The sequence below is a fragment of the Prosopis cineraria genome, unplaced genomic scaffold (genome assembly GCF_029017545.1).
Source record: "Prosopis cineraria cultivar Desert tree isolate PC_DT_omini unplaced genomic scaffold, ASM2901754v1 PC3, whole genome shotgun sequence".
Classification (NCBI taxonomy): domain Eukaryota; kingdom Viridiplantae; phylum Streptophyta; class Magnoliopsida; order Fabales; family Fabaceae; genus Prosopis; species Prosopis cineraria.
Window position 1 is genome coordinate 22,223,119 of NW_026555334.1, and position 72,089 is coordinate 22,295,207.

Here is a 72,089-nt window from a genome sequence, read left to right on the forward strand (position 1 = left end):
AGCTGTACAGAGAGATGGCTGAGATAAGAAAATCGCTCAATAGCTGCATAGATATGCAGATGATGTTACAAAAATCAATGAAACGAGATATTAACTCAGGTTCCCTCAAAATATACATTATATTTAATTAATTATCAGCAGTCTTATATATGTCAGCATTATGAATGAAACTAATACATTATATGAATCATTTGGTACTGAATGAAATGAACATGACAGCACTTAGAGAGAAGAAGAAGAAGAAGACGACCAATGAGCAGAAGCCACAGAAGAAAGGCAATTGTTGTATTTGCTACGACAAGAAAGTTGACTCACTTTTATACAGGTATTTTCCTTTTAATTCTAATTAATTAATGCTCTAATCTATTAATTGTTATGTTGTTCTTTTTCTTCTTTCGACTATTAGCTTCTAGATAAAATCAAAAGCATTATGATATTTTGCAATTTATCTAACAATACAGTTTTGTATTTTTTTTTACAATTTTTTAAAAAAATAAATATTCTCATTTTTTTGGGATTTTTTAACACTGTTTGGTGATTGCAAGATTGTAAGATGTCATAGTATCTTTCATTTTATCTAAAAGTTAATAATAAAAAAAAATAAGATGGATAGGCTAAGATATTACAAAGAGCATTAAAAGCCTCAACCCCAGAAAATTGATACTAGTGAAATTCATTAAAAGCCTCACTCTAATACAATTTATAAGTTTTTCTTTTTTAACAAAATTGCACATACTAATAAAATTCATTAAATACAACTTACAATTTTAAATGTTTCTATAAATTTTCAAACATACCCTTCATTAATAAGAAATAAAGAGGGAAGAAAATTTATTGACAGAGTTAAATAACAAGGATAATATTAGAATAATCATCATTAATGAAATACCATTTTTTTTATAACATCTTCTACTTTGAGACATCAAATTATTTTCAAAAATATCTCATAAAATGAGACTGATGAAGTAGTGAATGATTCGGCTTAGCTTGCTCCTCGAACCAAAAGGGCTTAGATCTCGGGCTGTGCACAGTATTTGAAAGCTCAATCAACCCTACTTGAGGCACCGTAGTGAACCCAAACACATGCCATTTTTTAAACTTTTTGTTAATAATATTTATTTTAAGATATTATTTTTTGTTCAAAGTTATTATAAATTATATTATTTTTATGATCTTTTGGATATTTCGTACCATTACAATTTTTTTAATCTCTTTCAAAATTTAAAACTTGTCTTTAACCTAATATTATGTAAAAAAAAATTTACAATTTTTGATCATATGTAACTTAAAAAAATTAATTTTAATTCTAATGTTAATTTTTATAAATAATATATTTTAAATGATAATATTTGTAAAAAAAAATATTTTCTCCTGGTCAATTGGGCCAAATCCAGCCCGAACGTTCGAATATCCGGCTGGCCCAATGTGTATGATGCCAAACTCGGCCCTGTATCCCTACTTAGATCAAGTAAATGAAATATGCAACGAGCATTGAATGGTGTGAGTGAAATTGAATGTGGTGACAGATGTGGGCACATGTGCACATGCATGAAGTGTGCGAATGAGTTGCAGTGGAATAGTGGAAAGTGTCCAATTTGTCGAGCTCCAATAGCAGATGTTGTCAAGGTTTATGTCGATGTCTAGATTCATAACCATGAAGACCACCATTATTGAAGCCATAAATACTTTTTGTATTAATTCATATATATACTTTAGGACATGTGCACATTCAACTATATTTGTCTTGCTGCATTAGCTTTTTTTTTTCCAATGTAACTTTTTTATTCCTCTCTTCTCTTTATGTTTCTTTTTAGATTAAAGTTTATGATTGCGTGGATTAGTATTAATTAATTAATGGGCACATTTAATCCTATTTTAAGTAATTATATAAGAAAAGAACTTCAAAAATTACAAAAAAATAACTAAAAATTACAAACAAAGACAAAAAATTGTAAAAATTTTATTGATCCTTTTCTATAATTTTAAGATTCTTTTCTGACATTTTTTAGTGAACTAACTATTAAAGTTAACTTTTATTAACAGCAAAGATTAGATTGTATTATTTTTAAAAATTAAAGAGAAATATTATAAAAAAATAAGTTTAGAATTTTAAATGTTCTTATATTTTTTTATATTTTTATTATTATCATGAAATGTAGTGCAAGTTGCAACTAGTGAAGAAATGTAAAATGTTATACATCAAGGGGCCACAGTCCAGTTTCAATGGTTTGACATATGATGGGACTGCATATTTCAACAAAGGATATTAATAGAAAACTGTTGATTTTTAGCCTTAATTATCAAAACGGGTCAATAGGCTGAATCCAATGTGTATTTGGGCTTCCAAATCATTGGATCATTGAGTAAACACGTTACAGAATTAACGGCAAGTGATTAAGGGTTTGGACAGCTTAACCTGGGGTCTTATATTCAAGTTTAAGATATGCAGTAGCGCAGCTGAGCATGCAAAGTATATCTTACCGATGGCACCTACGAAACTCCCTCAAAGAGAGCCCTATCTAAGTAAGGATCCGGATTAGTTTGAAGTGGACTAGGCAGATAATGAAGTTAGCATATCCAAACGTTTCGAGGTACCGAGTGCAATAGGAAAAAAAAACAACAACCAACAACATGTGTTGTATCACATCACATTTTATTTTACCTTTAAAAATCAGACTAAATGATAAACTGAAAATTTAATAGAACACAATTCTCATAATCTAACTAATTAAATTAGTGAGCAAACCAATAACATAATACTAATATATATGTGCATGTATATAAATAAAACATTAAAAATATTGATAATTACATCCCTAACTTAGTTTTTCAGTCATAACATATCAAATTTTAATTTTTTTTATTTTTTTCATATTTATATCTTTTTATTCACTTTATTTGTTCTTTTGAATGAGTTTTCAATTTTTTCTACACTTTTATTCATATAACGCCAATAAACAAAATCATGTACTCAAGATTTTGCTATATGTAACCTTAGAAGTAAGTTGACATTAATATTTAAAAATTGAGTAAAAAATTTTATTATTAAAATAATAAGAGTAAAAAAAAAGGTAGTCAAAACAATCCTACCATTCTAGGTCATAATGAGCTAACCTAGATAACATATTAAAATGAGTTAATTGATTAAATCAAACTACTTTTTTCACCACGTGATGATTCAATCAGACTAACCATCTAGGTGTCCAAACATTGTATTCTATATCATTAAGTAAAACATTTGATTAAAAAAAAAAAAAAAGATCAAACTTACCGCATAACATGTTACACACACAAAATACACATGTCCTCAAGGCAACGCCAGCGAGGGTGAGGTCTAGGGTTCTAACTCGACATTGACATGTTAGTGTGTGAGTTGTAAGTATTAAATTCATTGCTTTCACATATACGTACATACACATATAACATTACTTTATGATGTTGTTACCGCTTTTTCCTCGTTTGGGGGCTTTAGTTCCTTCAAAGTTGACTGTTGAATGTTGAACCACGCCTGGTGCGGCATACTTCAGCTTCACGACATTAACAAGAAATTGCAAATGAAGACACATATTTTCTTCTTATTTTTCTTTTTCAAAAATATAGATACATCAATACAATTGTTTTACGTCAAAAGACACAAAGCTAGGTGTCCAAAGATGAAAAGGTTAGAAACCACTCCCCTTCATATCTCTTTTAATCCAACAACCACTTCTCATGTAAAAAATTCCATAAATTTATCATGATTTACACGCACATGCATAATTATTTAAAATGTGTGAAGACAAAATATAAAAGAGAAAAGCATTATAGAATCTTGCTTTTGATGAAGAAGATAACAAATAGAGAGAATAAAGTTTATGCCATGCCTCATATATATTACTCTTTTGTTGTGTGCCTAGTATTGTCTGGTATAATCTTGCGCTTAAGCTAAAATTATAATAATAACCGATGCCTTTTTTATTATTAATATTGAAAAAAACGAAGGCTATGATAAAGCTCAAGAAAAATAAGATTATCAATAAAGAACATTACGCTCCTTATACCGATTAGCAATGAAAAATTGCTTTCATTTAGCTCATGTCCACTTCATTATTATGCATTGTTTTAAGAGTTTGATTATTGGACAAGTTAGACTGTAGACTAAGGTCATTAATGACTTGATTTGGAAGGAAAAAAAATATTTTCATAGTTGAGTTGCTGTTGAGTTGAAGATCAAATTTTAATAGAAAACTAGAATGAAAATGCTTAAAAATTTAAAAAAAAATAAATAAAAATAGATCTCTACCAAAAGTTAATTTCATTTTTGAACCTTTCATATGCATATACTATTATTTGAAACCATTTTTATTGGAAGAGGTTAATAGTTATGGATACAATGAATATAGATAGTTCTAAATATATTCATACATGATTTAACCAAGATGTACATGTAGTTGATAAGTTATAAAACTATAATTTATAATTTTGCTAATTTATAGTCATGTTTTTAATTAATAATTAGACATACTGAAAATTTATTTCTTATATTAAAAAAAGTCCAATTGCACCAGAAACTCTGAACTTGTTTATTATATAAATTATTCTCTCAATTTTTAAAAATGATATAATCTAGCCCCTACTAGTAACCAAAATAACTTTGACTATTAATTGACTAAAAAAGAATTTTAAAAATTCTAGAAAAAGATAAAAAAAATTGGATATTTTTCTATAATTTTTTGGGTCGTTGTCTATAATTTCGTGGTTTTTTATTGTAATTTTTTTAATCTTTTCTATCATTTTTTATATACAAATATTCTATTATTTATACACTTGAGAAACTTGTATATTATTATTGTTAGAAATTGTGCCCTAGGATCAATTATTGTACTATACATATTGTTCTTTAATAAATTTTTTTTTGGTATCATAATAATTGCATGTTCAATATGATAACTATGTTCCTGGACAAACTATAATGATTGTCTTAAATGTCCCTGGTCAATCATCTTTGAGGGATTATAGATGAGACAAGACTGGTATGACTTTAATTAATTATAGAGATACAAATTAAAGTCATAGGCACTTAAAAGAGTACAAGGTGCTGGACCGACTCGCTATGAGAAATCTATTTGGTATAAGTCATAAGCTTATCTCATATGTAACTATATTACTAAGCGTTTTGACCTGAAATCATCATGAATTCCTAAATAATGATCACTGAACTTTAACCTAGTCAAAAGTTACCTTTGACTGGGTGATTATAAAGGCTATGATTGAGTTTAGTGATATTCATACAGAGGAATATAAGTAGTCAAGATGAAATTTATACCTCACATTAAGTGAGAGATATTATCGAGCCTCTTGATGAGTAAAATTGAGAAAATATATAGCTATACTACAATGAAAAGGGTTTTCCCATTATTACTATCAATCTACTCAAAGATCAAAAAAGTAACAGTTAGGTAAAGGAGAATGACAACTTATTGTCTCATATTTGACCGAAATATTGCGTGACAAAAGGGATGTGATATGGTTGCATGATAGGTTACATTGGATCATCGATTTTTATGTAAATTGGGTAGTTGTAATGTCTTACTAGAAGCCACTTGTGACTTGTGGGTAATAGTATAATTAGCCTATTGTCAATTTCATATGAGCCTATAGGGTCGCACCCAAAACCGGCCCAACTCGAGTTATAATATCCAAATTCGTTGAATCTGGAATATATTTAGATTCAAAGAATGTAATATAAGGTGAATTAATATATATATATATATATATATTTAAATATATATTTGATAAATATTTATATATATATATATATATATTTACATGAAATATAAAATTCAAAATATAATTATATATATATATATATACATATATCAGATATATATATATATATATGATATATGATATATAAAATTAAATATAAATAATATAATATATATATATATTTTTAAAATATATATGTATGTATATATATAATATAATATAATATATATATGTGGTATATATTATATTATATTATATTATATTATATTATATTAGTTTTAAATCTAATTTTATATGATAGATTAAACTTAATAACTAATATGATAAGAGAGAATATCATGACAGTTTTACAATTTAAATTTATAAGATAAATTTGAATTAAATATGATATTATGGATTAAATTTATGAGATAAAGTTAATTAAATTTTTTTGAGCTTTTAAGTATAAAACAAAAACCCTTATCTATATACTATATATAGATAGGGACATCCTTATGAAGGTAGAGAGAGTTAGAAAAGTTTTGATGATAAAAACACTTTCAAAGTTACAAAACACCCTATAGAAAGAAAAATTAACGTTCAAAGAAGAATGGATATTGAGAGCGCTAGCACGCTGTTTGATCTAGAGAGCTGTTCGTGTGGATACCAATAGAAGGAACAGATCTACGTTATTAGCTCTTGAGATCTAAACGTGTGCCAACTTCAAAGAATTAAAAGATAACTCTTCTATCCACATTAACTTAAATGAGTTCATTCGGTCCATATCAGGATAGGGACTTTATAATTTTAATCTTTCACTACACCTCTTAATCCAACAATTGTCCAACTAAACCACACAGAATATGTTTAATGAATAAACATTGTGTGATTAATGTATGGGCATTGTCATGTTATACATGAATATTTTGCAACACATACACTTGAAAAGCTTGTACATTTTAAACAAAGGATAAATGAGTCTTTTCATCAAAAAAATATATTTGCATATAAAACCTTTAGGCTTGTAGAACAAATTCATAATATATTGGACCTTATTTGCAAATTTTTTTGATTTGGGAACCTTAAGTGCCATTCTTCCTAATTAATACTCTGTTTCTATTTATAAAGCATATTTTAAAAAAATTTATTTAATTCTATTTATAAGTTATAGTGTGATTTGTTAAGTGATATTTGAAATGTATTTTTAAAATTACTCTTCATGAAAAAAAATATTGTAACATCACTTTTTAAATTTTTTATAAGAGTTAAATTTAAAATTTTACATGCTTTTATTCATTTTATTTTTTTATATTAATATTGATGAAATAGATAAAAATGACTCATGAAGAAAATAGAAGGGAATAAATTTCTCTACAATCATATGAATATAATTAGATTAAAGTTTATGATACAATAAAAGATAAACATGTGACTTGGTGATCCATTTATATCTCATGTTTCCATCTCTCACAACCGTTCAATTGAATGAGCGATCTTTATAATATTACGAGAGATAGTTATTGGATGAGAAGCCGCTTGTCTCACTCCCACACAAGACAATGGCAATACAAATTCAGACACGGCAGGGGAGTTCCAGAAAATTCATGAATATGACGTGGCGATCATTAAGAAAACATGTGCAGCGTGGGACACGTAACACGGTGAGAAGAGTGGGGGATGTATGATTGGGGTGCATGGTCCCCGCCGCAGGATATTCCACACGGCCTTTGACGATACAAAGGAAGAGTGAAAGAAAGACTATAGTCCACTCTGTTGTGCGAACCGGGAACACCTTAACGGCCTCGATTCGACCTTTCCTTCCTAAAACTGGGGAAATCATTTTTTCAACACTTTACAAAACAAATAATGATATTTAAGTTTAAAACCCTTAATTAATTTATTTAAAAAAATATTATATGCTTTTTATAATTTTTAAATCCTTCAAAAAATTGAAAAATTAGATATCTTTTGGTTAGATAATAATCTGTTATTCCTGAATTGTAAACAATTTGACCGTATAAAGTCCTTATATAAATTATATTTCAGTGGATAAAAGTTGGGAAATTATAAAACAGCTGCTGAGATAAACACTGTTTACTAATCAGTATTAATATAGACATTAATACAATAATAAAATTTGCAATGAATTAGTATATTTATTTGATCACATTCATAAGTCACTTTCAATATGTTTTACTAATATAAAAAAAAATTTAAACATTTAAAAATTTAATAAATTTTTAACTTTGCCTTATTAAATATAAATACTTTAATAACACATTTACTCTCTCTAATATTTAATGGAAGATGAAAAAAATTACTAATAAAAATTTAATGATGTGGCACATAAATGAGTCTAAAATTTTTTTCTCTTTCTATCCTATAAATAGGGTAAAAAAATAATTGAGAAAATATTATTTTTATCCCTACATTTTACTTGAGCTTCGCTAAAGGTTCATACACTTTATTTTTAATGTTTTAAACTCCTATACTTTCCTCCGCATGCAACATTAGCTCCTACATTTTTAAAAGATGTTAATGTGGCTCAAGCCTTGTAAATAATGTTGAAATGTAAATTAGCATAATTAATTTTATGCTTATGTGTCAAACTGATGTTAATATGAAATTTTTAATGAGCAAAAATAAAAAAAATTACATAAGAAGAAATAAAAATATTGACTTAGACTCTTTTTTTTTTAATTTTTGGGCCAAAAGACTTAAACTCTTTAAATGATCAGTAAAATGCATAAATTCCATGCAGGCTTTTTTTATAAAAAATTTTATTAAAATTTTTATGTTAATATTAGTTTGACGTATAAGCATAAAATTAAAATTTTTAATTGATTTATTAGTATTATTAATACTGTTTATGTTATATGAATGTCCATCTAAAAATGTAAGGACTAGTGTTATAGATGAAGAAAATTATAGATATTTAAAATATTAAAAATAAAATGTAAGGACTTATATTAAAATTTAAGCAAAATAGAAAAGATCAAAAATAATGTTTTCCTTGTTATCATGCTATGGGAAGGGTTGTTTTGGAGAATGGGTAAAGGAAAAGATATGTCTGGGAAATGAAAGAAGCGGAAATGACAACGAGATCGGAATAAGAGGCAGAGAAAGGGAAAGCCAAATTTGGCATCAATGTATTCCAACGGTAACAAGTTCTGCCGCACCCACCGACTCATTCTACTGGAAGAAGAAAAAGAAGGAGAAGAAGAAAAAGGTATGTTCCATCATATCTCATATACTTTGGTCTTATCTTTAGTTATATAGCAAAAATTAACTAATCTTAAGATTTTTAAGGAGTGGTGCTCAATTGATATCTAAAACTTATAATATATAAGAAATTTTCAACTAAATTACACCCAATTAATTATTTAATTATTTTAAAATTAATTTCATCTTCATATGTTTAGCTTTATTTATGAAGGTGTCTTAGGTTAATTGTTGATTCGTTTATTTATTAAGAATATTTTTTAATCTTAAGATTTTTAAGGAGTGGTGCTCGATTGATATCTAAAACTTATAATATATAAGAAATTTTCAACTAAATTACACCCAATTAATTATTTAATTATTTTAAAATTAATTTCATCTTCATATGTTTAGCTTTATTTATGAAGGTGTCTTAGGTTAATTGTTGATTCGTTTATTTAATTAATAGATATTTTTTAAAAAATATCTATTAATTAAATATTAAAAAATAAAAACTGTCTTATATTTTTGAATATTCAATCTAAAAAAATATTATACTCTCCCTATTTATAAATAATTTTTAACTTGTTTTATTAGAAGCAACAAAAAATCTTAAATCTTATTAACTTTATTTTAAAATTTAATAAATTTTCATTTCTACCATAACAAGGACAAGTAGAATTACTTTTAATATTTTTTAGCATTTAATATAAAAGTAATAAAATATTCTATAAATACAATTCAAATTAATTCTTTTGTCCTATAAAATAGGAGCAAAGGAGTGTTTGTTAGTGAGGACTAAGGAAAGTATATTGGGAGAATAACAATTAAGTTTTAAAAGAATGAATTAATGATAATTAAGTTATTAATAACAATTTTTGTAAAATAAATTATAAATTAATTCAAATAATTATAAAAATTTGAATTATAAACTAATGGTTATATTCAAAATTTAAATATCATATTTGTAATTTAAACTATTAAATTTATAATTATTTAAATTGATATTTATGACTAATTCTTTGAAAAAATTATCAAAAATTTAGCTGTCACTGATTTTCTTTTTTTAAAAAATTAACTGCGATTCTCATGAATATTTTGTGCATGGTAGATTTAGAATGAAAGGCAAAAAGCAAAGGCGAAAACTGAAGGCTCCCACCTACATGTGTCTCTTTCAAGTTTAGGCTCTAATTTCTAGAAAAATATTTAGGTAAATTCAATTTATTATTTATGGTCTGTTTAATATAAGCATGATATTTAGATAATAATAAATATAAAGTGATTCTAATATTAATAATAGTAGAGAAAGAAAAAGCAATAGATCAAATGTACATTCTGTTATAAAAATAAAATTAATTAAAAATTATCACATAAAATTTTATTTAAATTATTTAAAATATTTTAATTAAATAGATTATAAATAATATGGCACGTTCAATTTATCTAAATATTTATCCTAATTACCATGACTTTTTATCTGCCCCCAAATCCCAATCATCACATATGCTTATGCTATGTTTGTTGGTTAGGGTCCTGTTATTAATTATTCCCTTCCATTTATCTCCGCTTTCAACGCCATTAAGCTCTTTGGTCAATAACTATCACCACATTGCATTAAGTTTTAACCGTTAATTTTGCCTTTTCATTTCAGATTCCCCATTTCATTTCACCTACTTCCTTGCATTTTATGATTTTATCTCATCCCCTGCGGTCTGGAGTTTGGACCTTCCCAAATTCTTTCCGGGGTATTTTTATTTTAATTATTTTTACATTTTATTTAATTCAAGTAAACCTTCAGTGGTAAAACACGTGAATTAGCCCCGTGATTGGCATTAAAAATAATCTTACACTCTTAATAAATTATCCCATAATGTAAATAACTCATTAAAAAATATGATAAATTGAAAAAAAAGTTATACAAAAAATATTATTAATTTCATATAGACGATAATAATATATTTGTAGAAGAATATTTATTTATATAATTTTATTATATATTATTGATTGAATAAAAATATAAATATAAATTATTTTATCCCATCATGGCAAAAAACTTAGCTTGTCCAATTTTAAATTTTATTTCTTAAATTACTACATATATAATAATATAAATTTTAAAGTGAAGGGAAAACTAAGAGCAAAATTTAGCTTTCTACCCAAAATCTCATTAAATTCTAAAGTGGAGGAAAAAGATTGTGGGTAAATTTGGAAATCAAGATTTCTCTCCAAAATCTCAAAAAATTTGTAAAGTAAAGTTGAAAAAAACAACAAAAAAGTGGATCCCACATTTTATTTTTCTCTCAATTGTCTTCTTAATCAGAAAACATCATCCCCTCTCTCGCACTTTTCTCTTCCCCTACTCTCCAGCCAACCAATGCGCAAGTGTATCAGTAAAATCTCAAGTACCTGCTTTCCTTGTCCGTTCGGTTAGATGGGCAGTTGTCTTTTTAAATCCAAAATTTATTTAACAACGGCTGAGAAAAACATATATAAAATATAAAAAACTAACTTTTAATTCTTATATTTTACTAATTTTTTATTATAAATTTTTATATTTTTTTAATATTTTAGATCTTTACACTATTATTTTTCAGTGTACGATAGACTAAAAAATAAAAGTATAAGAATCTAAAACACTAAAAAAAATGTAAAGATCTATAGCAAAATACGAGCAAAGTACAGTGATTAAAAGTTCTGTTTTTTTCAATATAAAAACACAAAAAATTTACAATACCCATACTTTTAAAATCCTTCATCGTTCTACCCATAGTATCTGATTCAACTGATTAAGAAAGTTGAATTAACTTATCATAAAATTTTAAATTTAAATTTTGAGATATACAGTCACATTAAATAAAATATGACAACAAAATCCATGAAATCTCTCTGAAATTATTATTGATAACAATGGTGTTGGAATTACTTTATAGACATGTGGTGATAATACTCTAGCCCCAACATAATGAAGATGGAATAAAAAAAAGAAGAAGTCGCACTAAAGGCTCTGAAAAAACAAATTATTGCATTTTGGACTTAAAAAATTTTGATATTGCATTACAATCTCAAGGACCCTTGTTGCAATTTTTCTTGAGGTCAAAAGTATGATTTTGCCCTTATACTTTGAAAACACAATCGGCGTGACAATGCAGTACAGAATGTCCACTATGTATAATACAATGTTCATATATTTTTAATTGAAAGTCCATGCGTGTCCAATTTATCAGTAGTCTTAATATAATGTACAAGTTAAACAAATAATATACAATACAATATTCACCATATATAATACAAGGTTTATATATTCTCAACTAAAAGTCCATGCGATTTTAATTTATCAATAGGTTATGCTTAACAAAATGCACAAGTTAGGCAAACCAATGTATAACATAATATCTATTATGTACAACATAAGGTTTATATATTCTCAATTGAAAATCCATACAATTTTAGTTTATCAGTGAATTAGGCTTAAAAAAATGCATGTTAGAAAAAATAATGTACAACACAATATCTACTATACACAACACAAAGTTCATTTATTCTCAACTGAAAGTCCATGCAATTTCAGTTTATTAGTGGGTTGGACTTAACAAAATGCACAAGTTAGACAAATCAATGTATAACACAATATTCACTATGTACAAAATAATGTTCATGTATTGTCAACTAAAAGTCCATGTGTCTCCAATAATATATCAGTAGGCTAGGTTTAATACAATATATAAGTTAGGCAAATAATATACAATACAATATTTACTATGCACAATATAATCATCATATATTCTTAATTCAAAGTTCATGCGTGTCCAGTTTATTAGTAGGTTAGGGTTGAAAAAATGCATAAGTTAAGCAGACAATGTACAACAAAATATCCACCATGCACAATAAAATGTTCATATATTTTTAACTGAAAGTTTATGTATGTCTAGTTGATCAATAACATAGGTTTAATAAAATGTATAAGTTAAGTAGACAATGTACAACACAATATCCACTATGCACAATATAATGTTCATATATTATTAACTGAAAGTCCATGTGTGTCCAGTTGATTAGTAGGTTAGGTTTAACAAAATGTACAAATTAGGCAAACAATGTAAAATACAATATCCACTATACATAATACAATGTTCATATATTCTCCATTGAAGGTACATGCTTGTCTAGTTTATTAGTTTGCTAGATTTAACAAAAAGTTTCTTAAGTCTATGAATAACAAAAAGTCTATATATAACATGACAATGTTCATTTATTAACAACACAATATCCATATATTTCACATGGTTTGTGTGATTAGGCTGAAAATTTGGAAAGGTTTCTCAAGTTTATGAATAATAGAAAATTCATATATAACATGAAAGCATTCATTTATTAATAATACATTGTCTATTTATTTCACATTATCCATGTTGTTAAGTTGAACACTTGCAAAAGTTTTTCAGGTTTATGAATAATAAAAAATCTATATATAACGTGAAACTGTCCATTTATTAACAATATAATGTTCATGTATTTCACATGATCTTTCTGGTTAGTTGAAGATTTTTAAATAACATGACAAGTTCTACATATTAATAACACATGGTCCTTTTATATGGTACATATGAATATCTACACAAGGACTTTATATATTAACAATATGTTTTCATTAAATTTTTTGGAACAAATACATCATATTTGGATAATTTACAATTGAATTCACAATTGAATATTCAATATTAACAAGATAATGTTTATGTTTTCACAACACATAATCCAATCTTTTAAATATCAAAAGATCAAAAGTTAAAGCTCTAGGAAATGCTACTGTACATTGAGATGTAGAAGTCATCCTTCCTATAATCTAATTTATTGAGTGTTATAATTAACTAATTCACAACAGAACATCCATAAATAATATCAAAATGTCCATATATTTACAACACAAAGTCTATCTATATGATACACATAAACATCTTCACAAGTTAATTGCAAAGTTTGACAATATAAACTTTGTAAATAACAACATAAATTTCATAAATAATATCTACACTAGAATATGTATATCCGTTGTAGAAAAATCTATATAAAAAATAATAAAAAGTTCATAAATAATAATTTATTTTCATTAAATGAACATGAATGCGTACATTATAACTGGATAAAATTGATATGACTCAAGCTCTCTTTGTGTCCTCTTTTGACAAAATAAAACTGTTTAAAAGCAGTGATAGGTTTGTAATATGCAATACCTATATTAGATTCTATACTAAAATCAACACACCACTTGATTCATTCTTTTCACACTATGACTGATCGTTCCAAGAAGTTAATTAGCATGAGAGGGATATAATCAGTTGAACACCTAATCCTTTTCTTCATGCCATCTGGATAAAAGTGAATCTCCTACTCATGCCTGTTGAACAAAAATGTTTCAAATGCAAGCTTGAGAATGAAGAGAAAGAAGGAAGAGGCAGGAGTAAGAAGAGCAGGAATAGAGAGTATAATGAGAAGAAAGATGAATTTGGTTATTATATCGGTGTCAGAAAGAGAAGAGGGAGGAAGAAGAGAGGAAGAAGAAGAAAGTTGTCATTCAATAGCTGGTTATGGAAAGAACAAATTAGTCATTTCACTAAAAACCATAATTACAAATAAAACCTTTGAACTCTCAAAATAATTTTAAGTTTTATTAAGTATTGTCTCCAAATTTCTTACTTTTAAGGCCCCAAACGCAACTCCCCCCACAAAAATTCTTCACTTTCTATATAACTATTTGGGAGAGTTTCAGATCAGTTGTGATATTATTAGGTTTAAATAAGTGTAACCTAATCATGTATGTGTAAATTTCTTCACTTTCAAATAGGATAAACGTTAGGCCCTTAATTATGGTTTTCCCATTAAACCCTCAATCATTATTTGTGAACCATGATCATCATCATATACATATGGTCCCACTACTTTTGTTTTTTTTAAAAAAGAAATTATTATCAAGAATCACCCAACCAAGCCAGGCACGCTCTAAGACTGTAGCCAAAAGGAAATATATAGTCTCTGTTTTCCTGATTTCGCTTGCCGCACCAGTGCTTGCTCTCTTCTTCTTCTTCCTCCTCTTCTCTCTCTCCCCTCAGCACTTCACCAGCAATGGCGAAAGAGAGAGAGAAGAAGCTTCTTCCTGGCTTACTGGGCAACTATGCAGCAGAGCTCAAGCTTCTCCTCACGACTCTCCTCCTCCTCTGTTCTGTCGCAACTCTGCTTCAGTTCATCCCTTCTCGTTTCACCATCTCTGCTTCAGATCTCCGCGTTTGTATCTCACGCGTCTCCCAAGGTCCTGCTGCTGCTGCTGCTTCTTCTTCTTCTAATTTATCCTCTATCTCGCAGAAATCTGTAAGGTTGTCTTCACCGCCATCTATTCCCCTTCCGCCACCTCCCGAAGAGAAGGAGCGTGTTCTCCGAAATGGAATCATCAAGAGGGTTTTCAAGCCCTACGGTTCTGCAGCTTACAATTTCGTCACCATGAGTGCTTACAGAGGAGGTCTCAACACTTTCGCCATTGTGGGTTTATCTTCCAAGCCTCTCCACGTCTATGCCAAGCCCACCTACGAGTGTGAATGGCTTCCTCTAGTTCGCAACGCCTCTGCTAAACCCATAACCAACACCGCTTACAAGATTCTCCCAGATTGGGGCTACGGTCGTGTCTACACCGTCGTGGTCGTGAACTGTACCTTCTCGCAGCCCGTCAATGTCGACAACTCCGGCGGTAAATTGATCCTCTACGCTTCCACATCCGGCGGAGGTGACACGAAATTCAATATTACCGACAGGATGGAGGTTCTAACGGAGGCTCCTGGAAGCGTGGACGCTTCAATTTTCACATCTGAGCCTATGTACGACTATTTCTACTGTGGTTCCTCGCTGTACGGAGGCTTGAACCCACGGAGAGTGAGAGAATGGATCGCTTACCATGTCAAGTTCTTCGGACCGAGATCGCATTTTGTGATTCACGATGCTGGCGGGATTCACGAGCAAGCATTGGAGGTATTGAAGCCATGGATTGAACTGGGTTACGTGACGTTGCAGGATATAAGAGACCAAGAGAGATTCGATGGGTATTATCACAACCAATTCATGGTGGTGAACGATTGTTTGTTTAGATACAAGTTTATGGCTAAGTGGATGTTCTTCTTTGACGTTGATGAGTACATTTATGTGCCGCCCAAGAGTACCATCAAAAGCGTCCTCGCTTCGCTTTCTGAATACTCACAATTCACCATTGAACAGATGGCTATGAGCGGTAAGCTCTGCCTCTCTGCTGATTCCAGCAGAATGTACAGGTACCATCGATGCCCTTCTCTATTGTTAGTTAAATTTCGCTACCATGGAGATATTCCAATTCAGATCCTTCGATAAATTAACTAAAGTGTTTTAGGTTATTGCTGGCGCTTAGTATCCAATAGTTCTGTTTCTTGAAGCAATTTCCAATATTGCAGTCCATAGTTGAAGGAGCTGAAACAGAAAATTAATGATACAATTATAAGCCTATCAATTTGGAATTCTGATTTATAAAATTTCTCTGTTGATCAAAACCTAGAAGAGTGGCAAGTCATTGAATTAATGGGCATTCATTCCGATTAATTGCAATGCTCTGGGGTTGTTTTGTTTGTTACGAGTGGTTGAAAGCGATTTTTTGATAATTTGGTGGGTATTGTTTGGATTTATTAGCCCATTCCCACCGTATTATGAGAAATGGAGGTGCCTTGAACTGTGTTCTATCTTTATTGGCTTCTTATTTCTGAGTAGGGCCTTAACTTGTCTCGTTTACTATTCAAACCAATAATCAAGATAGGAATTTTTCCCCATTTATGGCAACGCCTTACCAATTACCATAATCAATATTGTTAATTTTTTTCCTTAGACAGTAAGAAATCTTAAAATTTCAAGGTAACTTGGGTGGTTAAAAATAATCATGATTCTTAAAATTTTTAACCTAAAATTTTTACAATTTGCAAGTTCCCCATGATGTGCATAGCTGTTTCTGTCTTTTTTTCCCCTCCTTGGGTGCTTTTTTAGTCCCAAGGTACAGCGAGAGAGACAAAGGAACAGGAAGTGGACCTCACCTATAATGGTGGTGACACTACCCAGCTATTTCTTTCTCCCTTCAATTACCACGCAGGATGCATGTTTGACTTTTTTCGCCATGGAATGGAATAATACTGTTATACTTATTTGAGTTGTAAATAATATTGTTTGAGAATATCACTTTGAGTTGTCTTAGTGCTTGGTTTCTTAGTGAACACACATAGCAGGTAGTAGAATCACAAGCAATCTTTCATTAAAAAATATGATACACACTTAGAGACTAAACCAAAAAATGTACCAGCCTTTGTCACTAATTAAAGTTGGCATGAATCATGAATGTAAGGCTTTCGTTGCTTAAATTAGTAGTAAAGGGTTCAAATCACAACCTTTGTATGTATATAGCAATTTAATGGGGAGATGTCTATTTTTTTGTAAAATGCCAAAAACCATACTTGTCATTAAATTGGTCAAAACACTATGTTCAAAGGTTAATGGTCAAAATCATCGTTGAACATGATCAAATTGGTTATAAACAAATTATATTTTATTAAAATGGTTAGGATACCGTTTTAAGGTTTACAGGTTGAATCAGGTAAGTTGACCTGAATTTTCGTAATATAATCCTTTGTCCTCAATATCTTGTTAGAAAAAGTATCTGTTGTCGGAGTGTACTCTTTTTTTTTTTTTTTTGAATAAAAGGCCACGGTAGAATCGTGCAAGGACCTGGATCAGGTAAGATCAGAAGCCATAAGGCTTATACAATCAATTGGCGGTATATCAAAAATACAAATATCAAAATTATCCGGTGACGCCTTGTGTGCCATAAGGTCAGCGCATCTATTAGCTTCTCTAAAAACGTGCTCAAAAGTTATCTCCCAGTTACGCACGATAATATCTCTTATATTTCTGATGATAACTGAATATAGGTGATTATGAGTATTGCTCTGGTGAATGAGAGATAAGGCCTCCATAGAATCAGAGTAGGAGTGTACTTTTTTTACTAGAACAGTCTTGATGATTTGGTGTTTGAATTAAATGGGTTGTATGAATGGTAATGCAGGAAATGGGGGATTGAGAAGTTTGTGTACAGAGATGCCAGGAAAGGAATTAGGAGAGACAGGAAATACGCAGTGCAACCTCGTAGGGTGTTTGCTACAGGAGTTCATATGTCAGAGAACGTACAAGGGAAGACGACTCACAACACAGAAGGGAAGATCATGTACTACCATTATCATGGAACCATCGCAGAGAAGAGAGAATCTTGCAGGGTGCTTCTGAATTCAACACAAGTCACCTTTGAGAAAACCCCTTATGTGATGGACACCACCATGAGAGATATTGCTGGTTTCATCAGGAAATTTGAGACCAAGATGATTGGTTCCAGGTTACAGAAGCCTCTCCAATGACATATCTTCTCTTTACAAGCTCATTCTGATCTCTTTCTTTCTTTCTTTCTTTCTTTTTTTAATTGGAATTTGTGTATGATATCTTTGGTTTTTTCCCCTCCTAATGCTCCTTTCGTATAGATTCAGAGGGGTACATGTTCTTGTTTTATTTTCAATAATTATTCTTTTGGTTTCTTTTGTTTTATGGCCTGTAAACAGAATTACTCTTATATTATAATTTGATCACGAATGGGTTAATAAAGCTGTCGGTGTGTGGGGACCAAGCAATCCATTTCTCTTCTGCCACCGTGCTAGATGCCAGAGGGTGCCTGGCCAGAGATCTTGTGGATTTGCTTGTGTGCATCCATTTTAATGTATCACTACATTTTGAAAGGTTTTTCTTGACATGCTTGTTTGCCAGACATGCTTAAATAGAATGAAAGTGAAAGGCATGTCATTTAGTTTTTAATAATTTCAAATATTGTCATGAATTTTTGTGCATAGATAGTATGTGTTGATTAAGTTATATATGTTCCCCATTTTTTTTTTTAAATTTATGATCATAGTCTCTCTCTCTCTCTCCCCCCTTTTTTTAAGGGACCAGATGGGACCATAGTCTTAGGATTCTTGTTGAACAGTATAAAATATAATTGATGAAAGCACATTCTAGCCCGGGCTACATGGAAGATTGAGGAACAAGCAAGCAAAGGAATTAATTAGTGAAGGAATGAACAAACATGGAAAAACTTTTGATGGAAAAAAAAAAGAGAAATAAAAAAAAAGTCAAAAAGAATGACATGTGAGGGCCTGAAAGGACGTGACTTGAGTGCCCCACATGGCTGCAATCTGGTTCCATCCCCAACACCAAATCATTTGGGCTATTATTTACTGTTTCCAGTTCATCATGCTTCCTTCACTTATTTTATTATTCCCAATTTCCCATTTTAAATTAAATATATACCACATGATGCCTTTTGCATGATTTTGACTTATATTCCCTTCTTTCTAATTTCATATAAATCCATATTTTTAAGCCTGTATGTTTCCTCCTGTGTTAAATGAATGGGTTAAAAAATTAATTCACACATATTAAAAAAATTAATTCAGTTCTTTGTAAAATATATCTGTTGGTTTTGTTAAAATACACTCACTTTATTATTTATATGGGCAGTTAATGGGAGTAACTTGAAAAAAATAAAATAAAAAGGAGATTGAGATTTTACAATTAAGAGCAAAACAAACTCATAAGTAGCTTCTACATTGTAGAAACTGAGAGTATTAGATAGATACTCACTCCCTCTGATCCTAAATATAGGTTATTTTGTAGAAGGAATTTATTATCTTAGATATAAGTCACTTTTGTACGAGTTTTTGAGGTATTTAACCCTTTCTTTCCAAACACGCCCTCATTAAAGATGTGGGAAGAGTATTCAATTTTTCAAATTGATAGCATTAATTAGGGATAAAGATAAAAATTTAATTAAATTTTAACTTGAATTTAATAAAGCAAGCGGCAACTAATTTTTCTTAATTACAATGAAATAGTTAAAAAATGACTTACATATATGTATATATATTATGTTCCTTCCACTCATTATTATAAAATACTTTTGACCATCTTATAGTTATCAGAATCAATAAAGGGTAATTAAATCATTAACTTTTTTTAAAAAATAAAATAAATTTTTAATTTTAGATATATTTAAATTTAAATAAAATTTTTTTAAATTTATATTATATTATCTCTTATAATTAATAAGTTTAAATAGAAATAACATTAAAAATATAATTAAAAAATTATTCTAAAAAGCGTCCTTTAATAGAAATCAAAGCGCGGGCGTGTCTGGCAGGATGGCTAAAAAATTGGGATCACTATCAGCAGTGTGTGGAGCTTAAGTCAAGAAGATAAAAGGAGCGGCTGGCCCTTTCGGCCCATGGGAACAGCTCTCTCCAAATTATAATATTAGGTATTAATAACTAATCTTGTGATTTTAAATTATGAGATATTTATTTTTTAAAATTTTCATCCCAAAATACTCCCTTCATTTTTATTTGTAAGAAAAATTATAACTTTCTACTTATTTTTTTATATACGTAAAATCACCTATCTCAATAAGCATTTATTATATATTTTCTAAATCATCCCTCATAATTTACATTAATGAGAAATAATTAATGCATGCTTATGTTGATTAATATAGAGTATTTTAATTTAATTTTTTATTTTCAGACGTAATTATTATGATTAACTAATTTTCTTAAACTGTGTGATATAATTTTTCTTTTATATATAAAAACAGCAGGAGTATAAAACATTTCGAGCAGATTAAAATTTCATTAAATGCACCAATTCAAACATTACCCTTTCTCTTTCTATAGTCAATTTTTTGTCTTTTTTCTTTGTAATATATTAAATGATGGGTATTTTTAAAATTTTATATTTTTATTTTGGAAAGATAAGGGTGATAAGTCTATTTAATGAGGTTTATTGGTATGTAAGATTTTGTCTAAAATATCTTATAATTTGAGACGGAGGGAGTAGTTTATAATTCTAAAAAAAAAATTAGGTGAAACTTAAATCTTTTAAAAAATCTTATATTTTTTAATTATAATCTCATTAAATATCCTATATACAAGTGCCATAATCATAACAGTTGAAATTTCAAGGCATCATTTTTTCAAAAAAGAATAATAAATAAAGTAAGTGTATAGTTGAAAAAGTAATTATAAAAACTATATAATGTACTATATTTTGAACTAACTAAAGCTTCTAAAAGATGTATATATTATGATTTGGAGATAATATTTTTTGTTAAACATCTTTATTGTTTCCTCTGTACTACAATATAAAATGTTTTTTAGAAGGTTCTGTTTAATTTAAAATATAAGACATTAGGTAAATTACACCCACACACACATACACACATACAAAATTATATCCTTACTTTATTATATTCCAATCAAGTAATTAATGATAATATTTTAAATAAGTCAAACGTTATATTTATTTCACTTAAGGATACAATTAAAAAAATATAAAAAATTTAGAAAATCAAAATTTTGACTAATTTTTTTAGAAATATAAATTAGTTAATAATTGTGATCTTGAAGTAATATCAAATGCCTTTGCTTAACTTTTTCTTCTTGTTAATCAAGTAATATTTCTTTTTTACTACCATGTCGATCAATCTACCCTAGTAAACATGATTTGTCTCCGCTTCATCTATATCAACTCAATTTTTTTTTTAAAATACGCAAGGGTACATTAATCCAACAAAGGATACAAAAGTAATCAGTTCACATCATATGACCTAATCTTTTCATCATCTACCATTTCTCAACAAAAATGTGGTTGCTAATCAAACGTACAGAAACTCTTCACAAAGTCTAAAGCATGTACAAAAAATTGCCTCTATATACATGAAATTTAAAGACACTATAAAATGATTTAAACAATCTTTGGTCATCTCAATAATGTCTCTAAAAGGATGTTGGCTCACATAAGACCTAGTAAGATGATTAATTGCTTCAGCACAATCAATGAACACTTGAATCCTTTGCAAATTCAAGTGGCAGCATATATTAAAACCGGGAATATATACCAATTATATCAATAATGGCAAGAGGATAATGACCAACATTAGAGGAGAAACCAGCAACCCATGCATTCAGCATCTACATTTTGAATCACACCACATTTAGAGATGCCATTGCTTGTAGGAACCATCATTGTCTAGATGAAGATCATTACCTTTAAGCCTATACCATTGATGATGAGATCTCCTAGAAGGCTAAGACTAAGTGACAGAAACATTTAGTAAACACCAATTAATCTTAGCTTTTGTTAAAAAATTGCCTCTTTTGAACAAACTCCCTCAGTAGCCTCTTCATTAAATAAATTTATACATTTAGTTCACTTGATATCCTAGCAAATGTAACCGAAGAGAATGTCTCACTATACTTGCTTTCCAAACTCTTGTTTAGGTTGTTGTTTCAGGTTCCACAAGATCCCATCTTCATCATTTAGAGATTTGGATTTGCCCTAAAGTTCATGTTTTGTAACATCCTAAGAAAATTAACCTTGATTATGTTAAGGTAAATGAGAGTAATTAAGTAAATTAATGTCGCATGTGGTCAGAGAGGTTTAATGAGTGTTTTGGTTATGATTTTAACCTTAGGATAGAGTTCAAAGTAGAATAGGGACATTTAGACTTTGAAATGGGAGAAAAACAAGGAGAAATAACTTTGTACACAAGACGCCATGGTGCATAAGTCACCAAAACGTGAAGTATGTGTCACTGTGCCATATGCCACGGCATGTGTGTTAGGCGCTGCAGTGCATGGATAGAAAATTTGACTTATCAAACACAAGTCTAACACATAAGAGGAGGGAAATAGAAGAGTTTGAATGAGAAGGAGAAGAGAATAAAGAGAGCCCTGCTAGGGCTTAGGATTTTGAAGCATTAGGAGTATTTTAAAGCTTCTTAACACTAAAGGTAAGGTTTTTAAGCTCCTTCCCTCTTCCACTTCCGTTTTTCTTAAGTTGAGAAGTTAGGATTTCCTAAAGAAGATGATTTTTGATCCATAAAGGCTATGGGTCTGAATTCATTAACCTAAATAGAGTTAATAATACTTGCTTAAGGTATTTAAACCCTTTCAAGAGCAATAAATGCATTTTGGTAGTTATGAGTTAATAAATGCCTATAAATTAGTAGTCATGGAGGTTGTTAGAAGTGGTTAATGGCTATTAATGATGGTTGGATGATTTATTGGAGCTAATGTGAGTTAAAAAAGTTAATAAACCTTATCAGTAATCTTATAGATGAGGAATTAGAGTTTTGAGAGTTTTAAAAGTGTTTAATGTGATGTTAGGAGTTATGCTAATGAGGATATCAATTATTATTGATGTGATCAAATAAAGATTAATCAAAATTTTGGCACCATTCAAGCTTTGTAAAGCTTTGAAAGTGTGTATTTGAGTGGTAAACGTTTAACCTCTCAAAAGTTTGAAGTTATTGGAGAAATCTCTCTTATATTCTTGTGCGTTAATTAGTTACTTTAGTTTATAAACCATAATTAAAACTTATAAAATTACTTACAATGCAAGTGTGACATAATACAAATGTGAAACACACATGTAGTATGATTTATGATTGGTTAAATTAACTAATTATATGTGTGAAGTGTGTAATATAATAATTAGTTGGCAAATGATGTGGATAAATAACTAAATTTATGAGTAATTTGGTAAATAAAATGATTAGTGGAGTTCCATGATAAGTGGTCATGTGAAGATTTTGTGATGTGTTTTGAAATGGTGTGTGGTCATGTGGAGATTGTGTGATGTGTTTTGAAATTGTGTGTGCACGCGCGCGCGTGTGTTGAATATTGGGAGAAACATGATTATGTGTGAATAAATGGCGATGAGTTCAATGATCAATTGTGATGTGAGATTGTGATTAACATGAGATGGTATGAGTACTATGATTTCTTTTGGCATGCCTACATTGTAGAAATATATGCATGTTATTAAATATTACATTTGTGCAATGCATGATCATGTAAGGAAAGAGTTTGCTTAAAAAAGGAGTAAAGAGTTTAAAATCCATATGGTAAAGCTGCTACTGGAGCTCCATGGTTTGCTCGGATATAATTAGATTTATTGTCCCTATAAAATCTCTATATACTAAACATTATTTAAACTAAAGTCTAAGATAATCAGGGAGTTAACCCATAAAGAAATTACCAAGTTTTGTAATTTAAGAAAATGAGATTTCAAGTTTTCATAGTAAAAAATAGTTTGGAAACCATTTATTGACTTCTAATTATAGTAAAATGATGTTATAGAAGTATAAGATACCTTAAAAGAGTGAAAGGAGTTCAAAACAGTTAAAAAATCTCAAGGTTTTGAAAATAAAGTAGTGCGTTGCAGCTTACGCATGATGTGCTGCAACATGCCACTCTCTATGCCATATGCCGTGGTGCAGGCGCCATGAAATATTCTTCCTCATAATTATGATTAACTTTATAAAATAAGATAATTAAAGGATTAACCCCTAAATAGATTACCAAGCTTGTTATTTTGAAATAATGGGATCTCAAGTTCTTATAGTTAAAAATAAGTCAAAACCATACATTTGACTTTTAATCAAAGTAAAATAATGTTATAAAAGCATGAGATACTTTAGAAGAGTAAAAGGAGCTTAAAACAGTTGAAAAAAAATCTCAAGTTGTTGAAAACAACCACAACTTGTCAGTCTCTTTGCGACGCACCGCAACATGTTGCACGCTCATGACAACAGAATCTGAGCAACTTTTAATGTATCCTATTTCTCCATCCGACATCTGAATAAGATAATATATGTAACATTTAAAAAATATTAACCCTGATTTATTAACCTAGTGAGGGTAGTTAGTGAGTTAATGAGGTGTGTGGTCAGAGGAGCTTAACTTGGCATAAGTTATTATGATTTCAGCCCTAACAGTGGGTCCGGATTGATGGCGGGCTACCTAGGCAAGGAAAGAGGATGAAAAAGTGAAGAGTTGTGTTTTATACTATATGTCGCGGCACGTGGTTAGTTTGCCGCAGCACATAAAGGCAATTCAAACATAACGGGCTCCTCTGTACCATGCATTGCTGAGGAGGGTGCGGTACATGACAAAAAATCAAATAAATCAGCTCGTGAGCTGCGTGAAAACAGAAGAGAGAAAGAGGAGGAAAAATGAAGAGCTTGGTTTTGGCTCTACTAGGGCACAATATTTGGTCCTGTTGTTGATAGATTGGAGCTTCTAAACACTCAAGTTAAGATCATGGTGCATTCTTCTTCCTTTCTCTCCCTCATTTATGATTGTTCATGGTAGGGTTTGAGTTAGGAGATGGATTTTGGGTCTATAAGAGTGTGGGTCCAATTCCATTGGTTAAAATGAGATTAATGTGAGTGATTTAATGTATTGAAATACCACATTGACAATTTTAGAAGTGGTTGGTCCATTGGAGCATTAAATGTTTGAAAATTGGTATTTATGAGGTAGTTGGGAGAGGTTAATTTGTATTAATAATGGTTTGAGGTGTTATTAATGATAATGTGCATTAATGGAATCTAATGAGCCTATTGGGTATGAATGGGTAGTGATTATGAGTTGGTAAAATAGTATATGAGGAGTTTTATATTGATAAAGCTTAAAGAGCTAGATGATGATGATATCCTTGTGATTTAGTTGTAGAGAGGTTTGTCTTGGCACCTTTCGAACTTGTTGAAGCTTTGGGAAGTTGATATAGTGAGGGGTAAAACTTTAACTTTTTAAAGGTTTGAGGTAATTGGGGGAAACTTAATTTTTATAGTTGTATGTTAATTGTGTTGTAAAATGTGATTTATGGTTAATTTGATGATGCATGTTGGCAAGTTCGTGATTGTAAAATGTTTTCTTTTAAAAGGAAAACTTGATTTCTACCACCCTTGATGTTTTATGAAATTAATTATGATTTATGAATAGAGGTGGAGAATTGCGATGAAATATGTGTTAAAGTGTAGAGCATTTGTGTCATGTGAATTCATGTGTTAAGAAAAGATTGCTAAATGCATATTATGTGTGAAATGTGCATAGCATGATTATCGGCAGGAGTTTGCTTAGAGAGAGGAGTAGATTGGTTGAAATTCATACGGTATTGGCAATGACCGTTGGAATCGAGAACTAGCCTTGGCATCGACCATTAGAATTGGGAGGTAGTCCTTGTTCCATGGTTGATTCGGGACTATCTCACTTGTTCTAGGAGGGACTCAAACCTAACTAGTCTCTACCGTTTTATGAGGAGGCTAGATTAGGGGTACGACACCCCATGATTATTAGTATTAGGAGAAACCAAATTACATAAGTAAGTGAGTTAAACCTGGCTCGGTAGCTCCTCACAAGTGAAAGGTTGGGTTAGTCCGTGAAGGACGTAGCCATATGATAGCCATCAGTTTTGTGTCAGAGGTAATAGGAGGATATAAAGTTGGCATATGATCATGTATATAAGTTCGGCCACATGGTTGTTAGTTTTATGGTCCGACACATGTTAAGGGCGCATGGTTGTTATTTTGTGACCCTGAGTTATGTTTTCAAAAATAACATGATATGGTGTTTTGTAGCAAGCCTAGTCACATGATTGTTAGTTTTGTGAACCGTGGCCTAATGCTATGTGATATATGAATTTATGTGCCTAATTACATCTATTTATAATTAATATATAACTGTAAGGTTTAAGTGAAACTTGATTATTGAGTAGTTGTACTCACCTCTCAATTCTGACTATTTTCAGGACCTAGCTTATCAGATTCAAGTTAGGAAAAATATATTGAGGCTTAAGATTGGTGGAGTAAATCCTCAATATGCCTCTCTTTTGCTATTTACATGTATATTTGTTAATATAATTGCCAACTATAATTAATTGTCATAATTGGTGTACTACTTGTATGATTTTGTGTTTAACTAGTGTATTTTGTGCCTTGGGTTAGTGAGTTTTTGTTGTGAACCCGTGGATAGGGCCAAAATACTTGTGCAAGTAGGAACATATGTATTTTTAAGAAATATGAATGAAATGGGTGATTTTGTGCAACTTTCCTCCCCCTCTATGTTTTGTGAAAATTGGGGTTGAGTGGTATTTCATGAAATAAGTGTGTTTGATTGTGTGTGGTGTGTTGCACAAGTCTGCAAGAGTCCATTGAGTGTGGTCGAAGGATTGGTATAGGCTATTGGCACATGTGGTTGAGTTGGGATACCCCATTTGAGAAATTTTGTAAAAATATGTCAAAATGATTTTTGATGTCCAACTTTTGATAAAAAAATGAATTTGAGTGTGAAACCGGTGCCATTAGTTAGAGCTAGGAGAAAACTTCATGTAGACACCGAAACCACCTCAATCGGATGTCGGATAGATATTTGGAACACGTCAAAAGTTTGCTCCCTGTGTTGTCAAATGACAGCATTAATTTGTTAAATTTCATGCAATGGACCGTAGTATATGGCATAGAGAAGACATGTCGTGCCGCACGAGCCGTAAGCCATGGCGCACGTGTCATTTTCTGCACAGAAATGATTTTTGAGTTTTAAAACTCATTATTTAGGTCCCAATTAATTTTTAAGCTTCCGCTTTATTTTCAAACTCTAATTTGGAGTCCTTAAATTATGTTTGGGATTTAAAATGATAAATTGGGATTCCTTTAAAATAATTTTTGTGAAATCCTCTTTAACACTTCGGCTAACTATGTTTTAGAGTTAATTTATGGTTTAACCTTAGGGAGGTTACAATATAGGCGTCTATAAAAAGCTCTTTATGTAGACTAGTTAATGGTATGAGTTTCACTTTTAACACAAGTCATACCAGGAAGTTGGACACCTAAACATAATTTCACCACTTTTCTCAACTTTTACAACAAAATAGGTGTCCAAAACTCTAAATAAGTTCCTAAAGACATTATTAATACCTAGAATATATTTATTAAACTTATGATTACTTATACAACACACCACAAGCAACATATACCATTATATTACAATTTCACTTCTCAACCCCTTTTAGTACCAAAAACAGAAAGGAGAGGTTTTACTATTGCATTTTAAAATAGTATTCACCATTGTAATTAAATGAACATTTATATACTTGTACTAGTATTTTACCCCTATCAACTTTATAATTTAGCATAAACAACATTTGAGGGCCTAAAATACCAACTAGACATCATAGACAATTAAATAACACAAGTGTAATCAAAATACATTCTAATTGGCAATATTAAGTCTATTATACAAAATAAATAAATATTAGAGGTATTATAGTAGGAATACCTAGATTCCTAGCCTTTGGAGCTTTTTCCCTCTCTGTATTTGAGCTAGAGCCTATAAAATATTAAAGAAAAGGGATGAGTTTAGTTACTCAGTAACCAAGATAAATCTACCCTATGCAGTTATATATAAATTGAAATAAACACATGAGTATGAAATAAATTTTCTTAAAACACGCACTAACACATGGTTCACAACTTATCATTTCTTAGTTAATTCATTTTCATCTCAAGCACAAGGTACATTGTCACAAGACATGCAAACATGTTGTAATATCCTTCTCTTTTTGAACCATGATTAACTCCAAACCTCAAGTAATAAAGAGATTGGATTAAGATAATTAACATAAGACCAAGTTACAAATGGTGGAAAAGTTAGGATCCCAAGTTTACAAAACTAAAACCATTTTTAAAGTCTTTAAAATAGATAAATCATAATTCACATATATACAAAAGCATGTGATTATTTCAAACATGAGTGCATTTGGTAAAAAATCAGGAAAACAAAGTGATTTTGCAAAAAATGGGACATGCACTGTAGCATGTTTGCCTTTATGCCATGTGTCAAAGCTCATAGCACCATGCACTGTGGTGCATTTGCACGATCTTTGACAGTAAATTTTGCTATCATTTTGGTAGCTTTTAGGGTAACTTTCGTTGCGCCCCAATCATCCGTCCGACATTCGATTGATGCAAACTAGATGTATACAAAAAGGTCTTTTCAAGCTCTAATTAATGGCTTTAGTTTCATAACCAAATTATTTCACAACCAAAATTTGTGCACTCTTTTTAAAACTTGCACTTTTTTAATAATTTTCGCAAAACTAAATGTCCAATTCATTTATAAAAGCCAATAGCCATTGATATCAATTAGATCACATGCAAAACATCAAAACTAACTCATGCAATGCACCATATCACATTAAACACTTATAGATTACATTTTCACTACTCAACCCTTTAATCTCAAAAACATACAAGGGGGAGTTTAAATCATTTTTCATCAAATATTTCAAAATTAACATATATCATGCCCAACTCTTACTTATATTAGTATTTTGACCCTATAATATATATCATACTTCACAAACTCACTCCTTAGGAACCAAAATACACTTACAATCCAGAAATGCATAATGCAAGTAAGAACAAAAAAATGGACTAATCCTAGTTGGTGATTTAAATTGTAAAATATACATAAAGGTTCAAAATAAAGAGGCCTACTAAATAGGATCACAGTCTTAAGCCACTTATTGCTTTCCTCTATCCGATCCTCTTGAGCTATTCCCTATAGTATTGAAGATAATAGTGTGAGTACAACCACTCAATAACCAAGATCCAACTAACTTATACTAATATATGTTAATTAATTTAAATGAAAGTGAAAAATTAATAAGTAATTACAAAGTATGGACATTTTCAAGAGCTTAACTCAAACTTCTCATCATCTTCAAAACATATATATGAGATTATGATAAAAATCAATTCGTAGACATGTCTCAAGAACAAATATCCACATATTCATTTGCAATGATTCATATTCACAGAATGTCAAACAAATTAATGCCCTTACATAATCAATAAGGTTTTTGAGCGTATCGATTCACTAGGGTCATAATATATCAACTATGTGCCCTTTTTCACTCTATGCATGATCACACCTCTCTTATATTTTCTGACATGAAACTGTAGGCTATAACACGATGGATAGTCTATAATCCATAACTTCTCTAGTCTAAATACTTTTGAGGGGATTATTCGGCTAAGGCTTACCCAACTCACTTGTGAAACACGATTTTTTTCATTTCTCACATTATGGGGTGTCATACTCCCTAAACTAGCTTCCTCATTGAACTAATTGATAGCTAACTAGATTCGAGTCCCTTGTGGAATCAGTGAGACAGTCCCTCATTGAATAAGTGAGATAATATGAATACAATCAATCCGAGCAAGCCATCATATGGATGGGAGTCCTACTATATAGATTTTATTTTATACTCCTCTTTTTAGGCGAACTCTCGCCTTTCAAGATCATGCAATGCATAAATATGCACTATTACAAGAAAGCATTTACTTATTATTGTACTTAGTCACAATCAGAGCAATCATATAATACATATTCAATCAATTCATTAAACTCCACTTATCTATTTAATTGAACTTCTCATTCATAATTTCATTGAACTCATCAACCTCATGTTTTCATTGAACTTCACAATTTTGATTTCATTGAACTTCAATCTAATCATTTAGCTCACAATTCACATTGTTATACTTCCAATTAAATAAGTCATTGAACTCCTTAATTTCAAAATCATTGACTACATTAAGTCACCACTTCATAGTGGGCTCTTTAAGCAAAACAAGCCACATTTGCATTTTTAGTCAATTTCACACAATTCAATTATCAATATCAATCAATAAATTAATTAACACATAAAAATACAAGATAGAATTCCCCCGATTACCTCAAACCTTAGGGAGGTCAAAGGTTTCACCCCTTAAATACTTACTCCCAAAGCTTTCAAGAAGCTAGAAGGTACCAATGATAGTCACTTTACAAGCATTTACAATGCAATCCATCAATATCCACATTTGGGTTAATTTTCACTACGAATTCCGTACTTCTTAATGCTTAAGATTCATTCTTGACTCATATAAAGGTATCCATAAGGTTTCTTATCTTCCTTTAACACTCATTAGCATCATTAATCTCTTTAATGGTCATTAATGGGACGACATTATTACCAACCAACACATTTATGAGGATTTTTTGATATTTAATATCCTTCAACTATCAACCATCATATATTCATAAATACTAAGCTTATTTAGTTCAATCTACTTCCATTAACTCTATTTAAGTCAATGGGTTTGGGCCTATAGCCTTTGTAGACCAAAATCACTATTATCAATCAAACCCTAACTTCTACTATTAAGAAAATGGAACAAGAGAGAAAGATTTAAGTGTATGAAACTTACCTTTAATAATTTTATCTATTCCTCTTCCTAGGCGAACTCTCACCTATTGATTATGTTATGTCTAATGCTCACTTATTTTTATAATTTCATTTACTCATTATTAGCATGTTGGGTTCAAGATAATACACTATCTAAGTAAGCACCAATCATTAGTTTCACATTTATCACATATATCAATCATTTTCAACCTTAACACATTCATCTTTAACATACTCATTCTTAGACTACATTATAACTTGAAATTCATTTCAAAATCACTTTGGTTTCTTTAGTTCAAATCAAGCAATTATACTATCACAGGTTTCATAACATGTGTATCCATATACAAATCACAATTATACATGCAAAAACACACATTTTATATTACAATGAAATTAATAAACAACTACCCAAGATAGGGTTTCTCTAATTACCTCAAACCTTTGAAGGGTCAAAGGCTTACCCCTCAATATTTAAGCTTCCAAGCTTGATTTCTTAAGCCAAAATGGTGCCCAAATGCTCAATCTACAATTAGTTAAATTCTCAACAATGAGCAATACGCCATGGCGCAGCTTGGACTAGCTGCGGCGTATGGCTCTGAATCACAGCACTTGTTTTGTTTTTCAATAGTTTTTAACCTTTTTTACTCCTCTGAGGCATCCCATGCTTCTGAAAACTTATTTTTACTCTGATATGTAAGATTTTAATTGATTTTAACTTGTTTCTATTTAGAAAACTTAGGATCTCTTACTTTAGATTAAACCTTAGTAGTCATCTTTTGAGCTAATCCTCTGATTACATGAGTTTCTTTTATTAGTTGTGTTTAGTGGAGCGAGAACGTTACAATGTTGATGTTACTAATTCAAGCTTATCAAACATATTCATATTCTACTTTAAATCATTAAAGCATCGTGATTGCATCCCAAGAGGGTGTCTATGGTAAGTTCATACATGTATTATGAGTCTATAGCTCTAGGTTGACTACATGACCATTGACAATGTGAATTTTAATCTAGTTCCATTTTGGGTGCAATTTCATAATCTTCCTTATGTTGCTTTGTGTTTGGAAAATGCTATCCAAATGCGTGGCCTAAGTGGGTTAGGTGGTTTGGATTGAGCATCTAATATCTAATGGCAATATTCTTCATAGTTTTTTTTTGAGTTTGAATATTGATTAATATTAGTAAGCCCCTCTTTCCCATCTTATGGTCCATTTAACCTAACATATTAGAATTTTATGTAGCAATTAAATATGAAAGACTCTAAAGTTTTTGTTTTACTTGTGGTATAATATGACATGATAGTCATTTTTATAGAAATCAATTATATGTAGTGATGATGAGAGGAAATATGGACATAGTTCTTGGGTCTTTACTGCGGTAGTCACATTAATCAATGCTAATCTAGTTTATTTCAAGTAAGGATGGATGGAGGAAGATAGTACACATGAAAATCAAAAGGTCGATAAGTGCATGGAAGATAAAGGAAAAAACTTTTATTCTGATGATCATACTCATTCACCAACAACTAGTTTGCGGAGGGGTTATGAGGTTCAATGGGTTATGTCACAGGAGTCTGTTGATAGAAGAGAACAAATTGTAACATCCTAGAGAACCTTATTGACTAAGCTTTATTAGGATAATTAAGTATATTGATGTGGTGTGTGGCCAGAGGGGTCTAACGAGTGTGTTTGATTGTGATTTTAGTTTAAAATTTGGAACCAAAGTGAATTTGGGTTACTTGCGTGTGAAAAGGGAGAAAATATGAAGAGAGTGATTTTGTGCCATTTGTTGTGGCACAGTACTCATTTGCAGTAGTGCATGTCTGTTGATTAGCAAATGATAGACCTCTTTATGCCATGCACTGTGGTGCATGGTTAAATTTTCTAATAAGTAGCTCCATGTCTGTTTGAAAAATTAGAAGAGAGGAAAAGGAGAAACAAAGATAACACATTTTGATTTGTTAGGGCACAAGTTAGATGATCATTGGGGTTATGTTGGATCTAAAGAACAACCAAGGTAAGTGTATTTAGCTTCCTCCTCTCTTCCTCTTCCATTTTCTTAAGGATCTGAGTTAAGGTTTGAATCGAGAGAGTGATTTTCAATCCATATGAGCTATGGGTCTGAACTTATTAATTTAGATAGAGTTAATATAAGTTGTTTAGATAATTTAAACCTAGTATTAATGGTTTTATAGGTCCTTGGTTGGTAAGGGCCAATAATATATGAATTTTACAATAATAATGGTGGTTGGGAGTGTTAAATAACCATTAATGATGGTTTGAAAGCTCATTAATCGTAATGTGAGATGAGAAGTCTAATAGATTGAATAAGTATATTGAAAAATGGAAAATTGTACCCATGTGTGACTTTGAAGGATGGGTTAATGTGGGAAATTGCTTAAATAGGGATATTAATTATTTTTCCTTATGATGGAATTGTAGACTAATCAATTTGGCACCATTCAAGCCATTTGGAAAGCTTTGAAAGTTTAGGTGTTGAGGGGTAAACCTTCTCCTCTCAAAGGTTTGAGGTAACTAGGGAAAAATTTAGTTTTGTATAATTGCTTGTTAATTAATTATAACTGTTGAAATTTATTAGATGTTTGTAAACTTGTTGATACAAATTTTGGTATGACTAACTGATTGGATGAAAAGTGTGAAACATGAAAATGATAAGTATATTAAGCATGTATATTTGAGATTTGAGTGAGCATGTAAATATATATATATATATATATTTGAAAATGAGCAATGAGATGTGTGGCTTGATAGAGATGATTATGATGAGAATGATATGATGTGATAGTTGTTGATAGTGTTGCATAATATGTGTCCATATATGTAAAGCATGATCATTATGGCAGGAGCTTGCTTATAGGGAGAGGAGTAGATGTGTTAAATTCACATGGTAATGGTAGCTTATTGTTAGAATCAGAAGCTAGTTTAGGCATCGATTGTTAGAATCAGAAGATGGCCATTATCCTATGATTGATTAGGGATTGTCCTAATTATTCTATGAAGGACTTGAATCTAACTAGTCTCCACCAGTTTATGAGGAGGCTAGATTATGGTTACGACACCCTATGGTTATTAGTATTGAGAAAAACTGTGGGTCAAAAATGAGGTAGCCTTGGCCAGGTAGCTCCTCACGAGTGGAAGGCTAGATTAGTCTAGTTCATAGACATAGCCATTAAATAGCCATTAGTTTTATGTCGAAGGTAATAGGAGGGTATAAGGTCAGCATTGTATTTTATATTTTCAACCATATGGTTGTTATTATTATGGTCCAGTATGATTAATAGGGCGTATGGTTGTTATTATTGCGACCTTGTATGTGTTTCATTAAATTTATGTGAAATGATATATGTTTGTATCATTACATTATGTGAAATGATATATTTTGAGCCTGACCACAAGGTTGTCAGTAGTATAGTTGAAACAACCTGTGAATTTTGTGCCTTAAACATTTGCAAAAAGAATTATATTGCTATTTGCATCTTAAAATTAATTGATATGCAATTGTAATTATTAGATTAAACTTGATTATTGAGTGGTTATATTTACCCCCCATTCTTCAATATGATAAGGACTAGCTCAACGGACTAGGACCGAGGAAAATGACTGGAGGCTTAGGATTTAGAGTAAATCCTACTAATAAGCCTCTTAGCTTATTTATGTGTATCTTGAATTGTTATTGCCAACTAGGACCACATGTAATTGTTTTGACTACTTGCATTACTATTGAAAATGATTGAATATGTATTTTATACCTTGGGTTGTCCATGATTGGGTTGTAAAGTTTATATAGGGTCAAAATACTAGTACAAGTAGGAAATTGTGTAATTAGTTGAGGTTGATGATTGTATGTGAAATTATGCAAAGTTATCTCCCCCTAATGATTTTGTTAATTAATGGGTTGAGTGTTGAAATTATGATTTATGTGTATTTATTTGGCCGTGGTATATTGCACAAGTCCTGTATGGTCCATTGAATATGGTCTAAGGGTGGTGTATGCTTTTAACACTTGAGTTATGATATGGGAACCCTAATTGTGTGTTTATGTGAAAAAGAAGTGAGTTTTATAAAGGGTGTTCAACTTTTAATAGAAAGATAATTTGATCGTGCAATCAATGTCATTAATTAGAGTTAGGAGAAAGCTCTTTGTAAACACCTAGAGGACCTCAATTGAATGTCGGACAGAAAAATAGGGCATGTTGAAAGTTTTCCCCATAAGCTATCTTGTGACAACAAAATGCTATCAAATTTCATACAATACGCAGAGCGCGTAGCACCTCCACCGTGACACATGACACAAAGGCAATAAGCCATGACATATCTGCAGTATGCCGTGGCATATGTGCTGCTTTAGCTAAAAATGATATTTTTTTCAACCTTTTTGCAAATGCTATAAGGTATTTTAGATTCCCGTGCTTATGCATAGTGATTTTACTCTAATTATTGATAAATATATGTTTAGAAGTATTTTATATTGAGAAAACTTGGGGTCCTAAATGTTAAAGTTTTATTAATTTGGAAACCCTTTGGGGTTATCTTGATTTTGAGGATTTAGTGTGGATTAGTAAGGGTAATTTTACTGGTCTTACTCAAAATTTTACACAAACGTTATATTTTCTAACTTTAGGCCTTACTATGAATAAGCCTAGCTCCTATAAGTTTTATCTAAACTTAACCATTAGCCTTAATATTCAAATTAATAACAGGCCTATTCTTTTCCTCCAACTCTAGGCTTTGATGAAGTGTTAACACTTTGTTGTAGAGTTAAAATCCTATGAAACTCATTTAAAGAAGCCTCTTCATGAATTGAAATTCCATCTCAGTTTAAAGCCCTTGTTCCTTACATTTCAATCTCTAGATTGAGGTCTCCCTAAAACTGAAGCATGATAGGGCTATTGAAAACACTAGTTTTTTTATAATTTTTTCCAAAGTCTCTTGCCATCCATATTGACTTGGTGGCCCAGGCTCATCATTTTTTATTAGTATGTCTTTGTTTTCAAGATAAAACCCTGGTCATTTCAATATGAGATTAATTAGGCCTTACACCTTAATTTCAAGGAATTATGAAAAAGACTTGGTACATTAAAGATCCCTTTACTTGTTTGGCCCCACAATTCATTTTCTACACTAAAAGATATAGTAAGGAATTGATTTTCTAGACTAAGAAAGTGTTTCCTAATAATAAAAAGGAGATAGAGTGTATTCTTTGAAAGATTTAAAAGCTAAAAGAGGGAATTTTTACTGAGGAGAGCAGAATTATTGTTTATTTCCTTGTTTCTTACCTTGAGAGATTGTGAAAGCTTGAGGAAAATTTTTACTAGCAATACTCACATGTTAATTGGGTATCAGTTAGGGATCTCAATAATCATTCCTTCCACACCACTATTAAGGTTAGGAGGTAAAGAAACTAGATTGTCAAGCTACTAAATGCATCTAGTCAATGGTTTGATTCTAAGCAAGATGTGACCCACTTGATTTTTGACTTATATCAAGAGCTTTTCAGAAAAGATCAAGTCAAAGATTTGGAGATGGTCTTATCTTACATATAGCCCTATATTACTAAAGCTCAAAATGACTGGTTAGTTTCCTAAGTTTCTAAAAAAGAACTAAAACAATTTTTTTTTCTAACTTAAAGCAACAAATGCACTTAGCGTTGATGGCTTTAAGGGCCATTTCTACTAGACTTCATGGGATGAAGTTAGTGAGTCCCTCTTTTTGCTAGTAAACAACATTTTGTTCAAGGATAAGGATCCTAGGGTTTTAAATGAGACAAATCTAGTTCTTATTCCTAAAATAGAAAAGACCTAAAATGGTAAGTCAATTTAGATTAATCTGTCTTTGTAACTTTGCTTTTAAAGTTCTATCTAAAATTCTAGCTAATTAGTTTAAAGGCATCTTAGGTAATTTTATTTCCTCAAACAACATGCCTTTGTTTTTGAAAGACTCATTCATGACTATACTACTTTGGTCCATGAAATATTTCATTATCTAAAATTAAAAAAGTTCAGCATTAACTATTTTTTCGCCTTTAAGATGGATGTGAATAAAGCCTTTGATAGACTGGAATGGTGCTTTGTGGATGTTACTTTGAAAAAAATTGCATTTATGTGAAATTTGGGTCATGTGGATTATGAAATGTGTAAAGTGTCCTACTTTTAATACTTAGGTCTTGGGAAAATTTGTTGCTTGAATTACATCAGGGGGTAAGGTAGTGTGACCCATTATCCCCTTACCTTTTCATCATTTCTAGCGAGGTGTTGTCCTATATGTTGAGTGTACAACCTAAAAATGGAGACATCATCAGAATAAAGATTACCGATAGTTGTCTAATGTTGACTATTGCTTGTTTGCTAATAACACAATCATATTCCACCAAGCTAATAAGAGGAACTGTAGTCTTATAGAAGAACATCTTTAATCCTATTGTAATGCCTCAGTTAGAAAATTAACTACAACAAATCTTCTATTTTCTTTGTCAATACTTTGTAAGCTATTAAAGATAAAGTTTACTCATTTCTCTATGTCACTATTGTTGAAAATGTAAGGTTGCCCTTGCTAACTCACAATTAATTCCAAAATTTAAATAGTCCAAGGATTAACTCAAATGGATTATCAAGTTTGTAAAATTTTTAAAATAGAATCCTAAGTTTTCAAACTTTCAAAACGCTATAACATACTTTCATAAATAAAAAAAATCAGATTAAAATAAGTATATGGAAGTGTGAGATACTAAAAGGTTTCAAAGCATTTGCATGATGTGCTCTGGCATGTGACCAATGTGCCATGGTACATCCCTCTCTCTACATCATGCGCCATGACGTTGCTATTGTTTGATAGCAATAGGGATAAACTTTCAACGCACCTAATTTCTCCATCTAATGTCCAATTGAAGTGAGCTAGGTGTCTGCAGAAAGCTTTCTCTGAGCTCTACAATGGCACTGGTTTTGCAATCAAATCATTTATCAATCAAAATTTGGATACCCATTTTCAACTCACTCATTTTATAACCAAAACACAACTTGAGTGCTTAATTTTCAATCCAAATGCTAATAGTATAAACTTAACCCTAAACCACATTCAACCACATTCAATAGACCATGGGACACCTATACAATACACCACAATGCATACACAGCACATTTACATTATTATCAATGCCCAACCCCTTGATAATAAAAAAAAAGGGAGTCTCAATTGCATAAAACATCATATAATTTATCATCAACTATATAGTTAAATACTTCTCACTTGCACTAATATTTAACCCTTTTTAAATTTTACAATTTAATATATATATATATAACCTAAGGCCTAAAATCCATAAATTTGCATAACAATCACATAATGCAAGTAAGTATAAATATGAAATCCCCTAATTGACAATATCATAATGAATTATACACATAATTCTCAAAATAAATGAGGCTTACAAATTTAGGATGAATGTCTTAGGCCTCAGGCTATTTTTCCCAGTTTTGACCAAATGAGCTAACTTCTATAATATTGAAGAAAGGAGTGAGTACAACCACTCAATAATTAAGATACATCTAACCTATACCAATGCATGTCAATTAATTAAAATGTAAGTGGCAGTTATAACAATTCTCATGTACAAAAAATCATTAAAGGTCAATCTCATATTCACATCAAATACCATATATTCTAACATAAATCTCACAAGGGTCACAATATAGACAATTAAATACCCTTAATAATAATATGCATAATCACACCTCTCTTATATCCTCCTTATGTCTCCAATATAAAACCGTGGGCTATTACACAAAGGGCTCATTCATGTTATGAGACTACCTTAGCCTTTCACGTATGAGAAGCTACTTAGGCAAAGTTACTTTACTCACTTGTGGATCACAATTTTCTCTAAATCTCACACTGTAGGGTGTCTAGAGTCGGAATGAGGGTTGAGCCTAAAGGGCCAAGCTTAAAGGCCCTATTTAGATAAGAGTTTAGGCTTGAAAAATTGATAATTTTTTGAGAAATCGAGCTTATTGGCCCAACCTTCATAGGCTTTAAAAAAAGGGCTCAAGTTTAGGCTACCCTCCAAGCCTTGTTGCTAAAAGATTGATGATTTTTTAAGTATTGTGTTGTTAAAATAATTGATGTTAGTTCTTTCGCTATTTATTTTAACACAATATTGATATCTTTTTTATTAATTTTTTAAACACAATAATGTTGTAAGGTCTATTTCTTAGTTTTGATTAATATTGTACTCTATAATAAAAAGTTTTTACATTTATTGAATTTGATAAGGTTGATTTGGGTTAAAAATTTCAATCTTTATTTTAAAATTTGATTAAAATTCTATATTTGTATTTGTATTTATTTATTTCATGTAATTTTTTTTAATTTTTCTAAAAATAAAACGGGCTTATAGGCTTGGCCTTAAACCCTTCAAATAAGGGCTGGGCTTTACAAATCATTCATTTTTTGAGAAACGAGCTCAAGGACCTGAGCCTATAAGGGTTGGTCCCGCCCATTTTCCCACCTCTAGGGGTGTCGTTCTTCTTGAACTAGCTTTCTTGTTGAATAAGTAAAAATTAGGTCAAGTTCGAGCCCCTCAATAAACCATGGGATAATCCCTTGTTGAACAAGTATGAAAAATAATATATACATATATTAGGGCAAGCCATTGAACTCTAAATAACGACCATACCATATGAATTTCAACTCTTTATTGCTCTTCCTAGGAAAACTCCCATCTCACAGGATCATACAATATAAAAGTGCAACAATTCATAACATGCATATAACTCATCATATTTGCAAGCCAGATAACATGATTGTGCTTTACACATACTTATTTCACAATGCAACACAAGATTTCACATCACAACTTATTTTGAAACTCCACATCACATTATATCTTAGAACTTCATATTGTCAGATGGCTCCTTAATTTAAATTTTCATTTGTTTTTCACAACAAATAGATAAGTATATCATTTCAAAATGTTCCAATATCATAAAATAATTATTCTAATTTTACATGCCACACTTGCATTGAACAATCTCACATATTTAAAAAATAGGTCATAAAGTTTTATAATGAATCAACATGTAAAAGTATAAGAAAGATTTCTTCTAATTACCTCAAACATTTGAGAGATCAAATGTTACTTTCAAAATAAAACACTTCCAAAGCTATTCCAAGCTCAAATGGTGCCAGTATGTAATCTAATCTACAATTTACCATATCAAAATCATTAATACCATGATTTTCACAGGCCTTACTCCTTAACTCAACACTTTGAAACTCCTAAAATCATGAACTTTTTACTTTTAAACATGTCCATTGGGTTCACTAACTCTCATTAGGTCACATTAACTTTATTGAGCTCTCAACTAAACATTGATAACATTAATAACCTCCAACTACTTTATTTTTATTGAATTTTTAGATATTACTAGTTCCCAACCTACAAAAATGCACTTATAGCTCTTTCTATGATTTAAATACCTTAAACAACTCTCATAAATTCTATTTAAATAAATTTAAACCCATAACCCTATGAATCTAAAAATCCACTTTCTTATTAAACTCTAACTTCTAAACTTAAGAAAAATGAAGAGGAATGAAGATTAATGCCTGAGAAACTTACCTCTAATGTTTAAAAGCTTTCATAATACTCTCAATGCTTCAAAACTCCAAGCCCTAGCAAAGAAAACTTTAGCTCTTCACTCCTCTCTATTGACTTTCTCTATTTTCTTTATGTTTTTTTAGAGCCAACTCATGCCTAATAAGTTCAAATGTTTGGCCTTGCACTACGGGACATGTTCCTTATGCTGTAATAGGTGGCACAAAGGGTTTTGCCTCACATGAACTTAAGCCATGCATTAGGGGTTTATTAAATTTAGCATTTGTGCTGTCACACATGGCATACCCGCTGCAGCATGTGGCACAGAAAATTTCTTCCTCATATTTTCTTCCCTTTTTAAGGCTTAAATAAACCATTATTATAATGGACCTAACCTTAAGGTTGTAATCACAACACAATAGGATCATTAACCCTTTGAAACCACATACCATGCTAATTTATTTAGTTATTCTCATTTACTAACTTAAAATTCATTCATTTGACTAATTTGAGATTAAGATGTTTGGAATGTTATAAAAAGCCCAGGTTCTTACTTTGGGCTCCCCATTTTGTAAGGTAGATCAAAGGTGGTTGCACTCGCTTACATCCAAAACTATATGGGATGAAAGGTTAATAGTTGGAAAAGCAAATTCTTGACTTTTATTTGCTATGAGATCATGATAAAGTCTGTCATTAATGTTATTCCCATTTTCCCTGTGATTTATTTCAAATTTCCTAAGTATACTTGTATAGAGTTGAATAGTCTAGTTGCTAACTTTTTTTTAGGTCAATCTAAATCTAGGAATACTATATATTGGAAAGATTGAGGTAAACTTTATGCTCTAAAAGTAGATGGTGATCTTGGATTTTGTAATTTCATGAACTTTAATGATGCATTACTCGCTTAAATAGCCTGGTGAGTCCTTCATAACTCTCAAGAACAATGGGTCTAGGTCCTTAAAGTAATATATTTCCCTTCTTGCTCCTTTTTACAAGCTTGTTATAGTCTAAAAGCTTCTTGGGTTTAGAGCAGTCTCTTAACAAGTCATGATTTGCTCCTCAAAGATGCTTGTTTTCTTTTAGGATCTGGTGATCATATAAAAATATGGTCTAGCCCTTGGCTACCAGGTTTCCTTAGTTTAAAGCTATTAAGTTCAATAATGCCTCTGTAGATGAATATGAAAGCACTTATCTTATGTCTAATGGTACTTGAAATTTGAGCTCTATTCAACCACTAGCTATTAAGGAGACTATTATCCTTATCAAGAAAATTCAAATCCCTAGGAAACCCTCTATTGATGTTTTGGTTTGGAGAAGTGCTAAGAATGAAAAATATTCTTCTAAGCTCATTTATAGACTTGAATATGCTCAACAGCATCTTATACATATTTCTACCCCAAGTACCTCCTCTATTTTTTCCTAAGGCTACTTGGAAACAAACATGAAAGCTCAAAATTCATCCTATAGTTAAGCACTTCCTCTAGTAAGCCCTAAACCGAGCACTTGCAACTAAAGAAGCTTTATATACTAAGAAATGTGCAATGGATCCCACTTGCCCAATTTGTGGATTGCAACTAAAAATCATTGTTGTTACTATGTAATTGGTCAAAGAAAGTATGGTTTGGCTCCCTTTTAACTCTAGTTATGGATCCTTTGTAAGTCACCTCTTTTAAAAGCTGGTGCAATTCTTTCCTTTCTGAAACAAGTCCTCTTAAGGATTATGATAAAGCATATATTGTGTGTCTTTGCTAAAATATATGGAAAACTAGATTTGCACCAATTTTCAATGTGGCAGCTTTGAATCCAAGTCATCAGCTCTATAAATGTAGCTGTGAAAGAATTTTAAAGAATAAATTGCAATGGTCATGTTCGTCCTCACTTGCATACTACTTTTAACTCTATATGAAAACCCCCTGATAGTGTTTCTTGCAAGATTGACTGTGATGGAGAATTTTATCCCTCTTAAAAAATGATAGCAATTAAAGTTATTATCAAAGATAGCTATGGTAATTTCGTGAGGGGGTGGAGGAGAAAAGTTATGGCTAATTCAAGCTTCTTATTTGAGTTTCTCTTGTAAAAAAGCCATTTCCATAGCTTATAAGTTAGTAGCTCTAATCCTGTGATTGAAATTGATTGCTTGGACTCTATGGCGTTGTTCCTCACAGAGATATTTACATTTTTTGTGGACTTTTCATAGGCTCCTTTAGGATTTAATTGTAACACTTAAGTCTTTGGATCATGTCTCTTTCTCGTTTGTCAAGCGAGAAGCAAACTTTAGTGTTCATTGGTTGGTAGCTAGGGTTGTGCAACAAGTGGGATGTTCTAGCCTAAGGGGCTACCTACAGCCTATCACGCTTTCTACAAAATGGGCTGGGCCAGCTCATACTCGTACATGGCCCGTTTGAGTTCATTTCAAAATAAGTTGGGCTAGCCCATACTGGTTAGGGCAAGCTGGAGTAGCCTATTTTATGCACCATATTTTTTTTGAAAAGAAATTAAATATGCAAAAACACGCACTAGATGGAAAGACTATAACTAATATATAAGGGGAAACAAAATTATAGGGATTAGAGACTTGACAACCCAATAATAATCATAATAGACACAATCCCTTTAACAAACACTTCAACATTTTTATCTTTAGCTAAGTTACAAGAACAAGGTTCTGCTGTTCCAATACCAGAAGATCACGAACATAAGAGACTTGACAAGGTAATAACTCGCAAAAGAAGCAAAAGTGATATTCCTCACAATCTGCCACCATCAATTGCTTACAAGCAAAAATACCGCATGCATATTTAAGAACTTGTCACAACACAACATCTACTAAAGACTAAAAAGTCAAGACCTGTAGCCATAACACAACAGCTACTAAAGATCAAAAAGTCAAGACCTATAATAAATCATCCTTCACTTTTTGCCTAAGTAATGTTATTGAATTAGCACAAAAAAACCAAGAAACAAAGCAACATAAGCCCTAAATTTTCAGAAAATCATCATCAATAATTTCAACCATGCAAAAATTCAAATCAAGGCTACTTTGGGCAGTGACAAAAGAGAACCCTAGTCCTGCTTGAGTTCAAATAAGAGGATGATAGAGACAAGGGAATAAAAAGAGGGGTGAAAGAGTACAAACTCATACTCACAAGACGACAGGTGAGAGCAACACTGGAAGACTACTCACTCACGATCATGAGATATTGGGTGATGAGAGTTATCATTGAAGATTGAAGAAGCAAAGGTAGAGACAAGTGCAAGCGGTGGTCATGATGAGAGAAATAGTGAGAGACAAGTGTGTGTAAGCGAGGGCAAGAGACCTGAAGTAGGTGAGGGTTTTTTTTAGAGAGGCAAAGATCAAAATGTAGTGTCTAAGAGAGAGTACAATATTTTTTTTAATATGAACCCATAAATAGGTTAGGAAGGGCAACCCGAGGGATAACCCCTAGCCCGTCCTGCTTGTTCACATTAAAAAAAGTTGGCTTGTAAAATGAAATTGCTTCTCTTTTTTCTTTTAATGGATAGGTTTTAGCCCTTCTATTTAGTCTGGGTATGGTTGGGTTGGGTTAGCTATGGGTTGTCTCCCATTGGTAGTCTTATCTCTAAAGGGAGTGGACTCTGGTGGTTGGCTTATGTTTTGTTTGTCATCTCTTTGTCATGTTGGCTTATGACAGTTTTCTTTTCCCCTCCTGTTATCCACGTTTTTGTGGACTCAGTCCTTTTCATCTTTAATGGAAGATTTCTTCAATTGGTCAAAAAATATATATATTCCTATTAAATAATAATGGTAGTACTTGTACTCTCCTACATTTTTTAATTGCGCCGTTTAGTCAGATTAGTTCTAGGGAGGACACTATAATTCCTGCAAAACTGTTTACAAATTGCCTACTTTCTGCCATAAATCTCTAGATATACACCTCAGTTTTGCACATTAATAAATGCGAGAATAACATTTAACTTCATCTCAAGGAAATTTATCATAACAAGAATCCATAAATTTTATACAAAATATTATCTTATAAAACTACATATATATATATATATATATTTATAAATTAAAGTTTAATTTTAATAATATATACATGTTTTCATAAGACTGTATTTAATGCAAAACTAATATATTTTTATTACAATAAATTCTCTTGAAACGCTTTAAATATCATTCTCCCTTAATAAATTTTAATTTTCTTTTTAATTTTTTTATATTTTTTCATGATAACTAGACTTACTTCACATTGTAAGTTTTTTTGTCTTTTTTCCCCCATAATACTTCATACTTGTTACCAAGTTTAATGAAATGTCATATATATACTTTATAAATGTTATAATTGTTTTACAAATCTGATATAATATATCTAGATTTTAATTTTATTACATACACACTAGTTAAGGAGCAAAATATTTATATTGAGCCACACTCTAAATATGTGCTCCCTCAAGTCCTATTTATAAGTTACTTTTAACATATTTTACGGATATTAAGAAAAACCTTACACTTTATCAACTTTGTCTTAAAATTTAATAATTTTTTTTACCTTTATCCCCAATAAATATTTTTAAATTTTATTACTGATATTTTTATTAAAAGTATTTAATAAGGACAAACATGTAACGAGAAGCATTGAAAATTTACAAATGTTCTATAAATAGAATCAATTTTTTTCTTCTCTCTTTGCCCTATAAATAAAATTAAAAGAGTAAATTACAATCAATGCGGCTTTGTTTTATATTTGGTGTGAAGTATAGGATAATGTAACTTGTAATAATAATAAAGTACTTCCTTCATAAAAAAGTTACAGAGACAAGTTAAGAGTTATTTTTTTCTTTTATAATTTTTACCTCCATTCTGCATATTTTAAATCCTAATTTTGCCCATTTAATGCCTTCAATATAATATAACATGAGTATCATTAGAAACAAGAAATAATTATATCTTGAAAGTTAAAACATGACATATATTTGAGGACGAAATAGAAATTCAAATCAGGGCAAGTGAAAAAGAGTAGATGATGTGTGAATATATATATATATATATATATTTTGGGTTGGGTAGAAGGAGTAGATCCTATAAACAGTAGATATTTTTTCCCTCCAAAGTACTAAAAGCAAATGGTAGACTTTTTCAAACTAAGTTACTGATTGTTGAAATATTTATTTAATTATGGATTAACATTAATTAATAAGCCCAAACAGATTGGTCCTTATAATCTTGTATGGATCGTGATAGGAAAATCATACAAGTGAGCCTAATGGGCAGAGGCCCAACCCACAATCCAGTAGCCGTCAGTTATTCACTATCTCCTAACTGACTGAGTCAGAGATAATAAAATATATAATTATTTATAATTTAATAAGGCGGTTGCCGATCTAATCTATATATATGACGATTAGTCGATAACCACATACACACGACTCATTTCTTCTACTCTATTATCTCTGAACTCTCTGAAGGCTCTGGGGACTTGTGGGTTGTATACCTGCCTACACTCGAGGTAATCGAGCTTTCTCAAGCGCTCATGGATTCTTCAGGTACGCATACATTACTTTACTTGTTTATATGAATTGAGATATACAGATCTAACATGTGGCATCAGAACCTGGTTATAAATATTAATTTGTATATCTCAATTCATTAATTTTTTTTTGCGTATAATAATGAATTAATCTTTTCAAAAGCATGTTCAGATCTATTAACATGCTCATATACTATGATTCTCGTTCTAATTCCTGATTGTTCTTCAGTAAATATAAGATTAAAAATATATATATATATATATATATGTTAGATTCTTCAGCCTCATGAGTAGTGAATCTCTAATTTGGATTCTTTATTGAGGACACCATTCTTCAATTTCATTGAAGATGGGGGGCATTAATGTGTCTTTATGAGCCAGCGTCATCTTCCTCATCTTCTATCAGCGGTGCTGTTCTTCTTTAGGTTCTGTGCGGCACGACCAGTGGCGGTTAGAGGTCCCTGACCACCAGCCACCACCGTCAGATCTTGGGAGGAAGGGAGATACCTGTGTGCCGTCGACATGGTCTGTCTTTGCCAATGTTCCAGGTCGCCAGTGAAGACGGACCCAATGATTTTAGCTTTCGGCCTTTTTTAAAAGACGCAAGGGGGGCTTTAAAGGTCCTCCTACCGACGCTGGACTCCACACTGTTGTGGTTTACGGCACTTGAAGAAGAAGAGGGAGCCGAGTTAAAGAAGCGGATCCTGGATCCTAGGGATCCGCCTTCTATGACTCATGGGCTTAGACGTCGATTTGGGCCTAGTATTTAAAAAAAAAGGTTTATGGTAGGCTGGACCACGTCCTTTTAGGAAGAAACTGATCCTGGGCCCAAATCGTATGGGCTAGTATAATGAAGCCAAAAAAAAATAATTTGTTAATTGCATTTCAGCCCCAATTTTAAATTACCTCTTTTGGCCCATAGCTTCTTGAATTTACGTATTAGCCCCAATACATTTCTAGAAATGACAGTCCAGTCCCTTAACTTCCAGAATTTCAATTTTGACCCAAATCTCTTCTAGAATTATCCATTTACCCCTGGACGCCTTTCAAAATTTCACTTTAGTCTTAAATTTGTTCCTTAATTTCCAAAAGACCCCAAGGACTTTGAAATTATTTTCTTTTATCTTAAGGTAAAAAAATTGTGACTTTGTGAATTATTGATGATGCTCAGGATCTTGTAACATGGATAATGGACATACCCCATAGGTGTGACATTATTAATGTGATTTTGATGGTTGGCTTTAAGGATAGGCTAATAGCACTGCTTTAATATGTTAGATATTTGTTGTATCCTATAGGTATGGAAATGTTTAATACATTATTTTGTATGGACTTTTGTATGAGCTAAATTTTTATGGTATATGAGCCTTCTTGGTGCATGATTATAGTTGCATAATTGATAATTGCTTGTTGGGGAATTCTGTTTTATAATTATATTGTGCACGCATAATTAATATTTCTCATCTTCTGTTTTGTGATTTCAGTTTCCGCTTTTACACAACTATCCTTTATGAAGGCTCTCAATGGGACTAATTATGATGACTGGAAAGAGTCCCTGACTATGCATCTGACCATTTCTGAGAAAGATTTAGCTCTGAGAGAACCCAAGCCTACGGATCTCTCTTTTGAGTCCAGTGCTTCTGAAATGGCCTTCCATAAACAATGGAGTGAGTCCAACCGGATCTGTCTAGTGATCATCAAGCACACAATTGAGAAGGAAATTAGGGATAGTATTCCTAAAAAGGGTACTGTAGTAGAGTACTTGAAAGCTATTGGTAACAAATACAAGAAGCTTGACAAGACTCAAAAAAACTACTATCTGTCACTTCTTGACAATACTCGATATGACAGAGTTTCTGGTGTCAGGGAGCACATTCTAAAGCTTGTTCATTACTATAACAAGCTTAAGTCATATGGGATTGATTTGGGTGAAAGTACCTTGGTTTACCGTGTTCTTCGATCACTGCCATCAAAGTATGCATTCTTGAGGACTTCATACAACTCATAAGAAGCTGAATGGTTTGTTGACCGGATGATATTGATAGTCACTCAAGAAGACGGAGCTATAAAGAAGAATTCCTCTCACTCAATAAACTATGTTTCCCATGGCTCTAGCAGCAAATTTGGAGGGTCATATAAGAAAAAGGGAAAGAAGCATGATGCCCCAAAGCCTAATAATCCAACATTTAAGAAGGATGGTGATAAGAGTGAGAAGTTAAGGAAGAAACCCTTTAAGGGGTTATGTAATTATTGCAAGAAATTGAGTCACATTAAAGCTAATTACTTCAAATTGAAGAACAAACAAGAAAGTGAAGGTACAACTCTTCAAACTGCCCCTTTAGCTCTAGTTTGTTTTGAATATAACACCATTGAAACTTCCTTTGACTCATGGTGGTTGGATTTTGGTGCCACTGTACATGTTGTGAATTCTCTACAGGGGCTAAGAAACCAGAAGGTTCCAAGTGAGGCACAGAGGTCAGTCTTTGGCATAGCATGGAGCAAGGCATCAGTTGAATGCATTAGAATTATTTCTTTGTATTTAAATTCTGGTCATATTTTATATTTGAACAATGTTGTTTATGTACCTTCTGTGAAGAGAAATTTAATTTCAATTTCTGCATTGGATATTTGTAGCTATACATTCATCCAAGGAAATGGGAAAATTGACATTTGTTTTGATTCCATTAATGTTGGTGTCACTTCCTTGATATATGGTTTATATCAATTGAATGATTGGTCACTTGAACTTCTTAATCTCCATATCAATGCTGCTATTGGGCATAAACATCAAAGGCTCAATGATAATTCCTCTATGTTATGGCATCATCATTTAGGTCATATCTTTAGAGAGAGATTGGAGTGCATGACCAAGCAAGGTGTCTTACAAGACCTTAATTTCTCAAATTTTGAGACTTGTGTTGACTGCATAAAGGGAAAATTCCCTGCTAGAGCTAGAACCAAAGGGGCAAAGAGGTCTGAAAACACTTTAGACCTAATCCATACTGATATCTGTAGACCTATCACACCTCCAGCTGTGGGTGGTTTTAGATATTTCATCACCTTCACAGATGATTACTCTCGTCATGGATGGATTGAACTCTTATGTGAAAAGGGCAAGTCCCTTAATGCATTCAAGACTTTTAAAGCAGCAGTCGAATTAAAATCTGGCAAGTTGATCAAATGTGTGAGATCTGATAGAGGAGGAGAATTTTATGGGAGATATACTGAGACTGGTAGGAACCCTGGGCCATTTGCTTTATATCTTCAAGAGCATGGCATTTCCAGTATACTATGCTTGGGACCCCGCAGCAGAATGGGGTTACAGAAAGGTGAAATCATACTCTCATGGACATAGTTAGAAGCATGATCAGTCACTCTTCACTGCTGGAATTCTTATGGGGTGATGCACTTAAAACTGCTGTCTATATTTTGAATCAAGTTCCTAACAAGTCAGTTCCAAAGACTCCATATGAGTTGTATTTTGGAAGGACTCCTGCACTGAAGCATATGCGAGTTTGGGGTTGTAAAGCACAGGTAAAACCTTACAATCCATAACAGATGAAACTTGATGCTAAAACTGTTGATGGTTTCTTTATTGGCTATTGCATCGAATCTCGTGGGTACAGATTCTATTGTCCAAATCACACTATTAGGGTAATTGAATCTGACCGAGCTTATTTCTTTGAAGATGCCTTAGACAGTGGGAGCTTTGTGTCTAGGCATATTACTTTACATGACAAAAGTAGCATTTTGCCTATGCCTATCTTGACAACCCCTCATGTTAATAGAAATAATGCCGTAGATTAGGATGAAGCTCAAGATGAACCACTTTTAGAGGATGATAGGGATCTGGTTGTTGAACCAAGACGATCCCAAAGGGTTCGTAGGTCTACTATTCCAAATGATTATATGGTGTATTTGCAGGAATTTGATTCAGATGTTATTAATAGTTTAGACCCAATATCTTACCAAGAAGCTATTTCTAGCTCGCATTCTTTTGAATGGTTAGAGGCTATGAGTGAAGAAATTGCCTCTATATACCACAATCACATATAGGAGCTTGTAGAGCTACTAAAGGGTTTTAAACCAGTGGGTTGCAAGTGGATCTTTAAAACAAAATGAGGAGCTAGAGGTGAAATTGATAGATTTAGCTAGACTTGTAGCTAAAGGCTACAACCAGAAAGAAGGAATTGATTGCACAGAAACCTTTTCTCCAGTATCTACCAAAGATGCTTTTAAAGTGGTAATGGCTTTAGTTACACAGCTTGATCTTGAATGATGATTTGTATGAAGAAGTCTACATGACACAACCAGATGGTTTTGTTGAATCTGGTAAAGAACATCTAATGTGCAAATTAAAGAGATCTATTTATAGGCTAAAACAGGCCTCTAGGTAGTGGTATCTGAAGTTTGATGAAGTTATCACCTCGCTCAGTTTTGTTGAGAATGTCTCAGATCAGTGTATCTATTAGAAGTTTGATGGGAATAATTTTGCTATTCTTGTTCTTTATGTTGATGATATCTTGTTAGCCAGCAATTCAATGAATTTTCTCAATGAGATAAAACACCTATTGTCTTGCCATTTTGACATGAAGGATATGGGTGAAGCCTCCTTCATTCTTGGGATACAGATTCATCGTGATAGATTTCGTGATATTCTTGGTTTATTACAGACCACTTATATTAAGCGGGTACTTAAGAGATTCAGAATGGACTCATGTTCTCCTTCACCTGCTCCTGTACAGAAAGGTGAGCTGTTGTCAGAATTACAATGTCCCAAGGATGATAAGAAGAGGGCTGAAATGAGAAAGATACCATACGCTTCTGCTGTCGCTAGCCTTATGTATGTTCAAGTGTGAACTCGGCCAGATATAGGCTTTGCCATTGGAGTGCTGGGTCGATACTTAAATGATCCAAGTCCGAATCATTGGAAGGCTACTAAGAAAGTTATGAGGTATCTTTAAAGTACAAAGAATCATATGTTGACTTATAGAAAGTTAAATTCTCTTGAGGTTGTTAGGTATTCTGATTATGACTTTAAGGGATCAGAAGATCTTGAAATTGTTGGCTTCTCAAATTCAAATTTTGCCTCTTGTCTGAATGATTGTAAGTCCACGATCGGCTATATTTTCATGTTGTCTAGAGGAGCTGTTTCTTGGAAAAGTGTGAAACAGACACTTACGACAGTTTTATCTATGGAAGCTGAGTATATTACTTGTTTTGAGACTACACGTCACGTTATATGGCTGAGGAAGTTGATATCTAGCATGCGCCTAGTTGAGTCAATATCACGTCCTCTAACCATTTATTGTGATAACAAATCTACAGTATACTATGCTAATAATCACAAAAATTCTAGCCGTACAAAGCATTTTGATATCAAACTTATGTTTGTGAAAGAAAAAAGTGCTGAGTCTCAAACCCGTGTGGTACACATTCCTGGCGCGTAGATGCTTGCAGATCTACTGACCAAGGGCTTACCTATAGAAGTTTTTTAAAATCATGTAGCTTGTATGGGTATTGTGAATTCTTTTGATGCCCTAGTTTAGTGGGAGTTTGAGAATCTTTTATGTTTCAATTTCTCTTTAAGCTTTGTTTTTCTTCTGTATGTTATGTTCAGTTCAGTTAGATGCGTCTATATCATTTGTATCCCCATAGGATTCAATGATTATGTTGTGGTACAATATGCATGTCACTTGTTTCCCCATAGGAATCAGTGATTTATGTTGTTATCTTACTAAGCTGTGTTTGGAATAAAAAATTCATATTTTATTCAGACTATGAGATGTTATATCACTTGTTTCCCTATAAGATCCAGTGATTTTGTGGAGTTTCATTTTCTGAATCTTGTTTGTGGCTTGTTTATATAACTTGCTTAATTAATGCAATCCAAGTGGGAGATTATTGGAATATTTATTTAATTATGGATTAACATTAATTAATAAGCCCAAACAGATTGGTCCTTATGATCATGTGTGGACCGTGATAGGAAGACCACACAAGTGACCTAATGGGCAGAGGCCCAACCCACAATCCAGTAGCCATCAGTTATTCCCTATCTCTTAACTGACTGAGTCAAAGATAATAAAATATATAATTATTTATTATTTAATAAGGCGGTTACCGATTTAATCTATATATATGACGATTAGTCGATAGTCACATACACACGACTTATTTCTTTTACTCTATTATCTCTGAACTCTCTGAAGGCTCTGAGGACTTGTGGGTTGTGTACCTGCCTACACTCGAGGTAATCGAGCATACATTACTTTACTTGTTTATATGAATTGAAATATACAGATCTAACAGTTACTACATAGATGAGGGTTAAAATTTAAACTCCAACCACTTGCTTAAACAATCAAGAATCTCTATCACTTACCCTGTTGTTCATCATAAATAATCAAACATAAATAAATTATATAATATATATATATAATATAATGTTTAATTTTCACAAGACATGAACAATGCAATTCATCTGAAATCCTATGGAAAAAACCAATTCAACATGACGATTTAGTTTTATATTGCAAATAAATGAAATATTAAAACATAATAGATCAGACTAAATAGATCGAACTCTTGCAACCTGACATATAGAAAAAGAAACAGCTACAATAACAACATAATAATTAGAATCTAACACTTCAATTAATAATTAATTAAGGCAATTACTATTCTTAATTAATTTGAATCTAGGAATAGTATACATTGGAAAACTTGGGGTAAACTTTATGCTCCAAAAGTGGATGGTGATCTTGGATTTTATGATTTTGTAAACTTTAATGATGCATTACTCACTCAAACAACTTGGTTTAAGGGGGGAGAGGGTTTTAATATTATCTTATTTGGTTTTGTTGGAGGGAAGAAGAGGGGAGAGGTTTTTAATGATCCTTTATTTGGTTTAGGAGGGGAGGTAATAATTAATTTACTATTACATCTGTATACATCAATTTGAAAATTTTTTAATTGTTTCTTGTAGAAAATAATTTTACACCTCAATTTAAATTGCATAATTTTTTAAAAATTCACTATCATCCTACTATATTGTCAATATGTGAATAAAAAAATTAAATCAATAATTATAGTGATAACAATTTTTTACAAAAAATAAATAACTCCCTTAAATATGTAATAAAATATGATGAATTGTAATTTTCTTAAAAAAAATTCTAATGAGGTCAGTCAAGGTCTAAGAGTGAAGCACAATTTGATATAAATGAGAGTTTTTTTTAGCTATGAGCATGCTTAGAATATTAAAAAATAGATAAGGGTAAAATAGTTAAAAAAATTAGCTCATTTTGGGGTGGAGCAATAGAAGGAGAGGGAAACTAAAATAACCCCACCCCGATTCGTCTCTCTTTCAAAATTTCTTAACCAAATGAGGAGAGAGGAGCATCTCCCCTCCCCTCTCCTCCAAAACCCCCTAACCAAATATGTAAGGTCTCCCTTACTAGTCCACATTAAACTCTAAAATTAAAGTAATCAAGAGATTAACTCTCAAATGATTGCCAAAGTTGTAAAGTTATATAAAAGAAGATTTCTCAAACCATTTACAATGGAATCTCAAATTTAACATTTCAAATCTCAAACAATACTCTTAAAGTGTCCAAATCAAAGTTTGAAAGTAATGCATAAGCTTAAAAATCAAATAGGACCCAAAACTGTGAATTTTGAAACTCAAAACTGATATTTGTGTAGAAAATGATTCATGTACTGCAGCTTGTGACATACGCGCTGTGACTCATCTTTCTCTGTGCCATGGGTTGTGGCGTGAGGTGCCATACGCTACAGTACATCGCACGAATTTGACAACGTTAGTGCTATCATTTGATAGTACAGGAAGAGAACTTCTAATGCATCCCAAATTTTCATCTGACATCCGATTGAAGTGATTTTAGTTTCTACATTGAGCTTTCTCCTAACTCTAGCTAATGGCACTAGTTTCACGCTTAAATTCCTTTTCTATAAAAAGTTTGACACAAAACTCACAATTACTACTTTTTCACAAAATTTCACAAATAGGATGTCCTAACTCAACCTCACATACTAATAGCCTAAACTGATCATTTGACTACACTCAATAGACTCAAACAAACCTGTGCAACGCACCACACACAATTAAAAATACATATATCATGAAATTACCACTCAACCCTAAATTTCACAAAACATAATAGGGAGGAAAACATTACACAAAATCATCATTTGCATTCCAAATCTTTCAAAATATATATGTTCCTACTCGTACAAGTATTTTGGCCCTAATTATAGGTTTACAACCAAAACTCACTAACCCAGGGTACAAAATATGCAAGTTGTACGCAAATCAATGCAATTAGGGCAAAAATAATGTCAAATGATCCTAGTTGGCAAATGCATTAGCATATACATATGAAACAACAAAAAAGAGACATAAAAAGGATTGTAATCCTAGACCTTCATGTGTTTTCACTGACTCGAATCCGATAAGCTAAGCCCTGAAATATTGAGAATTGAGGGGTGAGTACAACCATTCAGTAACCAAGTTTCACCTAACCTATACAGTTGCATATTAATTGTAAATAAAAAGATGCAATTAGGCAAACACACAGATATCACATATAAACACTTGACCACGGTTCACAAAACTAACAACTATGTGACCTGGCCTAAAATACACATAATCATGTTATTTTTGCAAATCACAACATGAGATCACAATAATAACAACTATGTACCCCCTAACGCATGACAGGCCACAAAACTAACAACCGTATGATTGGACATATATGCATGATCAAATGTCAACCTTATACCCTTCTATTACCTCTAACATGAAATCAGTGGCTACCATATGGCTACGTCCTTTACAAACTAACCCAGCCTTCCACTTGTGAGGAGCTACCAGGACAAGATTAACTCACTTACTTAGGTAATTTGATTTCCCCTAATATTAACAACTATATGGTATTGTACCCCTAATCTAACCTCCTCATGAATCGATAGAGACTAGTTAGGTTCAAGTCAATCATAGAACAAGTAGAACAGTCCCAAATCAAACATAGGACAAGGGCTACCTTCTGATTCTAACGGTTGGTGCTAAGGCAAGTTTTCAATTCTAACAATCACTACTAGTATCATGTGGATTTAAATCAATCTACTCCTCTTCTTAAGAAAACTCCTGTCAATGATCATGCTATGCATATTTCTTACATATTATGCATTCTAAACAATCAATTTATGAAAAATAATCCATCACACTCACATTTACACACTCCACATTCTTAACACATTACTCATCTCAATTTTCCACCTATAATAACATACCATATTTAAATTCATAAATCCATGGGTGGCATAATCAAAGTTTTCCTTTTCAAAAACCATTTCATAAATTTAATACATTGCCAATATGCTCATGAATTTAAATCATCCATTATATTTCACAAACACAATTAGCATTCAACTATAAAAATTAAGTTTTCCTTAGTTACCTCAAATTTTTAAGAGATCAAAGGTTTAACCCTTACACAAAAATACTTCCAAAGCTTTTCCTAAGTTTGAATGGTGCCAAAATCGAACCTCACTATATTCATACCACAAGAATATCATTATTGTCTCAATCTTGAGGATTTACCATACATATCTCCACACACTCTATTTTATCAACCATGAGTTACTAGTCATTTATACCCAATGGGTTTATTAGGTTCCATTAATGTATATTATTATTAATAATGCTTCAAACCATCAGTAATGTACATAAATCTCTCCCAACTACCTCATTAATGTCAATTCTCGAACATTAATGGCTCTACCCAACAAACTTTTGATAAAATCATCAATATAGGGTTTATGTATCATAAACCACTCCCATTATATTCATTTTAACTAATAGGATTGGACCCATAATTTTATAGACTGAAAATGAACTCTCTAATTCAAATTCTATCATAAATCTCCACTAATGAGGGAGAGAAAGGAAGAAGAAGACTAAATAAACTTACCTTGAGTGTTTAAAAGCTTTAAAACATCAACAATGAGAGCCAATCCTTGCCCTAGCAGAGCTAAAGTCGTGCTCTTCGCGTTTCTCTTCTTTCTCTTCTTTGTTTTCGCATGCAAAACGTATCTGATTTATTAGATTTTTGGCTGTGTGCTGCACTGCACGCTGCCTTTCATAGTGATGCGTAGCACAGAGAGGCCTATTGCATTCAAATTTGCCCATGTGCACCGTGGCGGATTGACCATGCACTGCGGCATGTGACACAGAGAGCAAACCTTTACTTTTTCTTTCTTTTTCCTTCCCTAGGTGGCCTGCCATCGATTTGGACCCACATCTAGAGTTGAAATTACAATAATTACACCAATTAAGCTCCTCTAGCCATACATTTTATTAACTCACTAATCACCCTTATTAGGTTAATAAACCAAGGTTAAATTTTCCTGAATATTACAAAATATGCTCTAAAGCAGTACATTTTCCTTCTTGATCTTTTTTACAAGCTTGTCATGGTTCAAAAGCTTCTTGGGCTTGGAGCAATCTCTTAACAGGTCATAATTGGTTAGCCTGTTTTATATTAGGATATGGTGATGATATATATAAAAATCTAGTTTGACCCTTGGATATCAAGTTTGACTTAGTTCAAAGTTATTAAACTAATGATGCCTTTGTAGATAAAAATGTGAAAGTCACTTATACTATCTCGAATGGTACTTGGAATTTGAGCTTCATTCAATCGCCAGCTACTACGAAGATGATTGATTTTATCAGGCAAATTCAAATCCCTGTGAAACCCTCTACTGTCGTTGTGATTTGGACAAATGCTAAGAATGGAAAATATTCTTCTAAGTTTGGGTACATACTTGAATATGCTCGACAGCATCCTGTTCATATTTTTGCCCCAAGTACCTCCTTAGTTTTTCCTAAGGCTACTTGAAAACAAGTATAGAAGCTCAAAATTCATCTCAAAGTCGAGCACTTCCTCTACCGAGCCCTAAACCGAGCACTTGCAACTAAAAAAGCTTTATATGCCAAGAAATGCACAGTGGATCCCACTTGCCCAATTTGTGGATTGCAACTAGAAACCTATCACAGTTGGGGCTTGTCCGTAACAAAACCATTAAGCACCTATCGTTACTATGTGAATGGTCGAAGAAGGTATGGTCTGGCTTCCCTTTGACTCTAATTATGGATCCTTTGCTGGTTACCTCTTTTGGAAGCTAGTGCAATTCTTTCCTTTTTGAAACTAGTCCTCTTGAGGATTATGATAAAGCATAGGTTGCGTGTCTCTACTAGAATATATGGAAAACTATATTTGCATCACTGTTCAATGCGGCAGCTCTAAATCCCATCCACATCATTAGCTCTCCTAATGCTATTACGGAATAATTTTGAAGAATAAATTATAGTGGTCATGTTAGTTGTCACTCTTAGGCTACTTTTAACTCTGTATGGAAACCCGCTGATGGCATTTCTTATAAGATTAACTGTGATGGAGCATTTTCTCTCTCTTCAAAAAAGGCAGCAATCAGAGTTATGGCTTATTCGAGCTTCTTATCTGAGTTTTTCGCTTGTGAAAAAGCCATCTCCATAGCTTCAAAGTTTAGTCGCTCTAATTGTCATGGATTGCTTCGAGCTCTTTGGCGTTATTTCTCGTAGAGATACTTACTTCTATCCACGGCTTTTCTTGGACTCCTTGAGCATTTATTTGTAACACTTGAGTCTTTGGATCACATCTCTTTCTTGTTTGTCAAGCAAAAAGGAAACTCTGCTGCTGATTGATTGGCAGCCTTATCTTTAAAGGGAATGGTCTCTGATGGTTCGACAACCAATCCCTCACCCCTCTTGTTCCCATCTTACTTAAAGATTCAAGTATCTCTCAACATAGTTATCAGCATTCAGTGATCACCAGAAGGCATTGGATAATTTCCTTTATCTCTTTTTGTGTTCTGTTCGTTTAGATCTTTGCCATGTTGGCATATGACTTTTTTTTCTTTGCTGCAATTCACGCTTTTGTGGGCTTGGTACTATTCATCTTTAATGGAAGATTTCTTCAGTTGGTCAAATATCACTACTAAATAATGAGGTAGTACTAGTACTCTCCTACTTTTTTTATTGCACCGTTTAGTGAGACTAGTTGCCAGTGAGAACACTTTAATTCCTCCAAAACGGTTTCCAAACTGCGTACTTTCTGCCATAAGTCTCTTATTTGTTTCCTTTCTTTCTTTTCTTTTTTCTTTTTTTTTAACACCAGCTGGCTCCCCACACTCTGACACCTAAATGGAGAATGGCATTAAGTCCTTTTCAATCAAGGAAATTAATCTCAATGAGACCTAAGGTTTATATCGAATATTATCTTATAAATGCATATATATTGCTAGTAAAAATTAAATGTTAACTTATATTTTTATAGAGTTTTTTTAAAATTTTAATAAGTTAAGGTTCAATTTTTAAAAATAATATATATGTATTTTTACAAGCTTCTATCCAATGCAAAACTTATAAATTTTTATTGCAATAATTTTTTTGAGAACGGCTTAAATGTCATTCTCACTTAATAAATTTTATTTTTTTCTTTTTGAGTTTTGTTCTTACTTCACATTATATCATACCAAGGTTTTTTCCTCTTTTTTTCCATAATACTTTTTAATTAAATGCCATATTTATAATTTATAAATGTTATAATTGTTTTACAAATCTGATATTATATATCAGATTTTAATTTTATTACATACACACTAGTTAAGGAGTATAATATTTCTATTGAGCCACACTCTGCATATATAAATTACAATCAATACGGCTTTGTTCTATATTTGGTGTGAAGTATAGGACCATAATGTAACTTAATTAGAATAATAAATAGTATTTTTACCCACACAAAAAAGGATAATAAATAGTACTCTCTCTATTAAAAAATATAAGGCATTTTTAATCAAATTTTATCTCAATAAAATAGTTACCTATTTTCAAACTAACTCTATTTTTTTATACTTATCCCTATTAAATACCTTATAATAAATATAAATTTATTATTAATAAGGACACTTTTGAAAAAATTAACAATGATTATACCTCAAAAAATTAAAAATACCTTATATTTTTTAACATTTAACTCCTCAAAAAATATCTTATATTTTTCAACAGAGGGAGTATTTCCTTCATAAAAAAGTTAGAGACAAATTATAAATGAGAAAGCAAAATTTATGTAGATGTAAGAATTATTTTTTCTTTTCTAATTTTCACCTCCATTAGTACCCGGTATTTTAAATCTTAATTTTTTTTTTCATTTAGTGCCTTCAATTTAACATGAGTATTCTTAGAAACAATTAATAGTTGTATCTTGAAAGCTAAAACATGACAAATATTTAAGGACAAAATAGAAACTCAAATCAAGACAAGTAAATTAAATAAGAATAGATCAAGTGTCAATATCTTCTTTTTTTTTTTTTTGGTTGAGTATAAGGAGTAGATCCCACCGATAGTAGAGATTTTTTCCTCCAGGATACTGAGAGCAAATGATAGATCCCTCCCAACTAAATTGTTACGTAAACAAGGGTTGAAATTCAAACTCTGACTCCTTGCTTAGACGATCAAGAATACCTACCACATACTTGCCTTGTTATTTATTATAAATGATCAATACATAAATGTATTGTATAATATCAATTTTCACAAGACATGAACAATGCAATTCATCTCAAATTCTATGGAAAAAACCTGTTCAATATGACGATTTAGTTTATATGTTGCAAATAAATGACATATTAAAACATGATAGATCAGATTAAACAGCTAGAACTCTTGCAACCTGACAAATAGAAAAAGAAACAGCTACAATAACAACAAAATAATTAGAATCTAACACTTCAATTAATAATTAATTAAGGCAATTACTATTCATATTTGCAAATTGCAGAATCTGATACCTTTCAAATTTCAATAATACATTCAATCCACACAGCATCAGTATAAACATATCAACTTGTTTATATTCAATAATTGTATTATTATAATTACAAGAACACTATTCTTTAATTTCTTGTGCTGTGTTGTTAACAACATATAGGTCAACATATCGTTTAAGAAATTAATTGAATCATTATTAGCTTTTAAAAATATTGACACACTTTCGGGCTTGCAAAGTTCAGCTGTTATTCAAGGAAGACTAAGAAAAAAATAATATTTATACATTTTTATGTTGATGGAGGTTTTAAAAAAAAAAATTGATAATGGTAGGTACACTGCAACGTGAAGGACTGAGAAATTAATTATTTTCATGTTCATTAATGAACAAGATGAATGAAAATATAATGGAGAAGAGTTGTTAAATTTGGATTTGGCGATCAATCGGAGAATTAAAATTAAAATTGTGATTATTGATAATATTTTTGATAAATTATTGATAATTTTTAAATTAACATTAAAACATATAACAAAATTTATGAGATTCTCATTGTATGAATTGATATTTTAGTTACTCAAGTGTTTACCCAACAAATATAATAACCATTTTCAATCACTGAAGTGAAATGGCATATTAGAGTAAAATTTACTGATATATTTTTTTTTACATCAATTTACTGATATTTTTGGTAAGCACAATGAATAAACTCTACTGATAGTAGGGTTTTTTTTTTTTTTGGGATAAACCGACATCAGAGATTATATTCCCTGAAGTATTCAAGTCAATTTTATTGATAATAGTTGGACAGTATAAAACAATCTTAATGTCTATAAAATAAAATTAATGGTTTAAATCTTAAAGATAAAGTTATTTTATATATGAGAAATATCTGATTTTAAATTTAACAATACACAACTTTAAATTAGTTAGTTTTCTTTTGAATGCAAGATAGTTGTTATTGTATAACAAATTTCTTTCCCCTTTGGTTTTCAATTATGATTAACTAATTGATAAACTTATTTTGTTTATACAACTAGTTAATTAAGTTATTGTCAAAGCAAAAAAAACTAAGAAACCAAGTTGATTTTTCTTATGGCCGAAGAGATGTGTTAATTATTTTAAATAATTGATTAATTGTTGGGTATCAAAAAGAAAAATAATTGATTAATTGTAATTGTTTAGTGCCAAATAACACTCTTAGATAGCATAGAATGAAACATTATATTGATTGATGCGCCAATATGTGTGTAGCTTGATAATTAAATATTTAAACATATAAAGAAGACACACACTATTAAAAAAGCTACAAATTCAGGAACAATTTTTACATTTTGTTATGGAATTATTCAATAAAGATATCACAAGTAGATGGTATTTATAATTTTTTATTTATTTTTTAAGATTAATATACTCAAATTTTTAGAGAACTTAGATGGTCGAAATAAGTCCACATAAGGTCATCACATCTTGTCACTAACAAATATAATAAGTGTGTGTGTGTATATATATATATATATTTGGAAGAGTTTTATACTTTTCTAAATTTGGTGCTGTATATTTTTGACAAAAATACTATATAGTATAATTAGCCCAATTTGGTATAACTGAATTAAATCACATGTATGTAATAATGTGTTTGGTGCGTTGCAATTAATTATATGTTCTGATATTGTAGAAACAATTCAATATATTATTTAGAACCCACAAATACGATAATAATATTACAATAATTACAATAATAGGAATAATGATTGAAGTGAAGAGATAAGAGTTGTTGGTGTTCAATTAGAGGCGAGCGGTTCTTGTATTGCTTTCAAACTTTAACGAAACTTCCAAATGTTGTTCTTAACAAATTTTCCTTTGGGCTATAAAAATAAATAAGGAAAAAAATTAATTATTTGATCCTTAAAGTTTTGATTCAATTATAATTTAGTATTTAAATTTTGATTTATTATAACTCAATCTTTATAATTTTGATTTGATTGTAATTTAATCCTTGAATTTTTGACACTTGCAACTATATCCTTATAATTTAAACCAATTAAAACATTTCTCCCTATATTATAAAAAATAAAATTATAAAGACTAAAATAATGTAAAAATTTAGAACTAATATTTTAAATTACTAAATCCTTTTAATCTTTATAAAAATTATGAATAGTAAAATTTTAATATATTTTTAATATTTTTAGTTTTATATTTAAAATATAAGGATCAATATTTAAATGGTTAAAACTATAGAGACTGAGTTGCACGAGTTAAAATTCAAAGACTAAGTTATAATCGAATCAAAATTATAAGAATTGAGTTACAACGAATCAATATTTAGGAACTTAATTACAACTAAGTCAAACTACAAGGACCAAATGATTAAATTTTTTTTTTGAGATAAAGATTATTTTTCCTTTTTTATGAATTAATTTTCAAGGTAAAAAAATTGAAATTTTAGAGTAACTAGAAGACAATAATTTTTAACCTATCTTGCATACCACTTCATTTTATAACCAAGAAAAATTATAGTTCTTTCAAGAATTAAAATAACTAGATCTCGAGCTATGTCTTCGTATGATGCTTTCCTGAATTATTAACAATAATTTGCAAAATCTCCTTTGAATCTTATGCTCTTCTCATAATTTGTCATAATCATGGGCTTTTGCTGGTTTTTCAACAAAGATATTTGATTTTGAAGGTTCTTAATCATGATCTTGACCTCTTAATTTGTAGCTTTGCCTCTGTTGTAGGCATAGCTTCCAGACTTATATTAGTGTAAAATATTTTTTTCTTATGTTTCTTAATGTATTTGATCTTTTTTTTTTTTAAAAAAAAAAAGGGGGCATATATGCCACGTTATTCGTTATCTATGAACCATTTCCCAGTGCTTATATGATATATATATATATATATATTGATATTTTACAACACTTACCGTTAATATTTTATTGAAAAGTTACGGTTAAATTTTATGGAAAATATAAATTTAAATAATTTTATACGTTTACGAAATTCCCTGCAAAACATAGCAACAATGTTAACATTTTAAACTAAATATGATTTTAATAAATGGGCCAGAGCTGGAATTTTACTTCAAACAAGTCATTAGAATGGTACTATGAAGTACAAAAGGAGCATTTTATTTTTCTCCCAGGAGAAAAAAAAAAACCAAAGAGAAGTCCATTTGAGGATTTGGACTTTGCTTTATTCAAGGGAATTAAGATAGCGTTTGTTGGAGATTTTCATCAAATGGCAATTTAGAGTTGAAGACGAAGATGGACCAAAGTAGGGCTGCATAAGTGATGCCTCTTTAGATAAAAAATGTGGAAGTCGGTGATCATATCTCCAATGGTGCTTGAATATGCTTGAAATCATCCTGTTCATATTTTTACCCCAAATACCTCCTCTGTTTTTCCTAACGCTGCTTGGAAACAAGTGTGGAAGCTCAGAATTCATCCTAAAGTCAAGCACTTCCTCTGGCAAGCCCTAAACCAAGCACTTGCAGGTAAAGAACCTTTATATGCCAAGAATTGCGCAATGGATCCCACTTGCCCAATCTGTTGAGTGCAACCAAAATGTAACTTCCAATAATAAATAGTACTTCCTTCATACAAAAGTTATAGAGACAAGTTATAAATGAGAAAGCAAAATTTATGTGGTATGTAAGAGTTTTTTTTTCTTCTAATTTTTACCTCCATTTAATGCCACATTATTTTAAATCTTAATTTTCTCAATTTAATTAGTGCCTTCAATATAACATGAGTATTATGAGAAACAAGTAATAATTATATATTGAAAGGTAAAACATGACAGATATTTAAAAAATAAATTCAAATCAAGAAAAGTAAATTCAATAAGAATAGATGAAGAGTCAATTATGTTTTTTGTTTTTTGGTTGAGTGTAAGAAGCAAATACGGCCTATTGAAAAAATTTTCTTCCAGATTACTAAGATCAAATAACAAACCCCTCCCAACTAAATTGCTACATAAACAAGGGTTAAGATTCAAACTCCAACTACTTGCTTAGATGATATGATTGAAGATACCTATCACGTATTTGCCCTGTTGTTTATTATAAATGATCTATACATAAATATATTGTATTACACACACACACACATATAATGTTTAATTTTCGCAAGACATGAACAATGTAATTCATCTCAAATTCTATGGAAAAAACATGTTTGATACGACGATTTAGTTTTATATTACAAAGAAATGAAATATGAAAACAAAATAGATCAGAGTAAACAGCCAGAACTCTTGCAAACTGACATATAGAAAAAGAAACAGCTACAATAACAACAAAATAATTAGAATCTAACACTTCAATTAATAATTAATTAAGGCAATCACTATTCTTGTTTGCAAATTGCAGAATCTGATACCTTTCAAGTTTCAATAATACATCCAATCCATGCAGCATCAGTATAAACCTATCAACTGTTATAATATTTGTAGTTGTGTGTCAAATAACAAGTCTCATATTACCTAAGAGAAAAGAGCTTCTAGTCTATATATACTAAGAAAGTCTCATATTACCTACGAAAATAGAGCTGCTAGTATATATATATATATATATATATATTAAGAAATGAAATGGGCTAGTAAAATAGGTTTGGAGGAGTAATGAGCTCATGCGAGCGAAAGAAGTTTGCTGGATTATTTTTGAAAAAAAAATAAATAATTATTTATTTAAATTAGCTTCCTAGAAAACCTTGTATTTTGGCTTTTTAAAATTGGACTCATTAGTTTTCTGGACCATAAATAGATTTCTTAAACGAATTTTATTACATTAACATGGCTATCTTCCAACAGCTCTAGACAAAAGCTTAATGGTGTTTTATATGTGTGTAACCGATGCTTAATGGTGATTGACACTGCATTTAGTCCAAACATTCATGTCTCAGCCTATATATAGGCATGCATGCGGACAAAACACTTGGCCTGTCTCTTAAGTTTTTGGGCTGCTTCTTTCCTCCTCCTTTCATGCTATGTGTTGTGCTGCTATATTGTCTAGGTTACTTATTGTTTGTCTGTGCTGTTCTATGGCCTTGCTTGTTTGCAGGACGAGCTTGTTTAATTTTAAGGAGTTATCAGTCTGTCATATTAATGTGTCGGAATAGTTTTTAAGAACAATATCCTTTAGCACGACTCAAGGTTCAATTTCCTACTTGCCGCCAGCATCAACTTGTTTATATTCAATAATTATATTATTATTATAATTACAAGAACGTTATTCTTTAATCTCGTGTTGTGTTGTTAACAACATACGGGTCAACATATTGTTTAAGAAATTAATTCAATCATTATTAGCTTTTAAAAATATTGACACGTACACTTTCGGGCATGGAAAGTGCCGCTGCCATTCAAGGATGACTAAAAAAAAAAAATTTATACATTTTTATGTTAATGGAGTTAAAAAAAAAAAAGATTGGTAGGTACACTGCAAATATAATGAATAAGAAAAATGAAAATATAATGGACAAGAGTTGTTAAATTTGGATTTGCGATCATTAGGAGAACTAAAATTAAATTTAAAATTGTGATTATTGATAATTTTTAAAATTAACATTAAAACATATGACAAAATTTACGAGATTCTCATTGTATGAATGGATATTTTTGTTATTCAAGTGTTTAACTCAACAAATATAATGGCTATCTTCAATCACTGAAGTGAAATGGCATATTAGAGTACCCTTGACTGATATTTTTGGTAAGCATGATGAATAAATTCCACCGATAGCAAAGATTATTTTATTTTTAATAAACCGACACCATAGATTATATTCGCTGAAGTATTGAGGTTAATCTTATTGATAATACTTAATATTTACAAAATAAAATTAATGGTTTAAATCTTAAAGATAAAGTTATTTTATATATGACAAATATCTCATTTTAAATTTAACAATATAGAACTCTAAATTTCTTTTGAATGCTACATAGTTGTTGTATAACTGTTTGGGCTAAAATTGAAATGTCGCCTACAGAGAGCTATAACCTAAAGTGGGTTAGGTAACTGAAGAGTCAAACCTAATAAGCAAGCTAAACAAAAGGGCCAGTTCAGATCCCTAGAGAATAACTTAGTCAATAAGTATAGGTCCTCGAATCCCTTAAGTCTTAGAGCCACTACTTAGACTATTGGTCTATAAAAGCATAACCTCAATGGACCCTAAACCTTGCGAAGACATGATCATTATTCTTGAATATCTCGGAGACATGAGCTGGCCGTTAAACAATGGAATGCATTATGGTTAGCCCGTGCCATGAATTTCATAGACCATGTGCAGTGAATCCTTGATATTTCGAGAGTATGTTTTGGATTCTATAGGAGCAACCATCGTAGCTTAGTCATTATAAAAGAAGGATTAAATCACAGGAAAGGGATAAGAACACTTACCCAAATACTGACATTTTCACATTTGCAATTCTTAGATTTATCTGATCACTTTTACATGTAGCTGTACTTACGTTTTCAGTCTTGTAATCTTTAGCACTTTGTAATCCTTTAGTATTAATCAAACACATGTTATTCCACTCTTGTATATCTTTTACATTCGGGTAATCCGTGATAAAGGAGCTCGAGAACCCTTTATTCTCAAGTAAGACTTAGCATCTTTGGCACACCTTGTAATTTATTGTTCCCAACAAACAATTTATGGCATGCTTAGCAGGACTCTGTGTACCAAGATGCTGAGGACCAGGAAGGATAAAAAGATTGATGAAACAGGTGTTAATTCTAACGAGCCAGAAGAAAAACTCTGCATTTATAGGGTTAAAACCATTAATACCTGATGTTAAGATAGGTGGACAATGTGAGCACGTAGTGTCGATGACAATGATAGTAACAGCACAAGCACTAGGGCGAAACCAAGAAGTAAACAGGTAAACCCTCTAATTATATCTAATAGTCCAGTAGTAAAAGTACTGCGAGGAATCCAAGACCACATAGATAGACAGATGGAGGAGAATTAGAAGTTCTTTGTTATCTTCTTGAAAACGTCAGAACGTAGAGAAAGAGAAAGACAGCAACTAATAATGCAAGCTTTGCACAAGGGAATGAGGAACTTAGTCACATAACTAAGAGAAACACCTCTAGAAGCAGGGTCAAACTTAGGGCCATATGGAGGACAACAATTAGGGATTAATACAAGCACAGGCCCTCGAGGCTGCACGACTAAGCCAAACACGAGTAGCTTGGGGGCATGGGACTGGTCCTAGAATGACAAAACGAGCCACGGAATTAGTTAGTAAATATAGAAGCTTTGAGGGACACCATTCAGGACATATATGACCCTAGATTGAGGTCGATTCGCCATCCTACTTTCTTAAAGCCGTACCCTGAACACATAGATAGAGATAATCTATACCCCTAGGGCTACAAGATCCTTGATTTCACCTTATTCTCAAGAGATGTCATGTAGTCAATGTTAAAACATACTAATCAATTTACTATCCAATGTGGAGGGATTGCTAATTAGGAAAACTTCACCAACTTAAAAATGAGACTATTCTCGAACACCCTCACAGGTCCAGCGTTCATGTGATATACCTCACTACCCTATAATTTGATACTTAGCTAGATGGAAATGGAATAGAAATTCCATGTGTAATTTTATAAAGAAGAACCAAAAGTTAGTATTGCAGAGCTTTGCAAACTCACCTAGCAAGCCAGAGAGGCAGCAAATTAGTACCTTATATAGTTCAAAAGACTAAGAAGCAAGTGCCATTTACCATTTACAAAGGCTGAGTTTGTCAAACTAGCCCAAGTAGGTCTTGATATAGAGTTAAGGAAAAAGTTTCAAGGGATGGAGTTTAAGGACTTTTATAAACTCATAGCCAAGATTTGTGGATATAAAGAGCTATTGAAGGAAAAGGATCACCATCGACAGACCATTGTAGGCATATACTTTGGCAAACTTGACGTAGCAATAGCAGAGCTAAAAAATGCTATATGATATATGTATGTGATATATCATGTGTGTGTGTGATATATAAAATTAAATATATATATATATATATAATATAATATAATATATATTTTTTCAAAATATATATATATATATATATTCTTATATATATATATATAATATAATATGTATTTGTGATATATATTATATTATATTATGTTATGTTAGTTTTAAATTTAATTTTATATGATAGATTAAATTTAATAACTAACATGATATGATATAATATCATGTCATTTTTATAACTTAAATTTATAAGATAACTTTGAATTAGATATGATATCATGGATTAAATTTATGAGATAAATTTAATTAAATTTCTTTGGGCTTTTAAGTGGAAGATGAAAACCCTGATCTATATATTATTTATAGATAGGAATGTCCTTTATTAAGGATGAGTGAGTTAGAAAAGTTCTGACGGCAAAAACACTTTAAGAGCTATAAAACACCTTATAGAAAGGAAAACTAATGTTCAAAGAAGAACAAATGCTGGGAGCACTAGCGCGCTTTTCGAGTTATAGAGCTATTCGTGTGGATACCGATAGATGGAGCACATCTATATTGTTAGCTCTTAAGATCCAAACTCTTAAAAAGAACATACACCAAGTTCAAAGAATTAAAAGGTAACTCTTCTATCCACTTTGACTTAAACGAGTTCGTTTGGTCTATATCAAGATGGGGATTTTAAAATTATAATCTTTTGCTATACCTCCCTATCCAACAGAAGCACCTAAGTCCGATGATGCCCTCGTATATTGGGATGAGGAGAAGGTTATTGAAAGAGTAAAGGTAGAGAAAAAGAGCATTTAGGGCATATTGCATGATCGCATGAGTGCATATGGTAGTTCTTCTACCAAGTTTTATCCAACATGTGCTTTTAGTCACCCGATATGTATAGAAAGTGGTCCTGCATTCATTTACCAATTTTTCCATACTAACACATAATTTGTTTTGTAGGAAATAAGGAAGATGTATGCAAGAGTAGTATCTATACTTGGTGAGGAGCTGATGAACCTACAAATGAAGCTTTTATAGGATTTAGAAAATGTTGACAAGATAGAAGGAGAGGGTGATGAAATAGATGAAGAAACACATAAGGAATCTGAAGAGGAGGACGAACAAGAGGAAGAGGAAGCTGATGAGGATAATTTGGAAGAGGCTGATGAGAATGAAGAAGGTGAAGGAAAGGATGAAGAGGTTGATAAGAAAAGCTCTGAAGAAGGTGAAGAAGGAGATGAGAAAGGAGATGAGGAGAATGTTGAATTGGGTGAAGAAAAAGATAAGAAAAAATTTGAAGGGGATAAGGATGAAGGAGAAGAGAAAGGAGTAGCAAGAAAAAGAGAGGAGCCAAAATTTGTGCATGAGAATATGGATGAAGAGAAGGAAATGAAGGGGGAAGTAGGAGAGTTAAGTTAACATGACGATGAAATAGAAGAAAAAGAAGCTGCATAAGGATTAAAGAACTATAAATTGTGGAAGTAAAAGAACCTAAGAGATAATAAAGGTATAAAAGACCAATTATAAAGTCTCCTTAGGTTAGACCTAGTCAGAAGATGAAACTAGCTAAGAAGGAGTATTTATTTCAAATGTGCATAGCATTGTGTGATGAAGATGAGGGAGGGAGTTAAGTCATCACACTTGGTCAAAAAATACACCACCTAAACTTTATTTTTAATCAAATGGTTTTTGTTTTCTTCAACAAGAATTTTATGCAGATGTATGGATATTTCCTAACTCGTACTGAGCTTCAATGTCTTGGTGGAACTAGATAGATCGGCGATAGGGTATGAAATTTGTAGTCAATGAAATCATTTTGCCACTATATGAATATTAACTTACTACTCTTGTGATTTTATTTCACCAATTTCAATTTATGACAATGGTTGCCAGGACATTGGTTGGAAATCAAAAAGAGAATGAAGGTGGAGTTAGGATGCACATTTTTAGTTCAGAGTTCATAGGAAAAAAGATAAACAACCTTTGATCCTAGACTATTAGCGACAATAGCAAAGAGATATTGCTTGAGTACTTAGGATATAATATTAGAGATTGTGACTTTATTTTTGGCCCTGCCCTATACATTGGTTATTGGTGGTGCTATGTCTTTGAGACCAAGACAAAGAGCTTCTATGTCTTGGATTCATTGGTCAGTATTTCTGAGTATAAATAAAGAAAGAAAGAGGATGAAAATATTAAAAAGGGCAAGAAGCCTGCTAGGAAGAAGGGGAAAAAAACAGGACAAGCGAATGTGAAGAAAAAGTTGGCACATGCTTGTATATGTCTCCACTTGTCAGTTACTTCATATTGACTTGTCATTAACTTATGCATAGTTGTTAATAGACATTATTAACTTTTATGTAGAGGGACTGCTTCCACCAAATGCTTATGGCTGTTAAACTAGATTTATTTAACGATGACACAAAGCTAAATGTAATTTGGCCTAAAGTTCGAGTACAGAAGGATACATGAGTGTTATTTAGTTGATGGATTTAACTTATGTTTAATTTTGCTATGGTTGTTATTGAGTTGATTGATTTAGTACTTTTGTCATAGATTTTGATTGTAGTCATTCATATGGTGTACACGTCATCACATGATTACAGTCGTGGGACAACACTTACTTAAATAAGGATGGTTATGTGATGCTAGAATATTTAGACATATGAATGTCTTGTGAACCACTTGGATATAACTTGCGAACTATAAACCCATGATATTTCTAGTATGACTGCTTTATTCTTGTAAGACGACCTCCGACATAAGAAGGTTGAACTATTGTGGTGGTTGTCAATCATCACAATAATGAGAAGGAACCCACTATGATGTTTATATTATCAAGATCCCATAAAGACAAGAAGAGAAGATAGAAGGGCTACTCAAGCTATGCATATCATTTAGGATCAAATCAAGGTAGAGCTAACTACAAAATTGCACTTTATAAATGTTCTTACTTTGTAAATGTACCGAAACTGTACTTACTTGATTACATATTATCGTCACCTTTGTAGAGTCTATAATTTTAGACATTGCAATTTGTAAATGTTAATTTCAATGGTGATTACTATTTTTAATGCTTATGTCATGGTGTTCAGTCATCAAAAGTTTTAATTGGGACAATAATCATTAACAATTAGACAAGGGAGAATGATAATAGGGAAAAGGGGATTAACAAGTTGGGTAGGGGGGATGACAATTAGATAAGGGACATTCACAACTTACATTATTTCACGAGTGACAAGGACCTGAGCAAATGTACAATTATCATTAACAATTGGGCAAGGGGGAATGACAACTGGGTGAGGGGCATTTACAACTTACATTATTTCACAGGTAACAAGGACCTAAGCAAATGCACAATTATAATTAACAACTGAGCAAGGTGGAATGACAATAGGGAAAAGGGGATTAACAAATCATGAAAGGGGAATCACAACTTCCTATTCATTCATTATCAACAGAGCTTACATCAGTATTTACAACTTCAACATGTAGAACAACTGTAGAAGCATCATCATCCATGCATTTACATAATATTGAAAACCCATTCCAAAAATAACTATATGGGTTGCATGGATATACTGCACCTTCAAATGAATTTACAAAAAAATACCATATGCAGTTATAAAAAAATATCAATTGTATAATCAAAAAATTGCATCTTCCCAGCATTAATCAGCATGGATTAGAGTTCTTGCAGGTCCTGGAAGTATGATCAGCCTCATGACATCTTTCACAATGATAAAGCTTTTTCTTTTAAAATTGAGATTCACTTCTTTTTGTCTTAGGTCTTCCTGAAGGCCTTCTAGTCTTCAGTGGCTCCAAAAATATTTGGATTGACATACTTCTCATTGTCAATGCACCTGGACATGGAATATCATGTGTGGACATAGGCCTCATGCTGCGAGCATATATTCCCTGCTGTGATATCAACTTATAGCATTTATCCACATATG

General features: G+C 31.4%; 2 protein-coding genes across 2 annotated transcripts in view; both read left to right on the forward strand.

Moving 5' to 3' along the window:
- Positions 1 to 1,742, forward strand: part of LOC129304584 (uncharacterized) — a 6,033-nt gene extending 4,291 nt beyond the window's left edge. Inside the window, exons 5-7 of the mRNA XM_054944294.1 lie at positions 1 to 99; positions 220 to 325; positions 1,527 to 1,742. The exon at positions 1 to 99 is cut by the window's left edge and continues 40 nt beyond it. Of these exons, the coding sequence (XP_054800269.1) occupies positions 1 to 99; positions 220 to 325; positions 1,527 to 1,644 (323 nt within the window). The 3' untranslated portion in view covers positions 1,645 to 1,742. The remainder of the gene's footprint in view (positions 100 to 219; positions 326 to 1,526) is intronic.
- A 13,211-nt stretch (positions 1,743 to 14,953) lies between these two features.
- LOC129307218 (galactan beta-1,4-galactosyltransferase GALS3) lies at positions 14,954 to 18,630 on the forward strand. The gene is made up of 2 exons (XM_054948109.1): positions 14,954 to 16,238; positions 18,044 to 18,630. Exons 1-2 carry the CDS (start codon positions 15,049 to 15,051, stop codon positions 18,387 to 18,389), a joined length of 1,536 nt encoding a protein of 511 aa, XP_054804084.1. The 5' UTR covers positions 14,954 to 15,048; the 3' UTR covers positions 18,390 to 18,630.
- The last annotated feature ends 53,459 nt before the right edge of the window (positions 18,631 to 72,089 follow it).

Bases quoted from the DNA above. Each gene is read 5' to 3' on its own strand.
- LOC129307218 (XM_054948109.1), top strand. From the start codon at position 15,049: ATGGCGAAAGAGAGAGAGAAGAAGCTTCTTCCTGGCTTACTGGGCAAC. The intron at 16,239-18,043 runs GTACCATCGATG...ATGGTAATGCAG, and splicing joins GATTCCAGCAGAATGTACAG to GAAATGGGGGATTGAGAAGT.